Source organism: Lolium rigidum, chromosome 6, assembly GCF_022539505.1.
Source record: "Lolium rigidum isolate FL_2022 chromosome 6, APGP_CSIRO_Lrig_0.1, whole genome shotgun sequence".
Classification (NCBI taxonomy): Eukaryota; Viridiplantae; Streptophyta; class Magnoliopsida; order Poales; family Poaceae; genus Lolium; species Lolium rigidum.
The window spans coordinates 322,701,298-322,773,386 of NC_061513.1; positions in this window are offsets into that span (position 1 = coordinate 322,701,298).

A 72,089-nucleotide genomic window follows, 5' to 3' on the forward strand; every position below is an offset into this window, starting at 1 on the left:
GGTACTCACACCACAAACCGAACGCCACAAAGGCGCCTCACCTAAATCTCCGGTGACCCTCGCCACAAAGGCCTAGGTCACGGTTCCACTAAGGGATTTCCTTCGAGACGGAAACCGGGCCTTACACAAAGGTTGGGGCACACATCCACAACTTAATCGGAGGCTCCCAACAAATCACCACAAAGGTGTAGAATCCGTCTAGGGTTCCAAGAACCAAAGAGTAACAACCTTCTTGCTTTCACCACCACGAATCACCGTGGAGAACTCAAACCGATGCACCAAATGCAATGGCAAGAACACCACAAAGATGCTCAAGTCCTTCTCTCTCAAATTCCAACAAAGCTACAAAAGCTATTGGGGGAATAAGAGAGGAAGAACAAAGAGGAGAACACAAAATTCTCCAAGATCTAGATCCCAAAGATTCACTCACAAAGAGATGATTTGGTTTGGTCAAAGTGTGGATCTAGATCCCCTCAATCTTTCTCTCAAATAGATGCAAGAATCATGGGAAGGGGAGAGAGATCTCAAGCTTCAAAAAGTCAACAACAATGGAGGAGAGAGGCTTGAGAGAGAGGAGGAAGAAGCAATGCAAAAAGTGAGAGAGGGGGGCTTAAAAAGGAGGCACAATTTTTCTGCCCGTTGGAGGCTGCAGCGCGCGAGGAAGGAGGGACCGGTAGTACCGGCCAGCAAGGGGCGGTACTACCGCCCGTGTGTGCTGTGCGCGCGGAGGGGGAGCGGTACCTCCGGCCGTGGCTGAGCGGTACCTCCGGCCGGGCCGGAGCGGAACCACCGGCCGCGGTACCGGCCGCATGTCCCAATACCCTGGAAACATACTGTGAGGCTTGGCCTATTTCCGGTACCACGGGCGGTACCTCGGGCGGTACTACCGCTCGTGCACGGGCGGTACTACCGCTCATGCTCGGGCGGTACTACCGCTCAGCCCAAACTCCTCTCTTTGGGCAAACATAGAAAAAGCATAACTTGAGTATCCGGACTCCGATTTTGATGATCTTGGACTCGTTTCGAAGCTAGTAACAAGCTCTACAAGATCATGCAGGGAACCATCATAGTCCAGCAAAGGAGGATAGAAACAAATGATGAAAGGTTTGACCTATCTAAAAAAGACATACCGGTAAAACCTCCAATCTTGAAAATGCAACAAGTTGCCCGTGCAAAAACCATTCTTGATGAACTAGAGCTTGTCATGAGAATAAGCACAAGCTCTAAATCATCACATGGATAAGATCCAAATAATAACCAAGAAAGATGATGCAAGGATGCAAAGGTTTGAGCTCTCTCCGAATGATACGATCGAGTTACTCACTCGAGAGCCCTCTTGATAGTACGGCAACTAAACTATAAACCGGTCTCCAACTACACTATGAGACCGGTGAGAAAGAAACCCTATCAAGAGCAAACCTTATACTTGTGCATTCCACTTGAGCTTGATGACGACGATCTTGACCTCAACAAGATGGAACGCCTTTCTTGCTTGTGCTTGCTTGACGAAGTCTTGTAGATTGCTCCCCCATAAACCACCATGGGAGAGCTTCTTCTTCGACGCATCTTCACATATCCATGATCACCATATGGATGGCAAGACTCAAGCAAAGGATCTATTCGAGATGGCTCATCTTGAACTTGCACTTCATTCTTCATTCTTCATCATATTGATGTCTTGAAGTAACTTGAGGGCTCACTTCATCTTCATCTTCAAGACATACTTGACACTTGATATCCTTCATCAATTTCTTCTTATTGCAACCTTGAAGCCAACAAATGGTTCAAGAATTGCCTATGGACAACTCCTATTAATATAACTCAATGCAAACATTAGTCCATAGGGATTGTCATTAATTACCAAAACCACACATGGGGGCTCCATGCACTTTCAATCTCCCCATTTTGGTAATTGATGACAATCTCTTTGAGAGGGTTTATATAAGGAATTTAAGTAACAAACAAGTTGAATATATAGAGCAAACTCCCCCATAATATATGCATGTGTGAATGATCTTGACTTTCATTGCATATATTGGCATTCAAAGCCTAGTGGAGTTTCCTCTAAATATTCAACTATGCAAAGCAACAAGATGCAATGCAATAAACGCACATGCTTAAGCACAAAGCAAAGACATAACCAAATTCCCTTAAACCCTCCAAACTTCTCCCCATTGGCACCAATTGCCGAAATGGGTGAAAAATTTAGAAGGCCAATATAGTGAGAGTTCGTCCATAGCGTGTACATTTCTCATAATTTGAGTGGAATCAAATGCACATATCCAATTACGAATATTCGGAAGGAGTCACACCATAGATAGGATCAAAGATTGCAAAAAGATAACAAAGTCAAGAAGCTTCAACAAATGAAGCAAGCAACCAAATGAACCACAAAGAAGATACCAAAAGAAAGAAAGATATTATGATAAGATCAAGAAGATTGCTCTAAATAATATGAGGAAGCTCCCCAAGGTTTGTGCACAAAACAAGACAATTTGCATTGGAGTATAAAGTGCATAAACATGGAATCATCACTCCCATAATATCATTCAAAAACAAAATATACCAAGTGAATCAAACTCTAATGATCACCAAAAGATAGTGCTTTAAATTAAATGAGGAAGCTCCCCAAGGTACATGCATAGATTAAAATGTTGTATTTGAATACAATATGCATAACATGGAATCCTCACTTCCTCATTACCATTTAAAACACAAACATTTGCAATAGATCATAGATAGAAAATTAAGCTTAACACTTGCAACAAACAAATGGTTGAGCAACAAGTAGGAGGCACCATAATAAAAGGCTCAACCAAGAGGATATGTGAAAGGCATGATAAAGCATATTATAAGACTATTGCAAGGATGAGCAAAAAGCATCATCATAGTCTTCAAAGAATTATATTGCTTAGCATGACCAATCAACACGCAATAATAAATAAGATATCAAACGGAGATGTATCATCTCTTATGTGTATAAGTTTCTCTAAGTGGGCAATATCACAAAGATATTTATCCACAAAGAAACATGCACACATAAAATAGATACGCAAGAAAAATAGTATGATATCCAAGACGAAGTCATGCAATATACCAATAAGAATTTTTGCTTAATAGCATGGCCAAAGGCTCAATTTTATCTTATTGTACATTCATGAACTTCAACCACAAACAACTAAAATACATCACAAATATCAACAAGGGATAGAAGATAGTTGGGATGCATTTGAGAAAGGCAACAAGTATCACAAACGGGGATACCAAAAGAAGTAACTAAATTTGCACTTTCATCTATATTGCACATGTGAGAGCCTTGAGGAATTGATATGCAACAAAATTGCTAGATAGGCATAGTTGGGGTGGATGAATCATGAGCATGATTTAAAATACTTCCCAACAAATGCACTCATCTCAAATTACTCTCATTCACAATAAAGAGGTTTCATTAAGACTTTTGAAAGAAGCACAACATTTGCAAATCAATAGATTCATGCCAAGATGCAACCATAAGGTTGGATACAACAAAAGTATGCATGAGAAGATACTTGTTACCAAGATAGCATTGGTGTGGATGTAGTAGACATGTGTTCGTTGATCATCCTATCTTGCCTCACGTTACCATTGAGTCACCACTTCTTTCCAAGAGTGAGACAAGCATTCAATGCATATCCATTGTACCTAACACAAAGGTAAGTACAAAATGGTCCCCAAACTAATTGGGTCCGAAGTAGTTAGACACACTACAACATATAGGACAAACTCCACAATTCTATGTGCATATAGATATGAAATTGAATTTCATGCACATCTTAGTCAAATTAGGATTTGATGGAGTTTACCCTATATATTGGATCAAAGAAAGTGACACATGCCATAAGATATACATATATTAAATATGCATGCACAATACTTTCAAGAACCAAAGGAAGATACAATTTGGACAAAACACCAAATAAACCAAGAGACAATGGTTGTCCAAATTATATCAAAGAATCAAATCAACACAAGATTGACTCCAAAGACTTATCTCATTATAAGAAGCTAATTAAACCTAAGCACAAAGGAATGAGATAACCAACTCCCAAGAGAGCAAGGTTCCAACAAATAAACCAAACCCTCGACATTTTTTATGATGGCACAAAGTACCAAAAAGAAAATTTTATGTCTCCCAAAACCCAATTTTTGATAAAGATCAAGAGATGTTAAGCATTCTAATAATATAGAAGAGCTCCCCCAAGTTTGGTGCATTATCAAGGATTTTTTATATGAATACAAAATGCACAAAACTAGGATCATCACGCTACCTATATCTTCTAACAATGCTAAGAAAGTTTGAATAGACAACTTAGATCCATAAGATGCAAGGAAGACACATGGGAGTCAAAGCACAACAAATTCATGGCAATAAATAAGGCAAAATAAATACAAGAGCCAATGTAGATATGATCAATAAATATCTACCTCATAATTGATTACCAATTGTCCTAGGACAAGAGGTATTAGGAAATATTTCCCGGTGGTAGTTTGTAAGTATACATAAGATCATATTTACAACGAACAAAGCATATGGTAAAAGATAAGAGTTAACCATCATGCAAAGATAGTTTCTTGATAGCTTCATTTAGTCATACCAACATGCAAGGCAATTAATAGTATTCATACCAACATGCAAAGCAATTAATAGTATTCATACCAACATGCAAAGCAATTAATAGTATTCATACCAACATGCAAAGCAATTAATAGTATGACTTGAAGCAAATGGTTTTCCAAAAATGTATTGAGGGACACGTTGTGAAAAACCATGCCAAGAAGAACTTTCACAAATAAGATCCACAAAGATATTAGCAATGAAGCCATTTAAGCAAATTGGAGCTTGTTTGAGCAAACATGCCACATAGGAGAGAGATAATTTACGGTATCAAATCTATGTGACACAACCTCAAATGTTCACATTTTCTAGGCTTGTAATATGCACAAAGCTTATTACTCCCCCATAATGTGATAAGGAATTTATTTTCACAAGAGGCAAATAAGATCCAACTAGAGATATTAATGGACATTGGAATTTGAATTTCTCATGAAGATGACATACCACATAGAGACTAGATAATCTTGCAATATCAATTCTAAGTGATATTCCTCATGTACACACATTGTTAGGATCATGAAATTCCCAAAGGAATATCACTCCCCCAAAATGGGATAGTCCATTAATCGTTCATAAGAGCCATATAAGATACAGCAAGATGCAAAGAGGCTCCAACACAAACACAAATACATGGTGTGCAACCCAACATGCATAGACTTGATTTCTCAAGCAAAACTATTAGGAAGCACAACATATACAAACACATGTTAGGAACGAAACTAACACATGCAAAGGGGCGAGTAACTTTCAATATAAATGAGTTGAGAACATGTTACCGCAAGGAGGAACATTGGATATATGATAGTAGCAAGATAATCAAAAGACTTGGCTTGATATAATATAAATGATGAAGATCCCTTAATTCTTCATGATGTAGCCAAGTCTCCAATGCCCTCCAACAAGCACCTATTGATCAAATTTTGGATTGTTGGTCCCCAACTAAGTTGGGTCCTAAGAGGTTAGTCACAATAGGCTTGGCAACCCAAATGGTTCTTTTCTTGACACCACTTTGAGCACCAACAAATTTGGCAAACACATTGCCACCCTCATCCTTACGAAGAGAATAAACATCATCAATGGTGATAGAGTTGGATGAGGTACCAATAGTGCACAAGGAGGAGATGTGGCCCTTCTCACGGCATATGTAGCAAGTTCTTTTCTTCTCCTTCTTCTCACTAGGTTTCTCCACAATGGGAGCATTGGCTTTTTTCTTCTTGGGAAGTGGCATTTCTTCAACTTGAGGTTGAATATGAGTTTGAGCTTGGGGCCGCTTCCCTTTTTGCTTCTTCTTCAAAGGGCAAGATCTAACATGGTGCCCTTCAATATTGCACTTGAAGCAAACAATCTTGGCAGGTCTTTGACTTGTACTTGGCCCTTCTTCTTGTTGTTGTTCATGGACTTGTTCTTGTTGTTGGATTTGAAACCAAGTCCACTCTTGTCATTGGGGGATTGTTGCATACTCAACATCGTGTCAAGTTTGCATTTCCCTTCATGACCCTTTACCAAGTCATTCTTCAAAGAAGTGACTTGGGCCTTGAGCTCTTTGATTTCCTCTACATGGTTAGTAACAACACAAGCACTAGAGGAAGTAGAATCTTCATTGTTAGAGCAACAAGGCAAGGAAGATAATTCATCACAAGATTTAGCAATATTATGAGTGGATGAATTACTAGGACTAGCACATGGAAATATAGCATTTTGAGTAGTAGTGCTAGTATCCACATGAGGCTCACAAGGTGTTGCCTTAAATATGATAGCCTCATGAGCCAACTTTAGCCTATCATGAGAGGCTAGAAGATCCTCATGGGAGCGAGAAAGCTTTCCATGACTTTCTTCCAATTTCCCATAATTGCAAGTTAGCAACTCAAGTTGAGCCCTTAGCTCAACATTCTCCTTCAAGATAGATGCTTCACAAGAAGTAGAGTTAGTAGCACAAGCATCAATATTAGTAGTAATAGGAGAAGGCAAGTTGGCATGCTCTTTTAGATAAGAAGCTTTAAGTTGCTCATGCGACTCGGTGAGTTTGGCGAGCGCATTCTCAATGACCCTTGAGCCCTTTTTGAGTTGCTCAAGATCCTCAAGGAGTTTAGCATTAACAAACACAAGCTTATCATTTTTTAGCTTTAGTTCATTTGCCATCTCAAGAGCTCTATCATGGTTTTCCTTTTCTCTAGACAATTCTAGAGCAAAGGTCTCCTCAAGAGCTTCCTTGATGGTTTGTTCTTCTTCAAGTTCATTTTTTAATGATGCTACATCATCGGCATACTCTCGTTCAAGAGCACCCTTTTTATCAATGGTGTTCTCATGCATCCAAATAAGTTTTTGGCTCTCAATAGCGGTAGTCAAGATTTCAAAGAAGTGAGTGCTAGCAATTTTATCTTTGCAAATAACCTTGAATACGCTCTTACCCTTATCGCGTAGAGAGACAACCCAATCCTCTTCTTCATATTCATCCTCATCCTTATCACCACGAGACATATTGGGTTCCATGGTAGGAGGTACCGTGGAACCCTTGGCCATAAGGCATATATGAGGACCGTGAGATAAAGAGTAGGAGTTACTTGAGGCTCCTTTCAAGATCTTGTCTTGACCAATAGAATCTTTGGTTTCCTCTACATTGTTAGACACACAACAACTGGAGGAAATAGAAGCATTTTTATCATGGCCACAAGACAATGCAAGCATATCATCATTAGATTTATTCAAGCAACTTACACATGATATGCAAGGACTATCAACACAAGCATGTAAATCATTTCTAGTGCTAGATGTGTTTAAGTCCGAAGATGAAGCATTGCAATGAGATAGAGATGACGAATCATCAATAGTAAGCTCAATATCAACATTGCAATTTTCATCACCACTCACCATATCATTACCTTGTGTCTTACCACACTTTGGTGAAGTGGAAGAAGATGAGAACTCATCACGGCCGGAAGTGGAAGCAATACAATCATCCTCAATAATCTTGGACACATCATATTTATCTTGAAGCTTTGTCCATAATTCATGAGCGCTCCCAAAAGGCATGATTGAAGAAGTAACTACATTGCTCACAACAATGGAAAACACATGAGAAGCAAGAGCATCGAGACAAGAGTTTTTCTCCTCCTCAAGAGATAAATTTTGAGGATCCTTAGGAGAAGAAAAAACCATGTCAAGAAATCGCTCCATGTCCGAGGACATACGCCGCAAAATATTAAGCACATAAATTTTCCATAGATCATAATTTGTGCCATCAAATATAAACAAGTTATTGTGCGCTAATCCCCTAGCCGACATCTTTACTCTCAAGGCGGTGAAGCCTAAGAATGAGAGACCTTGCTCCGATACCAATTGAAAGGACACGGATGTCGCCTAGAGGGGGGGGTGAATAGGCGATTTAAAACTTTTACGAGATGGGCTTAACAAATGCGGAATAAAACTAGCGTTTACTTTGTCAAGCCCAAAGCCTATATACTATTGTTCACCTATGTGCACCAACAACTTATTCTAAGCAATACAAGCAACTATGTGATAGCAAGATATATAAACTTATGCTAAGCAATACAAGCAACTATGTGATAGCAAGATATATAACTTCAAGCACGATGGCTATCACAAGGTAAAGTGCATAAGTAAAAAGCTCGGGTATAGAGATAATCGAGGCACGCGGGAGACGATGATTTATCCCGGAGTTCACACTCTTGCGAGTGCTAATCTCCGGTGGAGAGGTGCGGTTTCTTAGTGCTCCCGAACGCCACAAGAGGCTCACCTTGAGGTGTGGTTGCTCGATGCACACCAACGCCACAAAGGCCTCACCCCAAGATGCGGTACTCACACCACAAACCGAACGCCACAAAGGCGCCTCACCTAAATCTCCGGTGACCCTCGCCACAAAGGCCTAGGTCACGGTTCCACTAAGGGATTTCCTTCGAGACGGAAACCGGGCCTTACACAAAGGTTGGGGCACACATCCACAACTTAATCGGAGGCTCCCAACAAATCACCACAAAGGTGTAGAATCCGTCTAGGGTTCCAAGAACCAAAGAGTAACAACCTTCTTGCTTTCACCACCACGAATCACCGTGGAGAACTCAAACCGATGCACCAAATGCAATGGCAAGAACACCACAAAGATGCTCAAGTCCTTCTCTCTCAAATTCCAACAAAGCTACAAAAGCTATTGGGGGAATAAGAGAGGAAGAACAAAGAGGAGAACACAAAATTCTCCAAGATCTAGATCCCAAAGATTCACTCACAAAGAGATGATTTGGTTTGGTCAAAGTGTGGATCTAGATCCCCTCAATCTTTCTCTCAAATAGATGCAAGAATCATGGGAAGGGGAGAGAGATCTCAAGCTTCAAAAAGTCAACAACAATGGAGGAGAGAGGCTTGAGAGAGAGGAGGAAGAAGCAATGCAAAAAGTGAGAGAGAGGGGGCTTAAAAAGGAGGCACAATTTTTCTGCCCGTTGGAGGCTGCAGCGCGCGAGGAAGGAGGGACCGGTAGTACCGGCCAGCAAGGGGCGGTACTACCGCCCGTGTGTGCTGTGCGCGCGGAGGGGGGCGGTACCTCCGGCCGTTGGCTGAGCGGTACCTCCGGCCGGGCCGGAGCGGAACCACCGGCCGCGGTACCGGCCGCATGTCCCAATACCCTGGAAACATACTGTGAGGCTTGGCCTATTTCCGGTACCACGGGCGGTACCTCGGGCGGTACTACCGCTCGTGCACGGGCGGTACTACCGCTCATGCTCGGGCGGTACTACCGCTCAGCCCAAACTCCTCTCTTTGGGCAAACATAGAAAAAGCATAACTTGAGTATCCGGACTCCGATTTTGATGATCTTGGACTCGTTTCGAAGCTAGTAACAAGCTCTACAAGATCATGCAGGGAACCATCATAGTCCAGCAAAGGAGGATAGAAACAAATGATGAAAGGTTTGACCTATCTAAAAAAGACATACCGGTAAAACCTCCAATCTTGAAAATGCAACAAGTTGCCCGTGCAAAAACCATTCTTGATGAACTAGAGCTTGTCATGAGAATAAGCACAAGCTCTAAATCATCACATGGATAAGATCCAAATAATAACCAAGAAAGATGATGCAAGGATGCAAAGGTTTGAGCTCTCTCCGAATGATACGATCGAGTTACTCACTCGAGAGCCCTCTTGATAGTACGGCAACTAAACTATAAACCGGTCTCCAACTACACTATGAGACCGGTGAGAAAGAAACCCTATCAAGAGCAAACCTTATACTTGCGCATTCCACTTGAGCTTGATGACGACGATCTTGACCTCAACAAGATGGAACGCCTTTCTTGCTTGTGCTTGCTTGACGAAGTCTTGTAGATTGCTCCCCCATAAACCACCATGGGAGAGCTTCTTCTTCGGCGCATCTTCACATATCCATGATCACCATATGGATGGCAAGACTCAAGCAAAGGATCTATTCGAGATGGCTCATCTTGAACTTGCACTTCATTCTTCATTCTTCATCATATTGATGTCTTGAAGTAACTTGAGGGCTCACTTCATCTTCATCTTCAAGACATACTTGACACTTGATATCCTTCATCAATTTCTTCTTATTGCAACCTTGAAGCCAACAAATGGTTCAAGAATTGCCTATGGACAACTCCTATTAATATAACTCAATGCAAACATTAGTCCATAGGGATTGTCATTAATTACCAAAACCACACATGGGGGCTCCATGCACTTTCAGCCGCCCGACCACGGGGGCTCTGGCCCGGCGGAGGGTACGCAGCGGCCTCGTCCGACCACGCCGGCGCGCGAGCGGCGAGGAAGCGGCCCCGTCCGACCACGCTGGTGCGCGGGAGGGGCAGAGGGGGCGACGCGAAGGGGCTCTCTCGCCAGAGATCCAGCGCGCCTGAGGGCGGAGCAAGACGGCGGTTGGCGGTTGGATTCGGAAGGAAATGGGCTAGGGTTTCAACCCAATTTTCCCTATTTATACGCCCCTATCTGAGGACAACATCCAAATTAGAAGTAAGTGGAGGGTTCTTTTTGCAAAATGGCCGATCATGAATCTCTGCGCGTATGGGATGGCCGGGATATGGGTCTAACGGTACATTGCCCCTAAGTGTGTTTTTGGTAATTAATGTCAATCCTCTATGGACTAATGTTTTATTGTGTTTATATAGGAATGTTCCATAGGTATTTCTTGAAGTCCATATGTTGATTCAAGTGTGAATGCCATAAATATAATGTTATACCTTTGGTATTGGCATCAAGATCCTTGATTTGAAGAGAAGAATATGATATGATCAAGAAGAAGAAATGAAGATGAAGTTCTTGTGTGGAACTCAAGTTAGCCATGCTCTAACTTATGTGTTAAGCAATGAATGATGAAGATATTATGCTAGAGCATGAAAAGATACAAGTTTGACCAAGACTAAGAATGAAGATTGAATTCGAGTTGGTCAACACATGAAGCACAAAGATTGTACCACTTTGGATCATGTGATCTTGTGGGCAGTAAGCCTTGTCAATTATGCTTCATGAGCTAACCCATTACATATGTGCATTTGTGTTGTCTACATGGGTTAGGTATCTTGCCATGGGGATGCATCAAGAGTATGATCTCGTATAGCCCATGAGAGGATGGCGTCAAGTTTTGGATGTCATCAAGGTTGAGAAGGGCAAGTTCAAGATGAGCATATAGAAGATATCTTGCTTGAAGCTTTTTGTCCATTTGGTGATGATGGACATGTGAAGATATGCCCCAATGAAGCTATCCCATCATGATGTATGGGGGAGCAATTGTGAGTCTTCACGAAGCAACAACGATCAACTGAGCCATCTTGACTTGAGTGGAGCTTGAAGCATCGTCATCAAGATCAAGCGGGATGCGCAAGGCAAAGGTATGTCCTTGATAGGTTTTCCTTTTACTGGTCTCAAGGTGGTTGTTGGGAGACCGTTATAGGATAGATAGCCGCACTATCAAGAGGGGTTTTCGGTTGAGTAACTTGATCGCATCATCTTAGGGAGCTCAATCCTTTGCATATCTTGCATCCCTATATTCTTGTTGCTTTTTGGTGTTTCTTTATTTGAGGTTCCGGAGCTTGTTGCTAGCTTGACAACAAGTCCAAGTTCATCTAAAACAGAATTCGTATGCATCTTCTATTGCGGTTTCATGTTTGAAGGTTTTACCGGTTTGATGTATTATAGATAGGTCAAACCTTTTATATTATTGTTCTTACTCAATGATTGGACTATGATGTTTCTATGCATAATGTTTTAGAGATCGTTGTCGTGATTCCAACGAGCCCAAGATCATCGAAATCGGAGTCTGGATGCAAAAGTTATCGTATTTTTGGTATGTGGCTCGGCAGGCAGGGTGCTCTGCCGAGCAGCCCGGTATCTGGCTGGCATGCCGGGTAGGATACCGAAAATTCCGGTACCTGCCGGGTTCAGCGCCGGGTTGGCTCGATTTTGGCCCAAACGGTCATATTTTTGAGGGGCTATAAAAGGGGCTTGTTCCCCATTGTTTTTAGGGTTCTTAGGCATGTTTTTTACCACTATTATTGACCTTCTTGAGCTTGCTTCCCCTTCCATTCCTCTCATGATTTGTTCATATTCTTGAGAGATTTGAAAGAGGAGATCTGGATCTACAACTGCCACCAATCAATTCCTCCTCTAAGTGGGGTGAAATCTTGGGATCTAGATCTTGGAGTTATTTGTTGATTTCCTCCCTTGTTCTTCCTCTCTAATTCCTCCATAGCATTTGTTGCTTTGGAGGAATTGGAGTGTGAAGGATTTGACCACCTTTGGTGTTCTTGCTTTTGCATCCGTGCATAAGTGTTGAGCTCTTCATTATGATTTGTTCGAGTGAGAGATTGTGAGGTTGTTACTCTTGGAGGGGTTACCTCCTAGTTGGCTTGGCGGTTGGTGCTCCGATGACCTCTTCGTGGAAGATTGTGAAGAGGCCCAGGCTTCTCCTTCGTGGAGCTTGTGAAGTGGTTGTGGAGCTTGTCATCTCCGGAGTGGAGGAAAAGCTAGCCATAAGGGAAGGCCTTTGTCCTTCGTGGTATTGGCTTAGAGAAGAAGGTGAGCCTTCGTGGCATTCGGGAGACCTTCGTGGTAGCCCGCATCTCTCCAACGTGACGTAACTCACCTTGTGTGGGGGAACACGGGAATACATCTTTTTCACCGCGTGCCTCAGTTATCTCTATACCCGAGTTTACCTTCCTTGTGATAGCCATCGTGCTTGATGTACTTATATGTTGCTATCACTTGTGTTACATATATCATGTGCCTATCTTGCTTAGCTTGAGTTGTTGTTGTTGCATTTAGTTGAGCCTAGCATATTTAGATTGTGTGCTTGTAAAATAAATGTTAGTTTAATTCCGTATTCTTACAAGCCAAATCCGTAATAGTTTTTAAAATGCCTATTCACCCCCCCGCCCCCTCTAGGCGACATCTCGTCCTTTCAATGGGACGGGTGCCATAAGGTCCGCTCGTTGTAATTATCGGTGGATGATGCATGTGAGGATTATGGACCTTTGGCACACTCATATGCCTTTGCAGATTAGGTTATTCTTTTTGGATGTACTTTATGGTGCTTATTCAAGTCGCTTCAGATCTTAGTGCTGAAGGGTGGTTGTAGATTCCAAGCTTCGTGGTGAGCCTGACATGGCGCCCCACTTAATGTTTGGTGTCGTGTTTGGGAGGCTTTAGGTTGGGTTAACCCTTGGGGGAGTTTTTAGGGGTCCACGTATTTACTTCTGAAGGCTTTCAGCGGATGATATTTGGTGGGTTCCAACGACAGAGGCAGGATTCAAGATTAAAGGGGGGGCAAACATGTTAATCTTCAGGTAGGGGGCAATAAGTCTAAATTCCACTAAAAATCTGCAAAATTCACACTTAGCTCTTTTCTCTAGTTGTACCATGGCATGGGGGGAGGGGCATAGCCCCTGCTAGTCCCCCTAGCTCCACCACTGGTGGGTTTAGTTCGGACTTATAGGAACGAATTAGTCTTGAACAACAAAGTTTGTAATTCATCTCTTCACAATGTTCATGAAATGCGGTATATAAAGAGTGAAGGAGATGAAGAGGGCACTACGTTAGTTACCCATTGCTAGCCAAGCGGATATTTCTCTATTTTTTAAAAGTGGAAAGAAGTCATATTTGAATCGGAAAGTTGGGCTCGTTCACTCCACCTTTCTGTGATTGCTTCTTGCTCAAGAAAGCACCTGACATACCAATGAAGAGGTCTGGTGGAGCGCCTGCAGACGATGGCTAGAATATTGTATCTCTTAGACGGAGTGGAATTGGGTGATATTGGTTGTAATCAAGATAACGTTGCTGACGTTGTGTGGGCCATCATTTTCCTTTGTAATAAGGAGACTGGTTTTAGGTTTTAGTATTAGTGGTTTTGGGTCTCCCTTCCTCTTTTTTTTTTCTTGTGTAACATGCATCCCCAAAGTGCAAGCTAAACCTTGGTGCTTTTTAATGAAAGCAGGGCTATCTGCATCTTGTCTAAGAAAATCCTTGTTTGAAGCAATATTATGCATGTGGATCTTAACGTATCAACGCTAAATATACACTCGACCTTGTTTGTTCTTAAAGCTGCTTTGAATGTTTCAAAATCTTAGTCGCTTCAAGCTTCGATGGTGAGAAGCACTAATGCTGATAGGTCTTGTTTTGGCCATCTCTTGCTAGAGTGCATTGTATCTATAACTAAAATTCTTAGGGAGCAGAATTATGCTAGTCATGAATTAGCTAGGTTCGGTATGTTGGAAGGTGTTTAGTCAGGGACGGCTCATCCTTTGCTAGGTTGTATCCTTAGAGATTGTAACAACACTAGTATTTGATTAATACATTTTTTTTCCGCAAAAAAAAACACTTGGCATTTTCATGAGAATTAGTGAATCGTTAAAGCAGTTTTTAGTCAGGACTATGTATGGAGTAATGGATTGGCTTGAAGAGATAAGGATGGTTGCAACAGTTGATCGAAAGACTTAACCACAAGTGATCGAGATTGAAGAACATGTCAGACAACTTCCGTATAGAACATATCATGGTTGAGTGTTTAGTAATAAGGTGACTTGGAAACTTTTTCGAATAAATTAATAAAAGCCGTATGCATCGTTTTGATGCGGAGGCTGGGGCTTCGCTTCCCCATTTTGAGAAAAAAATCATGGTTGAGTGTTTAGTAAGAGACTTTGGCTTTATTTGGGGAAAAAAAGCGACTTCAGCTAACCAAAGTTTGGGTTTAAGATATGACGAGCGTTTGCCTTTTGCTTACTGCAGAAGGTAGGGGTGCCGACCATTATAGATAGACATGCGCGCTGAAGACGTTCAAATTAAATTCAGAGTAGTTCAGCGATGAAAACGTCGTCAGTAGAATCCAACGCCGGGGAACAAAAAATAGGATAAGGACATGCCGTCGCTTCGTGGTCGTCCAAACCTATTGCGACATTACGATGGGATAAGGACTTACATGATGTCACTGTTACGTGGAAGACCCCCCTTAATATAGATCGGCCACTGGCCTTTCCACATTGTTACGTGGAAGAAACGATGGCGGCCAAGGCAAAAACACCTGCGAGCAGGTGGGTACTACGGACTTATAGTATCTATCTAGAAGCGAGCCTAGACCTCCTAGGAAGTTTCTTCACTGAATGAACTGTAGTTGCACGAAGAAGTCAGCTTGGCAACACGCGAAGACTGAAGAAGAGTACAGGTTTTCGCTGAATAAAAATAAGCGGGCAGGTGCCCTGCCGGCATCGATCGTCCCTGATGGCCGAAGATCCGAGGCTTCATGAACGGCGACGACTAGTGCAAGACTGTACACGGGTTTCGTCTTGTCTGCGGAGGTAAGACAGAATATTTGCTTTGGCTAAGCTCTATGGGATCTCTAGCGGTGCGACGCAAACGGAAGCTGAGCGACCGTTTTTCATTCGCCGCGACACGAAATGCGTCTGACACTATCTCCAGCGGGGCGACGTAAAGTAATCGGGCCGTCCACGGAGACGCAAACCAGACCCAAATACGCGCCTCGGATGTGTCTCTGCGGACGCTCCACGGACGCGCAAAGTGTCCGCTCGCGTCTGGCGGACGTTTCGTCTGGCAGCGACCCTGCGTCAATGCGTCTTCTCAAACGCGCCAGCGACTAGCGCCGTTGCGTCGCTTCGGTAGTCTGCGCCACGTTAATGGCGATGCCTCAGCCGCCGAGCGGCCGTAGCCTACCTCCGCCAACAACGTTAATGGCGACGCCACGCGTCCCGCGTCCACCGCATGCCTCCGGCCTATATAAAGGGGACGTGCGTTCTTCTTCCTCATTCACTCCTCCAAAGAAACCCTAGTCGCCACAAAGCTCCACCGTAGCGCCGCCTAGATGTTTCTGCGACGCAGCCAGGCCCGCGAGGAAGTCCATGGCGGGTCCTGGTGGCCGGCGAGGCGGTCGAGGCCGCGGCCCTGGGCGCCCCCGGGGCCGGGGCAGGGGCCGCCGTGGTGGAGCAGCTACGGCCCCACGCTCGCCGTCGCCTGCGCCCTCCTCGTCTTCGCAGGTGGACTGCTACTTTGAGTTCCTCCTCCGCATCGACGATGACCCACTCGGCATCAAGCGGCTCCCGGACAAGTTCGCCGAGTTCGTCGATGGCGTCGAGCCGGCGCATTTGCAGCTACGGGAGGCCAGCTGCAACTTCTGCCGCTGGACCGTGGAGGTCTTGTTCGACGGGCAGGGCAAGATGTACCTGCACACGGGGTGGGACAAGTTCACCCGTGACGTCGCACTCGAGCCCGGCTGCCAGCTCACCTTCCTCTACGAGGGGGACGGCGAGATGATCGTCAAGGTGTTTGACGACACAGCCTGCCGCAGGCACTACCACACCGGCGAATCCGGCTCGGACACTGATAGTTAGAACGTAGAGTGTTCTTTCTTTGCAGCGAATCTGGCTACGGGCCAGACGAAGCCAGTAGTGGAAGATTTCTGTATGTTCTTCCTCGGTAGAACCAATAAGGCCACCGTCTCCCTCCCACTGGATTTTCCAGTTTGGGTGACTGGGTGTGCCCTCGAATGTTCTTTCTTGGCAGCGAACAAACAGAAATCAAAACAACTGGTTTCTATTTTTAAAATGTTTTTATTTGTGTCAATCATGGTTCAAACTATGTATTAGTTTGTGTAAACCATCTTCCAAACTATGTATTAGTTTGTGTAAAATAATCTTCCAATATGTAATATTTGGAACTATGTTGAAATGGAAAAGAGAAAAAAAACAAACAAAAAAATGCGTCGGGCCGCTGGAGCCACCCCGACGCAAACGGACGCGCAGACAAAAACAGTTTTTTCAGCGTCCTCGACGCGACGCAAACAGACGCGCGCGGACAATAAAATGCATCGTGCCGTTGGAGATGCCCTAAAGCTTCGGAAGGAATCTGACGACCGACCAACTACATGTAAGTGCTCTCCGCTGACGTCTCTGAAATCTAGACTAAACAACTCGATGAGAGCATATCCATCGAGGATATGCAAAAGAATGGTTGACATTTGAGGATTTCACGAGCTCCAGCCCCTGGTATTCAGGATACCGGACGCGGACAGGGGCGATACAGACCGAGATACGTAGCCTCTCCAGAACTGAAAGGCCATTGTTGAGTTCATCTAGCCGTTAATTTTTTGCATTTTCGAGCTCCAGCTTCTTGCTCTCTTTTTCTTATATATGATCTGTAGTGACAGTTGCTTCGAGAATGTAAAGGAAGACTAAACAAGAAAGACGACCTAAGCGTTCCTTCAGATTGTTGCCTCGCTCACGTTCTACGCGTCGTCCAGCCGCCTGCGCCTGGCTTCAACGTGGATCAACGAGTCATCCAGGGAAACTGCAGAGCAGATTTGTTTTTTAACAGAGCAGAGCAGAAATGCTGAATATCAGGACAGCCGTGGTGGGCTGATAGAATCGAGCAATTTAGGCCCATTTGATTGATTAGATGTCTCCGTAACAAAATGGGTTGTGTCTTCAGAAATAAATGGCCAGGGTCACTAGTCGTCATCCAGCTCGAATGGGACCAAAAGCCCAATATCACTTTTCTCCAAAAAAAAAAAACAAAGAGAGTTAACCATCATCTCACCTTTGAAAAAAAAAACTTAACCATCTCTCGCGTATGTGAGCTCATAGGTGTGCTTCGGTGTCCCCTTGTCAAGCACTAGAATTGAGGGGATAAGTTAGACCATGAAAGGGTATGGAGATCCCATCCATAGGGGGCTAAAGTTTACATAGTGGGGGAGGGCACCGAAGCAAAAGTCGTGAACTGATTGACTTGCCCGATGTCTGCATGGAAATTTTCTGATCTGAATGAACATTTCTTGCCCATGGATGATGAGGCGATCAGGGCTATACCGCTTGGCACGGTTCAGTTCAATGACTTTTGAGTATAGTGAGAAGTAAGGCAAGTTCACGGTCGCATATCGTATACTTGTTCATACTAAAAAAAATGTCTGAGAAGATTGGCTTGAAGGCAACTCCAACTCGAGTAACACATCGGAAGATCAAAGTCCCCTCAAAATTGCGAGTTCTCATATGCTGGGGCATCACTCCCTCCCATCGGGTACAGTCTCCGTCTTGAAAACATGGCGCCCATCCCGGCATGTGCAATCTGTGGGGCACAACCTGACTCATGGAGGTGCTCTATTTTGGAATGCAACTGTCAAGCTTCATGCACTAGCCAACGCAACTAAAAGCCTGAACTGATGGAAAAGGCTAGGCAATCCACTTATACATCTCAACACCCCTCCTCACGCGTGACTAGAAGAAGAAAAGAGGAGGTCAACACGTGGAAAGCAGAATAGCACATGTATGAATGATCGTATACACGACGGACATAGGGGTGGGCAAATATTGCGGAAGCCAGGACTCGAACTCGGGACCCTGGGCTCTGATACCATGTCAAGCTTCATGCACTAGCCAACGCAATCATAAGTTCGAACTGATGGAAAGGGCTAGGCAATCCAGTTATACATCTCAACACCCCTCCTCACGTGTGACTGGAAGAAGAGAAGAGGAGGTCAACACATGGAAAGCATAATAGCACACGTATGAATGATCATATACGCGGCGGACATAGGGGTGGGAAAATATTGCGGAAGCCAGGACTCAAACTCGGAACCCTGGGCTCTGATACCATGTCAAGCTTCATGCACTAGCAAACGCAACCAAAAGTCCGAACTGATGAAAATGGCTAGGCAATCCACTTATACATCTCAACAGCAACATGGCTCGTTCAGTTTGGGCTCTAGTAGATGATGAACTTGCTGAATATGTCTCGAGCAATACCTGTCCAAACCCAAAAAAATTAAGTTCCCCCCTTATTGATACCTTGACACATTTTTTTTACCCGCAGAAAAAATGTGGACAGCTAGGCGAAAGGATATTCATGAGGAAACCTTTCAGAGTCCGCTCTCAACCTTTAGCTCTATAGAGGTTCATACCTAAATGATCTTGAAACCGCGAATGCTAGAAGAATGTGGACTTCAATTACGTTACCTTTATGTCAAGCTCAATGTATATGCAGCAGTAGCAAAATCTGCAGTTTGCGGATCGGTATGAACAATGTGTCGTGATGGAACTTCATTGGTGTGTCAGCACTTGTTATCGATGGCATAAATGATCCACCGACCCTGGAAGCGATGGCTATATCAGAGGGGCTTGCGCTGGCGATGGACCTCTACCTCCATGGCTCCATCAGGTACATGTTGCTTCTGGCTTCCTGGGAGTAGTCTGTGATGTGCATTGTTGAAATCCCTCAAGAACAATCAAATTTGGATGTAAATCACAAGGATTTAAGGGAGAGGAGTTCACAGGTACAGGGATGTTCTGGAGAGAAAACTGGAGCAGGTTCTCGACCTCCTGGCTCCACCTTTCTTATCTTTATCTTCATTTTACATTTTTGTCCTCCCAACATTTACATTTTACGCTTTAGTACATAACCATACCAAAATACATATTTACATGCTATAAACTCAACACACCCCCTCAAGATGGGGCAAACACATCATATAGCCCCATCTTGCTACATAAACTAGAAAACACCTTTTCAGCTATACCTTTAGCTAGACTATCCGCTAGTTAGTTTTGAGAGCTTACATACGGCATACATATTATTCCTTGGTCTAGCTTTTCTTTGATAAAGTGTCTATCAATTTTTATGTGCTTCGTTCTACCATGTTGAACTGGGTTATTTGCTATATCTAGTGCAGCCTTATTATCATAATACATCATCAATGGTTTTGTATGAAATAGACCTAGCTCCATTACTATGATTCTTAGCCATAAGACTTCACATACTCCATGAGCCATAGCTCTGAATTCTGCTTCAGCAGTGGACCTTGCAACAACATTTTGTTTCTTACTACACCAAGTAACTAAGTTTTCGTCAATAAAAGTACAATATCCTGATGTAGACCTTCTATCATCTAATGAACTAGCCCAATCTGCATCAGTATAACATTCTATTTGTAGGTTTCCATTTGACTTATACAATAAACCTTGACCTGGGCACCATTTTAAATACCGAATGATTCAATTTACTGCATACATGTGGTGAGTTTTAGGATTATGCATAAACTGGCTCACCACGCTTACGGCAAAAGCTATATCAGGGCGAGTATGTGATAAATAGATCAAACAACCAACAATTCGTTGATATTGCTCTTGATTAACAGGTTTACCTAACTCACTAGTCAATATGTGGTTTTGTTCAATTGGTGTTAGTGCTGGACGACACCCATTCATACCAGTTTCTGACAACAGGTCTAGCACATATTTTATTTGAGATAAATAGATACCTTTTGAGCTCCGTGAGACGACTTCAATTCCAAGAAAGTACCTCATTTGTCCTAGATCCTTGACTTCAAATTCATTGGTAAAATGTTGCTTCACCTTTTCAATACCTTGATCATCATCTCCTGTAACAACAATGTCATCAACATAGACAATTAATACTGTCAATTTCCCATCACACCTTTTATAAAATAAAGTATGGTTTTCATTGCTCTATCTGAAGCCTAATTTCAGTATAGCTTTTCTAAATCTATCAAACCACGCACAAGGAAATTGTTTTAAGCCATACAATGAACGACGATCTTGCCTTCGGTTTGTAGTGTGTTGAAACCAAGTGGTATATGCATATAAATTTCCTCATGTAGGTCCCCGTGCAAGAATGCATTCTTTACATCCATCTGAAATAAATTCCAACCAAGATTAGCTGCACACGATATCAAAGTTCTTATTGTATTCATTTTTTCTACAGGGGCAAATGTCTCCTTGTAATCTACATTGTGTAGCCTTTGGCCACCAATCGAGCTTTGTACCTTTCTATTTTACCTTCAGGGTTATACTTGATAGTTGATGCGCGTAAATGTACACGTCCGTTGGGAACCCCAAGAGGAAGGTATGATGCGCACAGTGGCAAGTTTTCCCTCAGAAAGAAACCAAGGTTTAATCGGACCAGTAGGAGCCAAGAAGCACGTTGAAGGTTGATGGTGGCGAAATGTGATGCGGCGCAACAACAGGGATTCCGGCGCCAACGTGGAACCCGCACAACACAACCAAAGTACTTTGCCCCAACGAAACAGTGAGGTTGTCAATCTCACCGGCTTGCTGTAACAAAGGATTAACCGTATTGTGTGGAAGATGATTGTTTGCAAGAAAACAGTAAAAAACAATTGCAGTAGATTGTATGCGATGTAAAGAATAGGACCGGGGTCCACGAGTTCACTAGAGGTGTCTCTCCCGTAAGATAAAAGCATGTTGGGTGAACAAATTACAGTCGGGCAATTGACAAATAGAGAAGGGCATAACAATGCATATACATGATATGATAAATATAGTGAGATTTAATTGGGCATTACGACAAAGTACATAGACCGCCATCCAACTGCATCTATGCCTAAAAAGTCCACCTTCAGGTTATCATCCGAACCCCATTCGGTATTAAGTTGCAAAGCAACGAGACAATTGCATTAAGTATGGTGCGTAATGTAATCAACAACTACATCCTTAGACATAGCATCAATGTTTTATCCCTAGTGGCAACATCACAACACAACCTTAGAACCTACTCGTCACGATCCCGGTGTCAATGAAGGCATGAACCCACTATCGAGCATAAATACTCCCTCTTGGAGTTAAGAGCAAAAACTTGGCCAGAGTCTCTACTAATAACGGAGAGCATGCAAGATCATAAACAACACATAAACTATAGATTGATAATCACCATAACATAGTATTCTCTATCCATCGGATCCCGACAAACACAACATATAGTATTACAGATAGATGATCTTGATCATGTTAGGCAGCTCACAAGATCCAACAATGAAGCACAATTAGGAGAAGACGACCATCTAGCTACTGCTATGGACCCATAGTCCAGGGGTGAACTACTCACTCATCACTCCGGAGGCGATCATGGCGATGAAGAGTCCTCCGGGAGATGAATCCCCTCTCCGGCAGGGTGCCGGAGGCGATCTCCCGAATCCCCCGAGATGGGATTCGCGGCGGCGGCGTCTCCGGAAGGTTTTCCGTATCGTGGCTCTCGGCACCGGGGGTTTCGCGACGGAGGCTATAAGTAGGCGAAAGGGCAGGTCAAGAGGCGGCACGAGGGGCCCGGGGGACAGGGCCGCGCGGCCGGGGCCCGGGCCGCGCCGCCCGTCACCCGGCCACCTCGTGGCCCCACTTCGACTCCCCTTCGGTCTTCCGGAAGCTTCGTGCAAAAATAGGACCCCGGGCGGTGATTTCGTCCAATTCCGAGAATATTTCCTTACTAGGATTTCGAAACCAAAAACAAGCAATCGGCTCTTCGGCATCTTGTTAATAGGTTAGTTCCAGAAAATGCGTAAATACGACATATAATGTGCATAAAACATGTAGGTATCATCAATAAAGTAGCATGGAACACAAGAAATTATCGATATGTTGGAGACGTATCAGCATCCCTGATACGTCCAAAACGTATCTACTTTCCCGAACACTTTTGCTATTGTTTTGCCTCTAATTTGTGTATTTTGGATACAACTAACACGGACTAACGCTGTTTTCAGCAGAATCGCTCCGGTGTCTCGTTTTTGTGCAGAAATCCAACTTTCGGGAAAATCCTCGGAATTTATGCGAAGGCCCTATTTTACCAAAATATTGACGGAGCCGAAGGGCAAGGGAGGTGGAGGCCCGAGGGCCCCACACCACATGGCGGCGCGGCCTGTGGGGGCCCGCGCGGCCATGTGGTGTGGCCCCTCGGCCGGCCTCCGACGCCCCCTTCGGACTACTTATTGGTTTCGACCCGAAAACGCACGGGGAGAAGTCGAAGTCGCCGTAAACCCTCCGCAGAGCCGCCACATCGCGAAACTCCGTCTCGGGAGCCGAAGTCTCCGTTCGGCACTCCGCCGGGACGGGGAATTGGAGGAGATCTTCACCGCCATCACCGCCAACGCCTCTCCATCGACCAGCCATGTTTCCCCCATCCATGTGTGAGTAATTCCCCGCTGTAGGCTGAAGGGGATGGTAGGGATTGGATGAGATTGGTCATGTAATAGTCATAAGATTGTTAGGGCATAGTGCCTAGTATCCGTAGATGTTACTTTTATGATATTGTTGCAACTTGTTATGCTTAATGCTTGTCACTAGGGCCCGAGTGCCATGATCTCAGATCTGAACATGTTATTGATTCATGAAGATATTCGTTGTTTATGATCTTACCTCGCAAGTTGTATACACATGTCGCTGTCCGGAACCAATGGCCCCGAAGTGACGAAATCGGGACAACCGGAGGGGATGGTAGTGATGTGAGGATCACATGTGTTCACGAAGTGTTAATGCTTTGCTCCGGTACTCTATTAAAAGGAGTACCTTAATATCCAAGATAGTTTCCCTAGAGGCCCGGCTGCCACCGGCTGGTAGGACAGAAGATGTTGTGCAAGTTTCTCATTGCGAGCACGTACGACTAAATATGGAACACATGCCTATTGATTGATTAGTACTTGGATACCGTTTTATTATTATCTGGAAATGCCCCTGCTTTGACTGTTACATGAGTTTCTCTCATCCATGCAACGCCCGTTAAATCCGTCCCTGTGCCTACGGTATTTTAATCCTGCTGTTTACTATAATCACTACCGCTGTCTTTATTTCACTGCTGCTGTTATTTCACTATTTCCACTGCCATAAAACTGTTACTACTGATAAACTCTTGCGAGCAAGTCTGTTTCCAGGTGCAGCTGAATTGACAACTCCGCTGTTAAGGCTTACAAGTATTCTTTGTCTCCCCTTGTGTCGAATCAATAAATTGGGTAATACTTCCCTCGAAGACCGTTGCGACCCCCTATACTTGTGGGTCATCAAGACTATTTTCCAGCGCCGTTGCCGGGGAGCATAGCTTTATTTGGAAGTTCACTTGGATTGATATTGTTCGCTGCAAATTATCCATCATGGGTAAACCTCGCGATACTAAGATTGCCATATTACCATCCACTACAGGAAAAGGTACAACTCTGAGTACCTCTGCTGCTCTTGATTCACCCTCTGTGATTGATAAACTTGTTTCACCGCCACATGCTTCACATGCTGAATCTGAAAATTCTCATAATATTGATAATGTTTCTGCTGTGCTTGATGATAGTGGTTCATTGGGATCTTTTCTAGATGCTACGATTGCTAGGTCTAGACAAATTGAAAATACTGAAACTCCTAATGCTACTACACCTGTTAAATCACCCGAACTTGATTATTCTAGTGATGATCCCGATGAAGATTATGTAGAGCTTGATGATGATTTTATTGAAAAATGCAATGCTACTACTGATGCAAGAAAAATTAAAAAGTTGCTTGCGTAACATGTCGTTAGATATAAACCATCTCCCGATCCTAAATTTGCCACATCTCCTATAAACATTAGGGATAAAGATTATGATTTTTCTCTTGATCTATCTCATATAGCTATTGTTGAGAAAACACCCTTTTGTGGTACTGAAAAAGAAAGTGCGGTTGAACACTTGACTGAGTTATCTACTCTTAGTGGCGTGTTTTCTGATGATGTCAAGATGCGTACTTATTTTGTCGCTAAAATTTTTCCGTTCTCATTAAAGGATGATGCTAAAACTTGGTATAATAATTTGCCTCCTGGTTCTATTAAAAGTCCAACCGACTTGCGTGATGTTTTCTTTCGAAAATACTTTCCTGCTAGTGCTCAACATGCTGCTTTGCAGAGAATTTATAATTTTGACCAGGAAGATGGAGAGAAATTGCCTGAGGCTTGGGCGAGATTTTGCTCTCTTATTAGAGCTCAGCCCGATCATGATTTGGAAAAGCATGATTTACTTGATATATTTTATAGTGGACTAACTATTGAGTCTAGGGCATACCTGGATAGTTGTGCTGGTCTGTGTTTTCGAGAAAAGAACTCCGGATGACGCTCGAAGAATTATTGGCTAAAATAGGCCGGAATCATGATGATTGGTCTACACCTGAACCAACCCCGACACCGATAGTAAAGAAGAGGGGTATGATTAAATTAAATGATGAAGATATGAGGGAAGCCAAGAAGTCTCTTAAAGAGAAGGGTATTAAACCTGAAGATGTGAAGAATTTACCTCCTATAGAAGATATATGTGAGACGATTTCCCCTTCATCCATGATTGAGGTACACTCTCTTCAACACTTTACTAGGGAAGATATTCCGTATTCAAAACCTCCTGCTCAATGCTTAGATGAGTTTGATAATTATATTGTTAAGCAAGAAAACTTTAATATGAGAGTGGAGAATCATTTAATGGAAAATTCTCGAGCTATTAGTGAATTGCATGGTATTGTGGAGAGAACCTCCAATGATGTTAAGATACTTGTTAAACATTTTCAAATGGTTCAAACTCAAATTGATCAACTTACTAAAGTGCAAAATGACTTGTTGGGAAATAATTCTAAAGAAAAACATGCTTGTGAAGTAACAACTAGAGGTGGTGCTTCTACCCAGGATCCTCTATATCCTAAAGGGCATCCCAAAAGAGTTGAACAAGATTCTCAACTAATTAAAACTAGTGCTCCATCTAAGAAAAAGAAAAAGAAACATAAGAATGTTGTAGAATCCTCCGAACCTCGTTAATGATCCTAATAGTATTTCTATTTCGATACTGAAACCGAAAGTGATAATGAACATGAGGAAGATAACGATAAGAATGATACTCCGATAAAGAAGAAATTGAAAAAGAACCCGAAAAGCATGCTAAAAATAAAAAGTACACTAAAGAAGATTTTATTACTCGAGAAACATGGTAATGAAAGAGAACCTTGGGTTCAAAAGCAAATGCCTTTTCCTGCTAAGAAACTAAAATCAAAAGAGGAGGAACATTATAATAAATTTTGTGATTGGATGAAACCTTTATTTCTGCAAATCCCTTTGATCGATGCTATTAAATTGCCTCCTTATTCAAAGTATATGAAAGATATTGTTACTAACAAAAGGAAAATCCCCAATGAGGAAATTTCCACTATGCTCGCTAATTACTCCTTCAATGGTAAGATTCCAAAGAAGCTTGGAGACCCAGGTATACCGACTATTCCTTGTTCCATCAAGAATAATTATGTTAGAACTGCTCTATGTGATTTGGGAGCAGGTGTGAGTGTGATGCCTTTTTCTCTTTATAAGAGACTTGATTTAGATAAATTGATACCAACTGATATATCCTTGCAAATGGCTGATAAATCTATCGCTATTCCTGTTGGTTTATGTGAAAATGTTCCTGTTCAAGTTACTCAGGCATTGCTTGATATTAACTGATTTTGTTGTGTTGGAAATGCCCGAAGATGATAATATGTCCATTATTCTTGGAAGACCCTTTCTTAATATCTGCAGGGGCTGTTATTGATTGCAATAAAGGCATGGTTACTTTCAATGTTGATGATAAGGAACACACTCGTCCGTTTTCCCAAGAGGATTGATAAAGTATGTGGAGTCAATACAATTTTTAATGTGAAAACCATCAAAGTGGGATCCATTGATTGTCCTATATATGAGCCTAAAGAAGAATATCAAACTCTTGTGATTGGATCCATATCAATTCAATATAAGAAAGGGAAGATGAAGAAATTCAAAATTGGAGAATTGTTCAAGAAAGCAACAACCAGCACCGGTAGGCCCTCAAGGGCGTCTACTCAAATTAGGCGATCCTACAATGAGGATGTCATCGCGCCTAGCTTCGCGCCCGAGGAGGACCATGGGGCTCCTAATGCTTCATCCTTCCCCTGTTATGAGTTTCTGACAAATGCAGGGATATTGGATGATTTCTTCACCCTTGTCAATAGGGCGGGCTTAGCCACCTACGTGGGAGATGAAAGGGGACAATACTACAGGCTCACCAAGGTTTTCGTTGAGAGCTTCAAGTTCCACAACACGGAATATGAGCCGACAGCTTGCATTCAAGATCTATGATATTCCTGTTACTATGAAATTGGAAGAATTTTGTTGTGCATTGGGTATTGCCTCGTAGGTACAGCAAGGAGGATTGATGACAACCCCCGGGACTTGTTGGAGCTCTACCGAGGGATCACCGGGGATGATTGCCGCACCATCCAGCGAGGGAAGATAAGAAACATTCAACTCCCCGCTATTAAATATTTCGCATATTACATTGGTACTAGCATTTTGGGTAGAGAAAATACTAGCAACATCTCTAGCTACCATCTTGCTTTCTTGAATGTTGCACTTACTCGGAGAGACACCTTATCATCTTGGTTCTCTTATTGCTCGCCGCCCGTCTAGCAGGGGGCCTATTTTTGGAGGAACTATTGCACTCGCGCATTTTAACACATCTAGATATTCCTCTTGATTCTAATGATGTACCATTAACCCCTAGGAAACTAGATATTGCTGCTATGAAGAGCCATCGTTTTGTTACTACTGACTCCACTATAGATAATATGGTCTATAGAATGTTGTTTGCTGATGGGAATGAGAAGGAAATCCCTCTTCCCCAGCCAGGTTTGTTCAATATTGACAGGCAATCATGGTCGCTCACTAAGGAGGCGGTGGAGGAACATTTGAAGATACAGGAATTCCACCAGCAACATGACTCCGAGAACGCCGAGCCCTCCTACGACTACACCGTCACGTACCCCGACGTTTCCTCCAGCACATACATGGAACCGGGTCGTTCTTCGTCATATTACGAAGACACCACTTCATGGGGACCGTGGGAATGAACTCCACTTAGGCCAAAAGCCTAAGCTTGGGGGGAGGTATACCGGCATCACTCATTCTTTGCATATTATGATTGCTGGATACATGTACATACTTGTTTAGTCTCTAGAGTGGTTTTCTAATGAGAGGGAGATGATATTTGGGGAAGTGCTATCCAAAAACAGATTCTGGGCTGTTACCAAAAAAATTCGTACGCACAGCCAGAACGTTATTTTGAGTTGCCAATTTTTGAGCATGTTCCCCAGGTTGTTATCTAACTTTCATTAGTTGAACACTTTTTGGTCTGAGCAATGGAAGATTTTTGTTAATTTCGATTTCTGTACTGCTGTCGGGATTTGGCAGATTTCTGTCATCCTGCTTTTACGTGTTTCGTTAGTTTGCATTCTTTTGTTTTCGCTTTGTTTCTTTCCTAAAACACAAAAAGACCAAAAATATTTCTGTTGTTTCTCTTCACCATTTGTTTATTTGGTTCCTTGCTCTTAGCTTACTTTATTTGCTATCGTTGGTTTGCTATGAGAAAACCCAAAAAGATTTTGCTTTGTTTGCTTGTTTTCTTTCGTTCTTGTTTCTAATTCGAAAACACCAAAAATATTTGCTGTTCTTATTTGGTTTGTAAAGTTCATCATGAGTTCAATGGTCTTCGGTGGCTGGAGCGTGGTTTTCATTTCATATTATCCAAACTACACAAGTGAAAAGGCAATAATGACGATCTACGACAATCTGATTGTGGTGAGAGGCTGGTATGAACTCTATTTGCTTTCATTTTTGTACATATACTCATCCATATGAGCATGCTTAGTTGGTTCATGTGAGGTATATGTTATTTGAGAAAGTCTAGTAGTTCGTGATCTCTCATGTTTAGCTCTAATTTATTAATATGAGTAGCATGTCATGGATGTTTGCTTGCATTGTTTTATTCATAAGTAAGTATGGCATTGTGGTATCCTCCTCTCGAATAATTCATTTATATCGACTTGGCACATGCTCACGCATGCATATGACTGAACGAAAAGTCAATTAAGCCTCGATGATTTATATTGCTTCGAGTTCTTGTATCACTTTTATGCCTCCGTTAATTTATTTTACCGCAAGCATGATTATGACAAGTCTATCGCTCTCTTGATTTGTCGCTCCCTAGTCTTTTGCTAGCCTTCACTTGTACTGAGCGGGAACGCCGCTCGTGCTTCCAAACACCTGAAAACCAAGTTGTTCAAAAGTGTCCACCATAAATACCTATGCATGGCATTTCAAACCATTCCAAGTAAATTCTCATGCGCTACCTTTAAAACCTTCAAAATTCTTCTCAATTTGTGTTAATGTTTCATAGCTCATGAGGAAGTATGTGGTGTTTAGCTTTCAACCTTGTCATTTACTTTTGACGGACTCTCATATGGACTAGTGGTACATCCGCTTATCCAATAATTTTGCAAAAAGAGCTGGCAATGGGATTCCCAGTCCCAAATTAATTAACTAAAATAGACACTCCTCCATGGTTTGTGATTGTTGGACGGCACCCGAAGGATTCGGTTAGCCATGGCTTGTGTAAGCAAAGGTTGGGGGGAGTGTCATCATCATAATAAAACTTAAATAAAAAGGCACTCCTTCATGGTATGTGATTGTTGGCGGGCACCCGAGGATTCGGTTAGCCATGGTTTGTGAAAGAAAGGTTGGAAGGAGTGCCAACCAAAAATAAATAAAATGGGAGCCGCTCTTGTGAGTCCGGTTGATGAGGTAGTTAGTGTACCCATTACCATTCGTTGACAACAACAAACACCTCTCAAAATAATTTTACTCCTGCTTTACAAATGAAAAGCTCTAGCGCATGTTAATCCCTGCTTCCCTCTGCGAAGGGTCAATCTTTTACCTTTTATGTTGTGTCTCCATTCTTTCTTTGAGCACTATCTTGAGAGCACAACTGTCATTCTTAGTATAATATGCTTGTCTCAAAATATGATTGATTGTGGTATAACTTTGATGCTTTTATCTTTGACAATCACTACTTCTAGTCTTTCTATGAACTCAAGAGGTGCCTCGGCATTTATGTTTTGCCGATCAAATACGGGCAAGCGAGATACCACTTTATCATATTCTCTTATGAACATTGCAATCTTGCTTACATACATGATTCATGGTGCTTATTATTAATTGTTGGTACTTCTCCATGATTGACATAGCTGTTGGATGATCTTATTTGCATGTATCTCATTATGAACTGTTTAAGTATTAGCCATAGCATGAGAATATATACATCATATGAGCAAATGTGTTCGTGAAAGTTCTTTTATCGCTCGGTTGTTAACTCGAATTGCTTGAGGACAAGCAATAAGCTAAGCTTGGGGGGAGTTGATACGTCCAAAACGTATCTACTTTCCCGAACACTTTTGCTATTGTTTTGCCTCTAATTTGTGTATTTTGGATACAACTAACACGGACTAACGCTGTTTTCAGCAGAACCGCTCTGGTGTCTCGTTTTTGTGCGGAAATCCAACTTTCGGGAAAATCCTCGGAATATATGCGTAAGGCCCTATTTTACCAAAATATTGACGGAGCCAGAAGGGCAAGGGAGGTGGAGGCCCGAGGGCCCCACACCACATGGCGGCGCGGCCCAGGGGGGGCCCGCGCGGCCATGTGGTGTGGCCCCCTCGGCCGGCCTCCGACGCCCCCCTTCGGACTACTTATTGGTTTCGACCTGAAAACGCACGGGGAGAAGTCGAAGTCGCCGTAAACCCTCCGGAGAGCCGCCACATCGCGAAACTCCGTCTCGGGAGCCGAAGTCTCCGTTCCGGCACTCCGCCGGACGGGGAATTGGAGGAGATCTTCACCGCCATCACCGCCAACGCCTCTCCATCGACCAGCCATGTTTCCCCCATCCATGTGTGAGTAATTCCCCCGCTGTAGGCTGAAGGGGATGGTAGGGATTGGATGAGATTGGTCATGTAATAGTCATAAGATTGTTAGGGCATAGTGCCTAGTATCCGTAGATGTTACTTTTATGATATTGTTGCAACTTGTTATGCTTAATGCTTGTCACTAGGGCCCGAGTGCCATGATCTCAGATCTGAACATGTTATTGATTCATGAAGATATTCGTTGTTTATGATCTTACCCGCAAGTTGTATACACATGTCGCTGTCCGGAACCAATGGCCCCGAAGTGACGAAATCGGGACAACCGGAGGGGATGGTAGTGATGTGAGGATCACATGTGTTCACGAAGTGTTAATGCTTTGCTCCGGTACTCTATTAAAAGGAGTACCTTAATATCCAAGTAGTTTCCCTAGAGGCCCGGCTGCCACCGGCTGGTAGGACGTAAGATGTTGTGCAAGTTTCTCATTGCGAGCACGTACGACTAAATATGGAACACATGCCTATTGATTGATTAGTACTTGGATACCGTTTTATTATTATCTCGCAAATGCCCATGCTTTGATTGTTACATGAGTTTCTCTCATCCATGCAACGCCCGTTAAATCCGTCCCCGTGCCTACAGATATTTTAATCCTGCTGTTTACTATAATCACTACTGCTGTCTTTATTTCACCGCTGTCGTTATTTCACTATTTCCACTGCCATAAAACTGTTACTACTCGATAAACTCTTGCGAGCAAGTCTCGTTTCCAGGTGCAGCTGAATTGACAACTCCGCTGTTAAGGCTTACAAGTATTCTTTGTCTCCCCTTGTGTCGAATCAATAAATTGGGTAATACTTCCCTCGAAGACTGTTGCGACCCCCTATACTTGTGGGTCATCAATCCCCAAGCTTAGTTCTGCTCGTCCCGAGCAGGTAAAACGATAACAAAGATAATTTCTGAAGTGACATGCCATCATAACCTTGATCATACTATTTGTAAGCATATGTAATGAATGCAGCGATCAAAACAATGGTAATGACATGAGTAAACAACTGAATCATAAAGCAAAGACTTTTCATGAATAGTACTTCAAGACAAGCATCAATAAGTCTTGCATAAGAGTTAACTCATAAAGCAATAAATCAAAGTAAAGGTATTGAAGCAACACAAAGGAAGATTAAGTTTCAGCGGTTGCTTTCAACTTATAACATGTATATCTCATGGATATTGTCAACATAAAGTAATATAACAAGTGCAATATGCAAGTATGTTGGAATCATTGCACAGTTCACACAAGTGTTTGCTTCTTAAGGTGGAGAGAGATAGGTAAACTGACTCAACAATAAAAGTAAAAGAAAGGTCCTTCAAAGAGGAAAGCATCGATTGATGTATTTGTGCTAGAGCTTTTATTTTGAAAACATGAAACAATTTTGTCAACGGTAGTAATAAAGCATATGAGTTATGTAAATTATATCTTACAAGTTGCAAGCCTCATGCATAGTGTACTAATAGTGCCCGCACCTTCACTACAACAAACCCCCCCCCCCCCATATAGCAATGCATCCTTTGCAACGCTTCAAAAATGCGCTGCAAAATACCGGCGTAGCTACGCATATTTGCGTTGGTAAGTCCATCCGTTGCGGGCTATACACATGACAACGAATACCATGCGTTGCGGTCTATGCGTTGGAACACCACAATACTTAACATGCGTGCGTAATCGGATCACCTTACCAACATCATTCTATTTTAATTTACATTCTATAAGTAGCATACATATCATTTATTTATGATATATCAATGTTACGACAAACTAAACCATATTTTGATTTTAAAAAATCAAAGTTTTGTCCGCATTTTGTCTAAATTTTAACTGAAAATTTAGAGTTCTCAATAAAACCTCAATTCAAGAAAATGATTAATAGTTCAACGGATATTCTAGGAAGCTTTCAACTTTGAAAAAAAGAACAAAATGCATTTTTATCTAAGAAATTAATTTCAGTTAGTTTAATTAGCTTTTACAAAAAGGAATATATTTGCGCAGAGCCAGACAACAAAATTGTGAAATTCAAAATCTATTTTCATGTCCCTCCGTTTATTTTCCTGCATTCTCCGTTTTCCCTCCATTTTCCCCTCCATTTTTTTCATTTCCCTCCTATTCTTTTATGCCTTTATTGTTACCCGCACGTTTTTCTCTTATTTTAAAGCGAGGAAGTTCCGATCCGTATGGTATTTGTTAAGTCACCCCACCTATCATAGAAACTAAACCGTGAAACTGGGTTACTTAAGATGTGAAGATAAATAAATCTTTTTATGGTAACTGCCTCTAAATCTCCGCACCTCTCCTATCTCAAATGCAGAACTCGTGATTGTCTTCTCAAACAAGAGCGCCAGCGGATCTCTAACGACTGGTGGCGGCTGGCGATTCGGCTCGATTCTCTTCGATTGCAGGTCAGTTCTTCCTCTCCCTTCGGTCTCCTCTCCTTCCGATCCATCCGGCAATTGCGTATGTGTGTTACGTCTCAGACTGCATCTCATGCATACCTGCTGGGCCACGATTCCATCACCGCTCGGCCTCCTCGTCATTCTCGTCATCCTCGCTGTTGCTATCTTGGACCATGGCCACTCCGAGTCAGGTAGCTCCGACTCAACCACCATCCACACCCTGCCGCCCCTCTTGTCCGATGGGCAGCTAGCGCTGCTAGCGGCCGATCTAGGGCAACCTCTTCCTGCCCCTTCCCTACGACATTCTCAAGTAGTCATGTTTAAGGTCGTCACATATCTGTCTGCTCAAGATCTAGTTCTCACGGATTGGCCCCCAAATTCAGTTGTAATGATGCGATGGCTGTTTTTTTTCCAGTATCTTTGTATATGCATGCTAAACAACCAGCTGAACTAATTTCAGAAAATGAAATTATGTCAATATTGAATCTGTTGGTTCTGTTATTTTGATAAAATATTTTGGTTCTATGGTGTATCATGTTCGTTTGCAGTTCTGCGAAGTAATGATTGAGGTAAGAAGAGGAAGGAATTTTTGTACTCAGGTGCATCATGTGTCCTGCTCTTAGATTTGTATTTTTCTCTTAGATGTTGTACAAATGTTATAATTAATTACTCATATTGCCATTAAGCTTCAACTTGTATGCGCTCGCACTGACATTGCGTCTATTTGTGGGTACTAGTAAGCATGCACGTGCAATGCACGTTTCACAATATATAATAGAATATCTATCAATTCCAAATACACATAAATGACAACTTGTTTTTCTTTTAGTGTGTCATATGAAGCTATCAAATAGGAGTTAGTTTTCATATAATGAAATACCACGAAATAAGTATCACAATACATAGCAAAATATACTTGTTTAGAAATGCCGGATAAAATATCTCTCGTGAAATACTCCATAAAATTTAACAATAATCCACAAAATAACATGCATGATTACAATTTTTAATGGTACAAATAATAAAAAATTATGTGCAAGCTTATTTTGTTTGAATGGAAATTACAACGCATTGCCGACTAAAACCGCAGCTCGATTGTGTGCTACACACCTAGTACATCATTTTAGCTCGTTACTCAATGCACATCTGAATGGACAATACCCAGCTCAGAAAAAAAAAAGAAAAAAAAACGGATAAGCCCACGCTCTGTAGCTCACTGTCCAGTCTCTTTCGTCAAGCCGCCACCGTCACCGACCTCCCCACCACCCGTCCTCGTCGAATCCAGCCGCCGGAGTGCCCAAGGAGGCGCTCGAGCTGGCATGCCCGGGGGCAACCCAACGCTAGGCGCCGACGGTGGGGACATCTTCGCCGAAACAATTTCAATTTCCGGCGACGACGTCGTCCTCGCCGGCGGCGGCGCCATGAACTTGTTCGCTCGTGTTCGCGGAGCGGGGGCGAGGTCGAAGGAGGCGGGATCTGCAGGAGGCCAGGCGCTTCTGGAGCTGACGCCGCATAGGACGGCGGTGTGCCATCTAGTGCAGGTCTGCGCGTCGCCGGGGGCGCAGGAAGAGGGGCCCCTAGACGGGCTGCCGTTCCCGTTCGAGTCCGTCGCCCACCACAACTGCCTCGGGCTCTTCTTCTTCTCCCTCACCCAGGTACGCAGATGGCGTGCGTGCTTTACCGAAGAGGCTGCCTTGGTTCTGTATGTCACTTGTGTGCGCTCTGCTCACTGCTGCCGTTCGTGCTCTTTGTGGTTTCTTTACACAGAAACACCAATTGTTGATGGTGATTGCGCTCAATCTTCCATGTTATTGAGGATTTTAGGCAGTCTAAGTATGTTGGAGCAGATTGGCCGAACAATTTAACAAAAGGAACAAGTGAGCCGGTTCATCGTCTCCCCAGAAGGTAAATCCTCCATTTCTCATAAGATTTTCACATGTATTAAACATGCTCTGCTTAGTTGTTACCATGGTATGTCCATAAGTCAGTTACATTCTTTGGTCTGAGAAATTATATCATAAATAGATGAGTCTGCAAATACTAACTCTCACATGTAATCTCAATTCACCAGCGAAATTTACTTTTTTCCATATGATATTGTGATAAAAATTATTAATGCTACCATGCGCATTTTTCTTTTTTATTCTGATCACTTTATTTAAATTGAACACGCACAAATCTTATTTGCTCGCGTAGTTCTTGACGTTTGCAAATTAGTGGAGATGTATGACACTGGCATTGTCAATACATGTTTCATGCTGATTGGCTTGGTAGAAGCAATAGGTGTTGCTTCAGCCATGGTTCTGCAGGTGATTTGTAAAACTAATATCAGCACTTGACACGAAAGTTGTAGATAATGTTTTGAGAAATAATAATAGGATAGGGGATCATCAGTTGTTATGGTTCCAGGAAATCATCAGTTCTCTGCACATACCGATGTCGATCACACACCTTTGATAATAACATACGTAAGAACATCAGTCCATGAGTGAGTGTACACATAACTTGAACACTTGCAGCTACTCATACTACCTTACAACCATCCATAAAACATCCATGGCAACAGACGCATCATCCTTTGTCCTCTTTTACTTGCTGGAAGCCCAAGCCAAATCAAATATTTAGAGCTGTACACAGGTACAAGTTATTAGTCAGTAGTGAACAATCATTTACAATAAGTATACTTTTACGAAGTAATTTAAGAATCCTTTTAAACAACACAGATGTGTAACAGCAAAGTAGCCCGGTTGGCTCTTTTAATTCCCTAGACGATTGTTGTAAGGATTTTTTTTACTCGAACCATACATACCTTAATTGAGTGATGATGATATACAATTGCAACATACGCTGCATAAATGAAGTCCCATCTGCGCAAAATGGAAATGAGAAATAAAGCTCGAGATATCTCTGTATGTTAAGAAACTAAATACGATAATGTTGCAAAGATAATTTAAGGAATACAATTATATGTATATTGTTAGTCAGTTTCGGGTGAAAGATAATATAATAATAAGTATGTTGATCATTACTTGGTGCTGCAGAACTTTGTATTATGTGTTGTAAACCTTTGATATAATATATACATTAAATTAATATATGCCTCTTCAATGTTCATAGGTTATCATGATTAAGTCGTGAAATCAACAAAAAATGTTAGCATCAAAAGTAGTTACGTAGGTACAAAACCATGATGCAAATAAACCTTATAATAACCCACCTGCCTCATCCCTTTAAAACATCTCTATATACAATGTTTTTTGTGCTTTTCCCGGATTTATCGACCTCTTTGTTTGGCTTGGCCAAAATTTGTGTCGTCTTTCTTGACACACCCCTCGACAGTGCAACATATAGCTGTCCATGTGAGAATACAGACTCGGGAAGGTAAATACCAACGTTTGGTATGGTTTGGCCTTGTGCCTTGTTAATGGTCATTGCAAAACTCAGGCGAATGGGGAACTGTTTTCTCTTGAGTTTGAAGGGAAGTGAGATGTCCTCCGAGGGCGACATAGGGATCCTAGGTATGAATACCCTCTTTCCAGCATGCTGACCACCAACAATCTCCGCATCGATTGCATTATCTTGGAAGGCTCTTATCATAAGCCGCGTTCCGTTGCATAGGCCATTATGAGGGTCGAGGTTTCGGAGCAGAATGACCGGGCAATTGGCTTTCAATCTCAAGACATGCGGGGGCAATCCATTTGGTGTGATCGAGTTCTAAAAGTCAATGGTGTAGTTATTCTGCAAATCATCCTCGGTTGAGTCGAAGCTATGGTATAACCTTTCTTTGCCTGGAAACCTGGAGATCATCTTGTCATTCAGGTCATCCACATGCTCATTCTTGGTAGATAGGATTGCACGTGCGCTCATGTATTCTCTCGACCTAGCGTTGTCATGTAGCGATGGGAAGACATTTTCAATGAGCGTGTTAATAGCTTTTTCATCCTCGGTGTAGCCGATCACAATGTCGTCAGGGAGACGCACATAGTCGTCACCAATTGTCTCTTCTGTTCTATTGCCGATCCTTAGGAGGTATTCAGAGAACCAAGGATCGGCATGTGCCCGCATATTGCGTGTGAGGCGTATCTTGCGTGTCTTCTGCCACAGATATGATCTCAGAAGTGTAGCATCTGTTATCTGTGCTCTTGTCCCACGTGTCACAACGGGAAGGACCTGCCTGAAATCCCCACCAAAGACGACAACCTTTCCCCCAAATGGCAAAGGACATTCCATTATATCTTGGAGCGATCTATCAAGTGTCTCAACTGCTTGACGTTTGGTCATAGCAACTTCGTCCCAAATTATCAAGGACGCCTGTTTTAGCAACTCTGCCGTACCACTCTGCTTTGTAAAACTACACATGCTGTTATCTTTGAGCTTGATTGGAATTTTGAACCTGGAGTGTGCAGTGTGGCCTCCAGGCATTATTGATACCGCTATACCCGATGTAGCAGTTGCAATTGCTATTAAGCCCATGGAACGTACCTTTGCAAGCAATGCCTTGTATAAGTACGTCTTGCCAGTGCCTCCTGGACCATCAACAAAGAATACCTGACCTTTTTTGTTCGTCACATGATCCATTATATCATTGAAACCAGTCAGCTGCTCACTGTTCAAACTACCAAATAGATCTAGATGTTCTTTGTCTGCGGTGACTTGCCTCTCCTCTACTACCTCTCTATACTCCGCATGATAAGAACCATCCATGTCAACCAGATCCGGAAGTCCATAGCTTGTAATATCCTTTCCCATGGATTGCAACATATCCCTGATATCTCTAAGGACCATCTGCTCTATTGCTGCCTCATTTGATTGATTAAGACGGTAATCCTCAGACATTGATGCTAGATGTTTGTCCCACATCCATTGGATTTCTGTTTCCTCGCAAAACACCAATATAGTTGCAAACAACCTTCTTAAGGCAGGATGCATCTGAAATGTGGCTGCCTCCGTCATGCAATCATCAAGGGTCTTGTCGTGCTCAATGAGGCCTAAGTGCTCACATGCTTCCCTAAAGGAACTGCATAGCTTGCCTTTTACAGTTTTTAAATTGTCAAATGAAGTGGCTCCTCGGACATGACTTAGGAGCACACGCAAGTAGTACCTATCTCCTTCAGCAGGGTGTGCGTACACAAGTCTTCCAATTTGTGATCTCTTATTTTTTCTATTCTGCCATTTCTTATTTCCATCAATCCATCTATAATGTTCTGGAAACTCCCTATACAACCATTTCCGTGCTGCCGGAAACTTCCGGTTCATCTCAAAGTACTCAGTAAGCATGGACTTGGAAGAAGATGGTCGAGCGACAACATCTTCTAGATTTTCACTTGCTTTAAATGCGACTGTATGCATGTTTTCCAAATGAAGCTGGAGCTGCAACACTGATGGACTTACACCAAATAATTTAAAACCATAAAGCCGATGCATCGCATCTGGAGGAGATACAAAGCGAGCATCCCTATATTGTCGAATTTCATTGATGGTTCCACCATCATTGATGATATCCTGCTCGCATGCGAAGGATGCTTTGTCATGCCCTTTATAGATGTACTTGAACAAGTACTTGACTGCCTTGATGCTCGAGCAAGCTTCGACATTAATGTGGCAGTTGTATCGCATAAGCAGAAAGGGGTTGTAAGGGACGACCCATCTGTTGTCCAAATCTGCTCCTCTGATCCTAACTCCACGCCCATTGTCCCTCCTTCTATAGGTGGGATATGAGTCTTTCCCTTGTTGTGTGGCATCACAAAATTCTCGTGGGTAATGAAACCGGCATTGTCCGTCAATCATGCAAGGACAACTTTTCTTCAACTCACCACAGGGTCCGTGCAACATGTGTTTGACAACCAGATCATGCAAAACAGGGTATTTCTCTTGTTCAGGTATCTCTGCAGATATCACCCGGTCATAGTCATCTGGGGTCGCTAACTTGCTTTTTGCTTTCATGATTAGAAGTATATGTTCATGCGGGAGACCTCGTTTCTGAAACTCTGTGACATGAACATAAGCTGCGACTTCTCCAAAATGCTTACCCTTAGTCAATAAGTCCATCAAATCTCGTTGTTTCGCTTTGAATACTCTTGCCACCAGATCTGGACGGTCTTGTGGCAATTGTCCAGGAAACAATCTCTCGGTTATCTCCTCCCAATAAGGATTGCAAGTCATCGTGATAAAGTAGTCTGGTTTACCCCAACGCTGAACTATGGCCATCGCATCCAGGAACCTCCGCTGCATGTCGCGATCCCCACCAGGAAATGTACGCGGAAGCACGATTCTCTTGCCAATCCGATCACCGCGTGACTCGCCAGCAACAACAGTGTCAACAAGACCCTATAATAAAATTATACAAGGTTATAGAAAAATATGCTATATTATGTATCATAAGAAACACAAGCATATTACCTGGTAGAGGTCAGCACGTATAATCTTCTGATTTGCCGGTTTTGAGTACCAGTCAAGCCTCATAGTCTCAATTTTGATATACATGTCAACAGCCCACTGTTGAAATAGACGCCCCCCAAACAAGATGATGTTAAAAAGCTTCTTCCTAACCTGCAGTTTGAAGCAGTAGTACTCCCTTGCACTAACAAATTTCCTAGATTGTGTTGCATTCTTCTCATTTTCACCAAAATCATCATCTGGGTTATCCTCGTTGTCATCTAGTCAACATAAATATTTGTAACTTGTATTCATAATAATTTAAAGCTACCAATTATGGCCAATACCTTCAAGTAAATCAGTAGCATTGTCTTCATCTTGTGCATCATCAACACCTATTTGTGGCATCGTGTTATCATTTGAATATTGCTAGCGACATTAATATTTGATGATACACATACAAATATTATAATAAGAAATGATGACCAATACCTGTAGGTAAATTAGTGGCATTGGCTTCATGTGGTGAAAAATTCACAAATTGTTCTTCTCTAATCAAGTCACCATCTGCTAGGTGGAAGAAAACATAAGTTCTTGATTCATCTCATTCATAAATAGTAAGCATATAAATTAGTAACGAACATCATACCTGTAGGTAAATCAAAGGCTTGGTTCAGTTGTCGTGCCGAATTATCTGCTAAATGTTGGGTCGTGTCATCGGGAGGCTCAACGAATGGCATCCAACGATTCCAACCAGTCTCCCCACGTGGGAAGAACAGAGGATATGACAACGGATCATAGCAACCATAGTATGCTCTAATATACAAGGGCCGGTCTCCTTTTCCATGCACGACAACACTCCTGTCAAAGCAATTTTGTGGGTCGCTTCCTTCAACCCATATCGCCGCCACCTGAGAAGCTGTTGGGGCATTGTACCTTCGTTGATCTAGCTTGATATCTGTGTTTAGTGAGATCTTATATTCATCTAGATTCGGAATAGACCCAAGGCTCTTGAAAACCTGCGCATAAGGGTTATTCTCTAGTATTTTCAAAATCCTTCGTATGAGCTCTATATTAAGATCTGGCGACCTGTTAGCCCTATTAATCAAGTTTTCATCTGTATCATAAATATAGAGCTGGAAATGCCGAGGTCCATTATCAGCTGCCACCAGATTATCAAGAGCGTGGTACAAACCAGCGGTGATGCGAAATGTATACACGCCAGTTCTTGCAGCTGTGCTGACTCGGCGATCAAGGGTGACTCCTAGACTTGTGAGTGAGAAGTGCGAGTTGAAATACCGAATGTTCTCTCTGAAATATTAAGCATCAACATCGTCTTGACTTGTAAACAACCGTTTCAACTCTTCTGGAACCTCTGGAGTAACAATTGAGACTTTTCCTTTTCTGCAGCAAAATGCAGGCCCCTCATATGGAAACCGTAATGCCCCACAGTGTATATCTGGTACTTTTCTCAAGACATGATGGTTTTTAGGTAGGTTTCGGTATATGAATTCCTCGGTATGTACTACAGGTGCTGGTCGTGAAGGATCACTTGGAAGGACATACGATTCAAAAGGAACATCTAACAACAAAGAAAATTGTATATTCAATTAACACTCATAATATAGTACTACAATGTGAAGTTGAAATGGAAAATAGAGAATGGACATACCTTGTTCAGTAAATATTCTAGCTTCTTCATCAGGCTCATGGAATGCACCTTGTTCACTTTGCACTGTCCCCTCGCAAGCTAGGAGGTAATATATTGGTCAAACATAATTGTTTACGTGAAGAATTTGGAGTGTGCAAGATAATATATAAATGTACCCTCTAAATTGGATTGTTGGAAAATGGGCTCAAATATTCCATATGGATCATCTGCCTGCTCGTTGCCTGCTATGAAAATCATCAGATGAGTAGAGCATAATAACAATATAAGTATTGTAGCAGATGTAGGGTTAATCATCTTACTTTGCAGTTCTCCATTGGTTTGACCAGCATTCTCAGACATACATTTAGTTCGGGTATTTTGAGGTTGATTGGAGCCAATAAAAGGGTATGTACCTGAATAAAGAAAACATAATTACGGTGAAATAAACAATGTGTCTTATGTTGCACTAATAAATAAACCAATGGACTAACACGCCTGTTGAATTATGCAATCTTGGTTGGTTAGGTTGATAACTTTTCCAAGTTGGGGTAGGTCAAAACCTTCCAGTAGGGTGATGGGATATGAATGGTGTTTCAATCATATTAAGATCCACCATAAGGCTGATAATATTTTTACTTATTTGAAATACTATACTATGCGAACACAATGAGATTACCTTGTGAGAACACAATGACATTACCTTGTGAACTATCCCGTGCGATGGTGGAAATTGTCTGCGGTTCCTGACCAAGAGGCATCGCCACAACTCTCATCCTTCCTGCAATTTGTTGCATTTGGTATGCACCATTCCTGTGCAACCAACTGTTACCATCTTCGTCTGTTGCATTATTGTCCTTCTGGTGTGGGATGCCTCCAAGTGATTGTGAACCATTTGGTAGATTCGGTAAGCCTTCAAGATACGACATTGCAGACCGCACATAATAATTAACAATTTGCCAGCTAACAGTAAAAAAGCATTAAATAATTTGTGGTATTATGCAACCTGCACAGGATATGTTGTGTAGTTGGGTGACAGCCGATTGTCCTGTTGCTGGTGTCTGTGACACACTGTCACCGCTGTTTAGGAGGGCAGATGCATTTTTTTTCTGCTCACGTGATTGGCGTTGTCGTTTTAATATTTCCTCTCTATTCTGTGAATAATACAACCTTTGCCGCTGCCTCTTTGTCTCTTTAGGATCTGCATATATAGACGAAAAAACAAATTAGTAGAAAAAAGTAGGGGTGTATGCAGTGGTTGATCGTCATTACCAAGAGATACGGCGGACACTGGTGTGTGTGTCTCATTTTCTTGGTCATTGTTATGGCTAGGAGCAGAAGCCACATTTTTCTGACTGTAAGCTTCACGTTGCCTCTTTAATATCTTGTCCCTATTTTGTGAATACTGTTCCCTCTCACGTTGCCTCTTTAGTTCCAGAGCGTCTTCATTACTTTGGGACATGGACAGGGGTGTATGTGGTACATTTTGCTCGTCATTAGGCAGGGATACTGAAGTTTTTTATTTTCATTGGATTCACGCCGTCTTTGCTGAATATCATCTTTATATCGTGCATAATATTCTCTATCCCTCTGTCTCTTCAATGCTTTAGGGTCTGTGTACATCCATACCGTTATTTAGCAGTACATGAAAATATCACTCAGTAGGCATTGGTTGCTGATACTTACCCAAGGAGCTGGTGTTGCTTATATCCTGAAGAGGGGTGCGTCCCACATCACGATTCGGAGATGCCATCCTAGAAGCTTATCCAGGGAACACTACAACAACAATAGTGTTCATATGAATATGCATGTCATTAATTAAATAAACAGGTTTTCCTTTTTTCCGATAATATTTTAAGCAGTGACAGTGGTGTTTGATCAAACAAGTGTTTTTTCCAAGAATATGATATCTCGGGTAATAAGCTTGATTTTCTATCTGTTTTCTATCAATTTGAGGGTAAAGGGATGGCTTGCGTCTGTAAGATTATTTATGTTTACCCTAACACAATATTAAGATAATGATTCTGGTTTTGTAGTGCTCAAAACTTTGGAACCGTTTAAGATATAGCTGAAAAGACACGGGTTGCATTGTTTATTGCCGTTGATGAAGTTCATTGTGTTTCTAAATGGGGTATGGATTTGACCTTGTCGCAGCTTGCAGGAAGGCGATGGCCCGGCTGGGAGCTACGGCGCTGTGAAGGACGGCGGTGACGGTGTAGCCACCGGCGTGTGATACGGTGACAGGGAGGCCTGGACGATGCAGCCGCCGGCGTTTGAGGCGGTGGCAGGGAGTGCGGTGACGGTGGTGCGGACAGCACGTGACGCGGTGGCAGCGAGTGCGCCGTCCAGGGAGGCGCCGACGGTGCTGCCGACGACGTGTGATGTGGTGGCAGCGAGTGCGCCCTCGAGGGAGGCGGCGACGCTGCTGCCGACGACGTCTGATGCGGTGGCAGGGAATGCGCCTTCCAGGGAGGCGGCGATGCTGCCGGCAGCGTTCGAGGGTGTGGCAGCGAGCACGCCGTCCAGGGAGGCGGCGACGATGTGGGGGCGGCCTACAAGGTATCGGGGACGCGTTCCCGGCGGCATGTAATGCGAGGATAGCCTCGACTCGAGGGAGGCCGGGACACCGGCCGCAGCGATGCTAAGCAGGAAGGAGGTGTCTATGGGAGGGATCGTGGGAATGAGTTAGTTTCCTTTTTGTTTAGCGATCATGACGGGACGAATGGGCGTGGCTTTCGTATTTTCCTCTGTGGGCAGATTACGTCCGTTATCCTAAATTGGTAAGTGCACAAGAGAGATTTGATTAGGCCAATGAAAATTGTTAGCTTGGTGGGCCTGATCGTTGGGTTGTAGTCAGTTGTAGTACTTCCATGTACGTTCTGGGGTGACTTTAGAGGAATTCATGTTTGCTCTTTTATAAGTAGTAGAGATGGAATAATATTTGTAGATTTCTATATACAATGATTAGGGATATATGCAAAGAGATGAATATTGAACACAAGCATGCTTCTTTGATTTATTTTACTGCTGGGAACAGCGGGTTTAGAAGTGCCCACGATGCAAGTTTGACTGTGTACAGTGTCTGCGATGCTATGTGAACATTGTGCCTCCAAAGCTGGCTAAGTACCATTAGGTGGCCAGGGCATCGGGCGGCGACTAGCATCGCTGGCCAGCTGAGGCAGGCAGGCCAGAACAGGGGAATTGCACAGCAAGGGATGAAATAACGCAAATGGCCGTGTCTTAGTAATCCATCCAGTAGATCAAGGCTACAGATTCCAAGTTGATCGATTGGAAGAGTCATTCAGTTGAAATGATGTAAGTGCGTAATTTTGCACAACGTTTTCTTTTCTTTAGCTTCTTCCAAGTATGACAGTATTAGAGTGCTTCTTTAAATTGTTAAACTTTCAGTTTGCTAATTAAAGTCGTTCTCCTCTCAAAATCACATATTATAAGTTGTTAACATATTGATTTAATTTACAAACAGTTCGGTTTTATGAGTTATGGACTTATGGTGGTTATATACATGTCTGCAGGCCAAAAAAAATCAAGTTTGTCTATCTTTTGAGGCTGTTTTACTAGGTGATTATGCTCCAACCTTTGTATTCTTTGGTGAGTATGCGGATAGAGGCAAACAGAGCTTGGAATAATACACTTGCTTGCTGCAGGTGTAACTGGAGTATCTCCAGTCCTGGAAAATCCATTGGTATATACCATCAGTATGTAAATACAGGTTCATTGGAATGCCAGGATTCGCGACAAATATTGTTGGGAAATCAAAAACACAGGAGCTACGTGACCTATATAACAGTCAACATTGTGCATTTCAGTTTCTGAACGCATTTTGAAAAGGCCCAGTGCATGCAAATGGAAGATGACGACTTCTTAAATAGGTAAATCTGAAACTACCCATTATGTACAGGATTCCTTTACAAATATATGACCAAAGATAATCTCCATGTTTTTAAGTTTATGTTATCATATGTTGCTATTTCGTTGCACTCCTCTTCGTAGCACACTGAAGTCTGTGTGGTTGTGTCTCGCTCCTCTGCATCTAGGAACTTTTGGTCTCCGGAGTCTCATGTGGTCTATCTAAAAATTGAGAAGTGGTGTGGATTTGAGCGCGTAGGATAAACAATCTGCAACTTTATATATGAAAGTATCTGAATGCCGGCTGACATATTTGAAGGTAGTCGAGATCCATGCCGCATAACTTTTTATTTCATAGTGTATACAAATGCCCGCTGCAACGCGCGTGGTGTTATCTATTTTATGTATTGTTTGGAACCCAAAATTTCTGAGAAACAATCTCATTCTTCCTAGTATTGTCGCATCATTAGTGTTTATTATAATTTTTGTCAATCTTACAATATATTTACTATCACCGAATAAAGAAACTTTAGTCCAAGATGAAAATGCTCAACCTAGGAAAGAAAGTGCTTGAGCATCTTTACTTTTGTAAGTTAACTCTTATTATGTAACTGATGTCCCCTCGTTCATTGTGTAGTTATCTTTTCGTCCATCCATGGTGTTTTCGTAGTACTGTAGTTATCTTTTCGTCCATCCATGGTGTTTTCGTAGTACTGAATCTATTTTAAGGATTACATGGTTCATGAATTTATTTTTATCTAATTAGTTACCCTATACTCTAGGACCTGGACATTCATTATGTATGCATTTTAAGGATAACACTCTTCAATGTTTTAAAGTTTCCTCTACACACATGGCGCCTTCTCATTCATTATGTATGAATTTTAATTCAGTTTTCTGCTTGTATTACCTGACTATTCTGCACGTTCTCATTAGCATGGTGGCCAGAACACGACGATCCCAAAACAGGCTATTGCAAAAATGCATGTTAATGTATGACATGAAGTTACTAAATATTTATCTTCTACTTTTTAGTTTGCCTCTGATTTTATACTATGTATTTGTAGCAACAAATTTTACCCCTCTTAAAATAATTTACTACTTTATTAACCTGCTGATTTTTCTTTACTTATGTCATTTTTTCTTATAGATTTCCAAGATAAATTGATGATGCATGTTTGAGATGCTGATTGCAAGATGAAGACTGATACTACTACTGGATAGCATACATTAGTTTTAGAATGCCATTTTATTTTTCAATGTTGGGAAGAGAACATTATATTTGTAATAGTGCAAGTACCAGCCAATGTGTGTTCTTTGAATCTTTGTTCTTTTGACTGAACAAGTCAATATATTATATGAAATATTTATGTTTCCAATATTGTGTCTCCTGCGTAATATTTGCATTGATTTAGTGACCGCTGCTAGCAACATGTAAAATATTATTAACTGATCATGGCATGTAGAAGTTTTTCAAAGTGCTGCAGCCTTCTGTTAGTTATGTCAGTTTCAAAACCCATTCGTGTATGATATCACCAACGCATCCGAGGTGTTGTTAGACTCTCTTTATATACGTTGCTAGCTTACAACACTTATACACACTGATTACCAACGGATGTTTTTGTGTTGGTGTAGACCCTTGCAACGCCACCAACGGCAACCCATAATAATCCGTTGGTATAGACGTTACCAACGCTTATGTGAACATTCGGCAACGCATCAATACGTTGCTGAAGGGGTGGTCCTGTTGTAGTGCTTGTCCTACTTAGCTTGGACTACCGGATCTTCGCAATGTCATGTTTCAACCAAGTGTCACAAAGGGGTACCTCCATGCCGCCTGTACAAAGGTCTAAGGAGAAAGCTCGCATTTTGGATTTCTCGCTTTTGATTATTCTCAACTTAGACATCCATACCGGGACAACATAGACAACAGATAATGGACTCCTCTTTAATGCATAAGCATGTAGCAACAATTATTATTCTCATATGAGATTGAGGATATATGTCCAAAACTGAAACTTCAACCATGATTCATAGCTTTAGTTAGCGGTCCAATGTTCTTCTCTAACAATTTGCATGCTCCAATCATTAAGGTGATAGATCCTTCAGACAAGACGGACATGCATAGCAACTCACATGATATTCAACAAAGAATAGTTGATGGCGTTCCCTGTAAGCATGGTTATCGCACAACAAGCAACTTATTAAAAGATAAAGTGCATAAGTACATATTCAATACTACGATAGTTTTTAAGGCTATTTTGTCCCATGAGCTATATATTGCAAAGGTGAATGATGGAATTTTAAAGGTAGCACTCAAGCAATTTACTTTGGAATGGCGGAGAAATACCATGTAGTAGGTAGGTATGGTGGACACAAATGGCATAGTGGTTGGCTCAAGGATTTTGGATGCATGAGAAGTAATCCCTCTCGATACAAGGTTTAGGCTAGCAAGGTTATTTGAAGCAAACTCAAGGATGAAACGGTGCAGCAAAACTCACATAAAATACATATTGTAAACATTATAAGACTCTACACCGTCTTCCTTGTTGTTCAAAACTCAATACTAGATATTATCTAGACCTTGGAGAGACCAAATATGCAAATCAAATTTTAGCAAGCTCTATGTATTTCTTCATTAATGGGTGCAAAGCATATGATGCAAGAGCTTAAACATGAGCACAACAATTGCCAAGTATCACATTATCCAAGACATTTTAGAATTACTACATGTAGCATTTTCCAATTCCAACCATATAACAATTTAACGAAGAAGAAAAAACTTCGCCTTGAACATTATGAGTAAAGCCTAAGGACATATTTGTCCATATGCAACAGCGGAGCGTGTCTCTCTCCCACAAAGTGAATGCTAGGATCCATATTATTCAAACAAAAACAAAAACAAAAACAAAAACAAACCGACGCTCCAAGTAAAGAACACAAGATGTGACTCGAATAAAAATATAGTTTCAGGGGAGGAACCCGATGATGTTGTCGATGAAGAAGGGGATGCCTTGGGCATCCCCAAGCTTAGACGCTTGAGTCTTCTTAAAATATGCAGGGATGAACCACGGGGGCATCCCCAAGCTTAGAGCTTTCACTCCTCTTGATCATAGTATATCATACTCCTCTCTTGACCCTTGAAAACTTCCTTCACACCAAACTTCAAGCAAACTCATTAGAGGGTTAGTGCACAATTAATAATTCACACATTCAGAGGTGACACAAACATTCTTTACACTTCCGGACATTGCATAAAGCTACTGGACATTAGTGGATCAAAGAAATTCATCCAACATAGCAAAAGAGGCAATGCGAAATAAAAGGCAGAATCTGTCAAAAACGAACAGTTCGTAAAGACGAATTTTAAAGTGGCACCAGACTTGCTCAAATGGAAAAACTCAAAACTAATGAAAGTTGCGTACATATCCGAGGATCACGCTCGTAAATTGGCAGATTTTTTCGAATTTTCTACAGAGACTTGTGCCCAGATTCGTGACAGATAAGCAATGCTGTTTCTCGCGCAGCGATCCCAAATATAACATCAACTATAACATAGAAACTTTACTTGGCACAAAAACATGATAAGGAGAGGTTGCTACAGTAGTAAACAACTTCCAAGACTCAAATATAAAACAAAGTACTGTAGTAAAAACATGGGTTGTCTCCCATAAGCGTTTCTTTAACGCCTTTCAGCCTAGGCGCGTAAAGTGCAAATCAAGTAACATCAAGAGTAGAAGCATCAACATCATAACTTGTTCTAATAATAGAATCAAAAGGCAACTTCATTCTCTTTCTAGGGAAGTGTTCCATACCTTTCTTGAGAGGAAATTGATATTTAATATTACCTTCCCTCATATCAATAATAAGCACCAACGGTTCGAAGAAAAGGTCTTCCCAACACAATAGGACAAGATGCATTGCATTCGATATCCAAGACAACAAAATCAACGGGGACAAGGTTATTGTTAACCGTAATGCGCACATTATCAATCCTCCCCAAAGGTTTCTTTTTAACATTATCGGCAAGATTAACATCCAAATAACAATTCTTCAATGGTGGCAAGTCAAGCATATCATAAATCTTTTTAGGCATAACGAAATACTTGCACCAAGATCACATAAAGCATTACATTCAAAGTCATTGAATTTCATTTTAATGATGGGCTCCCAACCATCTTCTAACTTTCTAGGAATAGAAGTTTCAAGTTTTAGTTTCTCTTCTCTAGCTTTTATGAGAGCATTTGTAATATGTTTTGTAAAGGCTAAATTTATAGCACTAGCATTAGGACTTTTAGCAAGTTTTTGTAAGAACTTTATAACTTCAGAGATGTGGCAATCATCAAAATCTAAATCATTATGAGCTACAGACAATGGGATCATTGTTCCCAAGGTTGGAAAAAATTTCAGCAGTTTTATCACAAGCAGCTTCAGTAGCTTTAGCAATTTCAGCAGCTTTGTACGCTTTGCACTAGGAGTAGAAACATTGCCAACACCAATTATTTTACCATTGATAGTAGGAGGTGCAGCAACATGTGAATCATTATCATTACTAATGGTGGTAATAGTCCAAACTTTAGCTACATTATTCTCTTTAGCTAGTTTTTCATTTTCTTCTCTATCCCACCTAGCACGCAATTCGGCCATTAATCTTATTATCTCATTAATTCTAACTTGGATGGCATTTGCTGTAGTAGTAATCTTATTATCAATATCATTATTAGGCATAACTTTCAATTTTAAAAGATTAACGTCAGAGGCAAGTCTATCAACTCTAGAAGCAATAATATCAATTTTATCAAGCTTTTCCTCAACGATTTGTTAAAAGCAGTTTGTGTACTAATAAATTCTTTAAGCATAGCTTCAAGACCAGAGGGTACACTCCTATTATTGTTGTAAGAATTCCCATAAGAATTACCATAACCATTACCATTAGCAGTAGGATATGGCCTATAGTTATTACCAGAGTTGTTCCTATAAGCATTGTTGTTGAAATTATTATTTTTAATGAAATTCACATCAACATTTTCTTCTTGAGCAACCAATGAAGCTAAGGGAACATTATTTGGATCAACATTAGATCTACCATTCACAAGCATAGACATAATCACGTCAATCTTATCACTCAAGGAAGAGGTTTCTTCAACAGAATTTACCTTCTTACCTTGTGGAGCTCTTTCCGTGTGCCATTCGGAGTAATTTATCATCATATCATCAAGAAGCTTTGTAGCCGCCCCAAAGTGATGGACATAAAGGTACCTCCAGCAGCTGAATCCAATAAATTCCGCGAAGAAAAATTTAGTCCTGCATAGAAGGTTTGGATGATCATCCAAGTAGTCAGTCCATGGGTTGGGCAATTCTTTACCAAAGTTTTCATTCTCTCCCATGCTTGAGCAACATGTTCAGTATCTAATTGCTTAAAATTCATTATGCTACTTCTCAAAGATATAATTTTAGCGGGAGGATAATATCTACCAATAAAAGCATCCTTACATTTAGTCCATGAATCAATACTATTCTTAGGCAAAGATAGCAACCAATCTTTAGCTCTTCCTCGTAATGAGAAAGGAAACACTTTCAATTTAATAATATCACCAGCTACATCCTTATACTTTTGCATTTCACAAAGTTCAACAAAATTATTAAGATGGGCAGCAAGCATCATCGAACTAACACCGTAAAATTGATCTCTCATAACCAAGTTCAAGAAAGCAGGTTTAATTTCAAAGAATTCTGCTGTAGTAGCAGGTGGAGCAATAGGTGTGCATAGGAAATCATTATTATTTGCGTTTGTGAAGTCACACAACTTAGTATTTTCAGGGGTATTCATTTTAGCAACAAGAAATAAAACAAACTAGATAAAGTAAATGCAAGTAACTAATTTTTTTGTGTTTTTGATATAGAGAGCAAGACAATGAATAAAGTAAAACTAGCAACTAATTTTTTTGTGTTTTGTTTAGGTGCAGCAAACAAAGTAGTAAATAAAATAAAGCAAGACAAAAACAAAGTAAAGAGATTGAGAAGTGGAGACTCCCCTTGCAGCGTGTCTTGATCTCCCCGGCAACGGCGCCGTGAAAACGAGCTTGATGCGCGTAAATGTACACGTCCGTTGGGAACCCCAAGAGGAAGGTATGATGCGCACAGTGGCAAGTTTTCCCTCGTAAAGAAACCAAGGTTTAATCGGACCAAGTAGGAGCCAAGAAGCACGTTGAAGGTTGATGGTGGCGAAATGTGATGCGGCGCAACAACAGGGATTCCGGCGCCAACGTGGAACCCGCACAACACAACCAAAGTACTTTGCCCCAACGAAACAGATGAGGTTGTCAATCTCACCGGCTTGCTGTAACAAAGGATTAACCGTATTGTGTGGAAGATGATTGTTTGCAAGAAAACAGTAAAAAACAATTGCAGTAGATTGTATGCGATGTAAAGAATAGGACCGGGGTCCACAGTTCACTAGAGGTGTCTCTCCCGTAAGATAAAAGCATGTTGGGTGAACAAATTACAGTCAGGCAATTGACAAATAGAGAAGGGCATAACAATGCATATACATGATATGATAAATATAGTGTGATTTAATTGGGCATTACGACAAAGTACATAGACCGCCATCCAACTGCATCTATGCCTAAAAAGTCCACCTTCAGGTTATCATCCGAACCCCATTCAGTATTAAGTTGCAAAGCAACAGCACAATTGCATTAAGTATGGTGCGTAATGTAATCAACAACTACATCCTTAGACATAGCATCAATGTTTTATCCCTAGTGGCAACAAGCACAACACAACCTTAGAACCTACTCGTCACGATCCCAGGTGTCAATGAAGGCATGAACCCACTATCGAGCATAAATACTCCCTCTTGGAGTTAAGAGCAAAAACTTGGCCAGAGCCTCTACTAATAACGGAGAGCATGCAAGATCATAAACAACACATAAACAATAGATTGATAATCACCATAACATAGTATTCTCTATCCATCGGATCCCGACAAACACAACATATAGTATTACAGATAGATGATCTTGATCATGTTAGGCAGCTCACAAGATCCAACAATGAAGCACAATAAGGAGAAGACGACCATCTAGCTACTGCTATGGACCCATAGTCCAGGGGTGAACTACTCACTCATCACTCCGGAGGCGATCATGGCGATGAAGAGTCCTCCGGGAGATGAATCCCTTCTCCGGCAGGGTGCCGGAGGCGATCTCCTGAATCCCCCGAGATGGGATTCGCGGCGGCGGCGTCTCCGGAAGGTTTTCCGTATCGTGGCTCTCGGCATCGGGGGTTTCGCGACGGAGGCTATAAGTAGGCGAAAGGGCAGGTCAAGAGGCGGCACGAGGGGCACAGGGGACGAGGCCGCGCGGCCGGGGCCCGGGCCGCGCCGCCCTGTCACCCGGCCACCTCGTGGCCCCACTTCGACTCCCTTCGGTCTTCCGGAAGCTTCGTGCAAAAATAGGACCCCGGGCGGTGATTTCGTCCAATTCCGAGAATATTTCCGTACTAGGATTTCGAAACCAAAAACAGCGAAAACAAAGAATCGACTCTTCGGCATCTTGTTAATAGGTTAGTTCCAGAAAATGCGTAAATACGACATATAATGTGCATAAAACATGTAGGTATCATCAATAAAGTAGCATGGAACACAAGAAATTATCGATACGTTAGAGACGTATCAATAGTATAAACTCATTTGCATCCAACTGGTTCCTTTCCCTTCAGCCACTCTACCAACTGCCAAGTATTATTCTTTTCGAGAGCATTCATTTCCTCCAACATTGCCGCCTTCCATTTAGTACCATTCTCTGAATATTTCCAATCTTTTGGTACTGATGTAGAATCCAAGGATGCAATAAAGTTCCTAAAAAAAGAAGTACATCTATCGTATGAAACAAATTTTGCAATATCATGTTTATATCCTACACAATCCTTCAGATGTGCAGGTATATTTACTTTTCTTTTATCTTTCGTAAGGCAATTGGCTCATCACTTACTTCTCTATTAAAGGATGGTATATGGGTTTCAGTACCTTCAGCATCACCCTCCTCAAGGACCATTTCTTCACTTATTGGTAGCTCATCTAGTACTTGTGGCTGGCTAGAAACTCCTTCATCAACTTCCAGAGGTACATATTTGCCATCATCTGTTTCCACCCTGTGTTGTCCTCAAATATTTTCATAAGATTTAGGTATTAATGTATTATCACCTTGCTCATTTGTATCGGAAGGACTCTCCCCCTCTGCTTCATCTTCTGACGGTATGATGTCCATAGTAGGTACCATTAATTACATTTCCATTATCATTGCTCCCTTTTATGAGATCCCCCCCTTGCGACATGTATCATTGTCATTTTGTTTTAAGGAATAGAACAATTCTTTTTCATGGAAGGTAACGTCCATACTCACAAAGAATTTCCTTTCAGCGGGAGACCAGCAACGATACCTCCTTTTTGTGGGAGAATAGCCCACAAAGATACATTTGACGGCTCTTGGATTAGGCTAGCTTCCCTGCTGAACTCTTGTAATCATGAACAAAACAGGTACATCCAAATATTTTTGGTGGCACAATAAATGAGTTAGAGCCCTGCAAGCATTCCATCAGAGTCTTATGCGCCAAACTCTAGAAGGCATACGGTTTATTAGATATGCAGCAGTTTTGACTGCTTATCCCCAAAGAAATTTTGGCACATTCATCATAAACATGAGAGCTCGAGCAACTTCCAGTAAATGTCTATTCTTTCTCTCTGCCACCCATTTTGTTCTGTTGTATTCACACACGTGGTTTGATGTATAACACCATAGGTGGACAAGAAGTTATTGAATTCAATATTGATATATTCAGTGTCATTATCGGACCTTAATATTTTCACATTTACACCAAACTGGCTACGCACCATATTAAAAAAATCTTTAAATGCAGATAAAACTTCAGACTTGTGTTTTAAGAGGTACAACCATGTGCATCTACTAAAACCATCGATGAAGGCCACATAATATATGTCCCCTATGAGGGCAGTTACAACTAATGTACCCCATACGTCCGAATGCACCACCTCAAAAGGAAACTTACTCCTCTCATTACTACTTGGATAATTGGTTCTAGTGTGTTTAGCGAGTTCACACCGATCACACAAAAGCTTCCCTTTACGATAACTTTTAACTAGAGATGGAAACATACGACTAAGGGCTTGGACGGACATATGCCTGATACGTCTCCAACGTATCGATAATTTGTTATGTTCCATGCTACTTTATTGATGATACCTACATGTTTTATGCACATTATATGTCATATTTATGCATTTTCTGGAACTAACCTATTAACGAGATGCCGAAGAGCCGCTTGTTGTTTTCTCGCTGTTTTTGGTTTCGTAAATCCTAGTAAGGAAATATTCTCGAATTGGACGAAATCTTCGCCCGTGGTCCTATTTTTGCACGGAGCTTCCAGAAGACCGAAGAGGGAAGGAAGTGGGGCCACGAGGTGGCCACACCATAGGGCGGCGCGGCCCAGGCCCTGGCCGCGCCGGCCTGTGGTGTGGGCCCCTCGCGCCGCCCCCTGACCTACCCTTCCGCCTACTTAAAGCCTCCGTCGCGAAACCCCCAGTACCGAGAGCCACGATACGGAAAACCTTCCATAGACGCCGCCGCCGCGAATCCCATCTCGGGGATTCAGGAGATCGCTCCCGCACCCCGCCGGGAGAGGGGATTCATCTCCCGGAGGACTCTTCATCGCCATGATCGCCTCCGGAGTGATGAGTGAGTAGTTCACCCCCGGACCATGGGTCCATAGCAGTAGCTAGATGGTCGTCTTCTCCTTGTTGTGCTTCATTGTTGGATCTTGTGAGCTGCCTAACATGATCAAGATCATCTATATGTAATTCTATATGTTGTGTTTGTCGAGATCCGATGGATAGAGAATACTATGTTATGGTGATTATCAATCTATTGTTTATGTGTTGTTTATGATCTTACATGCTCTCCGTTATTAGTAGAGGCTCTGGCCAAGTTTGTACTCTTAACTCCAAGAGGGAGTATTTATGCCCAATTAAATCTCACTATATTTACCATATCATGTATATGCATTGTTATGCCTTTCTCTATTTTGTCAATTGCCCGACTGTAATTTGTTCACCCAACATGCTTTTATCTTATGGGAGAGACACCTCTAGTGAACTCGTGGACCCCGGTCCTATTCTTTACATAGCATACAATCTACCGCAATTGTGTTTTACTCGTTTTCTGGCAAACAATCATCTTCCACTCGATACGTTTAATCCTTTGTTACAGCAAGCCGGTGAGATTGACAACCTCACCGTTTCGTTGGGGCAAAGTACTTTGGTTTTGTTGTGCAGATTCCACGTTGGCGCCGGAATCCCCGTTGTTGCGCCGCATCACATTTCGCCACCATCAACCTTCAACGTGCTTCTTGGCTCCTACCGGTTCGATTAAACCTTGGTTTCATACCGAGGGAAACTTGCTTCTATACGCATCATACCTTCCACTTGGGGTTCCCAACGGACGTGTGCATCTACGCGTATCAAGCTAAATTTCCGGCGCCGTTGCCGGGGAGATCAAGACACGCCGCAAGGGGAGTCTCCACTTCTCAATCTCTTTACTTTGTTTTTGTCTTGCTTTATTTTATTTACTACTTTGTTTGCTGCACCTAAACAAAACACAAAAAAATTAGTTGCTAGTTTTACTTTATTTACTGTCTTGCTCTCTATATCAAAAACACACACAAAAAATTAGTTACTTGCATTTACTTTATCTAGTTTGTTTTATTTACTGTTGCTAAAATGAATACCCCTGAAAATACTAAGTTGTGTGACTTCACAAATGCAAATAATAATGATTTCCTATGCACACCTATTGCTCCACCTGCTACTACAACCAGAATTCTTTGAAATTAAACCCGCTTTACTAAATCTTGTTATGAGAGATCAATTTTCTCGGTGTTAGTTCCGATGATGCCGCTGCCCATCTCAATAATTTTGTTGAACTTTGTGAAATGCAAAAGTATAAGGATGTAGATGGTGATATTATTAAATTGAAAGTGTTTCCTTTCTCATTAAGAGGAAGAGCTAAAGATTGGTTGCTATCTTTGCCTAAGAATAGTATTGATTCATGGACTAAATGTAAGGATGCTTTTATTGGTAGATATTATCCTCCCGCTAAAATTATATCTTTGAGAAGTAGCATAATGAATTTTAAGCAATTAGATACTGAACATGTTGCTCAAGCATGGGAGAGAATGAAAACTTTGGTAAAGAATTGCCCAACCCATGGACCGACTACTTGGATGATCATCCAAACCTTCTATGCAGGACTAAATTTTTCTTCGCGGAATTTATTGGATTCAGCTGCTGGAGGTACCTTTATGTCCATCACATTGGGAGCGGCTACAAAACTTCTTGATGATATGATGATAAATTACTCTGAATGGCACACTGGAAAGAGCTCCACAAGGTAAGAAGGTAAATTCCGTTGAAGAAACCTCTTCCTTGAGTGATAAGATTGATGTGATTATGTCTATGCTTGTGAATGGTAGATCTAATGTAGATCCAAATAATGTTCCTTTAGCTTCATTGGTTGCTCAAGAAGAAAATGTTGATGTGAATTTCATTAAAAGCAATAATTTCAACAACAATGCTTATAGGAACAACTCGGTAATAACTATAGGCCATATCCTTCTGCTAATGGTAATGGTTATGGTAATTCTTATGGGAATTCTTACAACAATAATAGGAATGTACCCTCTGGTCTTGAAGCTATGCTTAAAGAATTTATTAGTACACAAACTGCTTTTAACAAATCGTTGAGGAAAAGCTTGATAAAATTGATATTATTGCTTCTAGAGTTGATAGACTTGCCTCTCGATGTAAATCTTTTAAAATTGAAAGTTATGCCCAATAATGATATTGATAATAAGATTACTACTACAGCAAATGCCATCCAAGTTAGAATTAATGAGAATATAAGATTAATGGCTGAATTGCGTGCTAGGTGGGATAGAGAAGAAAATGAAAAACTAGCTAAAGAGAATAATGTAGCTAAAGTTTGGACTATTACCACCACTAGTAATGCTAATTCTTCACATGTTGCTGCACCTCCTACTATCAATGGTAAAATAATTGGTGTTGGCAATGTTTCTACTCCTAGTGCAAAGCGTACAAAACCGCCTCGAAATTGCTAAAACCGCTGAAACCGCTTGTGATAAAACTGCTGAAATTTTTTCCAACCTTGGGAACAATGATCCCATTGCTGTAGCTCATAATGATTTAGATTTTGATGATTTCCACATCTCTGAAGTTATAAAGTTCTTACAAAAACTTGCTAAAAGTCCTAATGCTAGTGCTATAAATTTAGCCTTTACAAAACATATTACAAATGCTCTCATAAAAGCTAGAGAAGAGAAACTAAAACTTGAAACTTCTATTCCTAGAAAGTTAGAAGATGGTTGGGAGCCCATCATTAAAATGAAATTCAATGACTTTGAATGTAATGCTTTATGTGATCTTGGTGCAAGTATTTCGTTATGCCTAAAAAGATTTATGATATGCTTGACTTGCCACCATTGAAGAATTGTTATTTGGATGTTAATCTTGCCGATAATGTTAAAAAGAAACCTTTGGGGAGGATTGATAATGTGCGCATTACGGTTAACAATAACCTTGTCCCCGTTGATTTTGTTGTCTTGGATATCGAATGCAATGCATCTTGTCCTATTGTATTGGGAAGACCTTTTCTTCGAACCGTTGGTGCTGTTATTGATATGAGGGAAGGTAATATTAAATATCAATTTCCTCTCAAGAAAGGTATGGAACACTTCCCTATAAAGAGAATGAAGTTGCCTTTTGATTCTATTATTAGAACAAGTTATGATGTTGATGCTTCATCTCTCGATGTTACTTGATCTGCACTTTCTGCGCCTAGCTGAAAGGCGTTAAAGAAAAGCGCTTATGGGAGACAACCCATGTTTTTACTACAGCAATTTTTTGTTTTGTTGAGTCTTGGAAGTTGTTTACTACTGTAGCAACCTCTCCTTATCATGTTTTTGTGCCAAGTAAAGTTTCTATGTCAAAGTTGATGTTATATTTGGGATCGCTGCGCAGAAACAGCATTGCTGTCTGTCACGAATCTGGGAACAGGCCTCTGTAGAAAATTAGAAAAAATCTGCCAATTTACGAGCGTGATCCTCAGATATGTACGCAACTTTCATTAGTTTTGAGTTTTTCCATTTGAGCAAGTCTGGTGCCAGCTTTAAATTCGTCTTTACGGACTGTTCTGTTTTTGACAGATTTTGCCTTTTATTTCGCATTGCCTCTTTTGCTATGTTGGATTCATTTCTTTGATCCATTAATGTCCAAGTAGCTTTATGCAATGTCCAGAAGTGTAAAGAATGATTGTGCCACCTCTGAATGTGTGAATTATTAATTGTGCACTAACCCTCTAATGAGTTTGCTTGAAGTTTGGTGTGAAGGAAGTTTTCAAGGGTCAAGAGAGGAGTATGATATACTATGATCAAGAGGAGTGAAAGCTCTAAGCTTGGGGATGCCCCCGTGGTTCACCCCTGCATATTTTAAGAAGACTCAAGCGTCTAAGCTTGGGGATGCCCAAGGCATCCCCTTCTTCATCGACAACATCATCGAGTTCCTCCCCGAAACTATATTTTTATTCAATCACATCTTGTGTTCTTTACTTGGAGCGTCGTTTTGTTTTTGTTTTTGTTTTTGTTTGAATAAAATGGATCCTAGCATTCACTTTGTGGGAGAGAGACACGCTCCGCTGTTGCATATGGACAAATATGTCCTTAGGCTTTACTCATAATGTTCATGGCGAAGTTTCTTCTTCGTTAAATTGTTATATGGTCGGAATTGGAAAATGCTACATGTAGTAATTCTAAAATGTCTTGGATAATGTGATACTTGGCAATTGTTGTGCTCATGTTTAAGCTCTTGCATCATATGCTTTGCACCCATTAATGAAGAAATACATAGAGCTTCCTAAAATTTGATTTGCATATTTGGTCTCTCTAAGGTCTAGATAATATCTAGTATTGAGTTTTGAACAACAAGGAAGACGGTGTAGAGTCTTATAATGTTTACAATATATCTTTTATGTGAGTTTTGCTGCACCGGTTCATCCTTGAGTTTGCTTCAAATAACCTTGCTAGCCTAAACCTTGTATCAAGAGGGAATACTTCTCATGCATCCAAAATCCTTGAGCCAACTACTATGCCATTTGTGTCCACCATACCTACCTACTACATGGTATTTCTCCGCCATTCCAAAGTAAATTGCTTGAGTGCTACCTTTAAAATTCCATCATTCACCTTTGCAATATATAGCTCATGGGACAAAATAGCCTTAAAAACTAGCGTAGTATTGAATATGTACTTATGCACTTTATCTTTTATTAAGTTGCTTGTTGTGCGATAACCATGCTTCGGGGGAACGCCATCAACTATTGTTGAATATCATGTGAGTTGCTATGCATGTCCGTCTTGTCTGAAGGATCTATCACCTTAGTGGTTGGAGCATGCAAAATTGTTAGAGAAGAACATTAGGCCGCTAACTAAAGCCATGAATCATGGTTGAAGTTTCAGTTTTGGACATATATCCTCAATCTCATATGAGAATAATAATTGTTGCTACATGCTTATGCATTTAAGAGGAGTCCATTATCTGTTGTCCATGTTGTCCCGGTATGGATGTCTAAGTTGAGAATAATCAAAAGCGAGAAATCCAAAATGCGAGCTTTCTCCTTAAACCTTTGTACAGGCGGCATGGAGGTACCCCTTTGTGACACTTGGTTGAAACATGGCATGCAAAGATCCGGTAGTCCAAGCTAAGTAGGACAAGGTGCGGGCACTATTAGTACACTATGCATGAGGCTTGCAACTTGTAAGATATAATTTACATAACTCATATGCTTTATTACTACCGTTGACAAAATTGTTTCATGTTTTCAAAATAAAAGCTCTAGCACAAATACAAGCAATCGATGCTTTCCTCTTTGAAGGATCATTCTTTTACTTTTATTGTTGAGTCAGTTTACCTATCTCCCTCCACCTTAAGAAGCAAACACTTGTGTGAATTGTGCATTGATTCCTACATACTTGCATATTGCACTTGTTATATTACTTTATGTTGATAATATCCATGAGATATACATGTTATAAGTTGAAAGCAACCGCTGAAACTTAATCTTCCTTTGTGTTGCTTCAACACCTTTACTTTAATTTATTGCTTTATGAGTTAACTCTTATGCAAGACTTATTGATGCTTGTCTTGAAGTACTATTCATGAAAAGTTTTTGCTTTATGATTCAATTGTTTACTCATGTCATTACCTTTGTTTTGATCGATGCATTCATTACATATGTTTACAAATAGTATGATCAAGATTATGATGGCATGTCACTTCAGAAATTATCTTTGTTATCGTTTTACCTGCTCGGGACGAGCAGTAACTAAGCTTGGGGATGCTGATACATCTCCAACGTATCGATAATTTCTTATGTTCCATGCTACTTTATTGATGATACCTACATGTTTTATGCACATTATATGTCATATTTATGCATTTTCTGGAACTAACCTATTAACGAGATGCCGAAGAGCCAGTTGCTGTTTTCTGCTGTTTTTGGTTTCAGAAATCCTAGTAAGGAAATATTCTCGGAATTGGACGAACTCAACGCCCCGGCCTGTGGTGTGGGCCCCTCGCGCCGCCCCCTGACCTACCCTTCCGCCTACTTAAAGCCTCCGTCGCGAAACCCCCAGTACCGAGAGCCACGATACGGAAAACCTTCCAGAGACGCCGCCGCCGCGAATCCCATCTCGGGGGATTCAGGAGATCGCCTCGGCACCCCGCCGGAGAGGGGATTCATCTCCCGGAGGACTCTTCATCGCCATGATCGCCTCCGGAGTGATGAGTGAGTAGTTCACCCCTGGACCATGGGTCCATAGCAGTAGCTAGATGGTCGTCTTCTCCTTGTTGTGCTTCATTGTTGGATCTTGTGAGCTGCCTAACATGATCAAGATCATCTATATGTAATTCTATATGTTGTGTTTGTCGGGATCCGATGGATAGAGAATACTATGTTATGGTGATTATCAATCTATTGTTTATGTGTTGTTTATGATCTTGCATGCTCTCCGTTATTAGTAGAGGCTCGGCCAAGTTTGTACTCTTAACTCCAAGAGGGAGTATTTATGCTCGATAGTGGGTTCATGCCTTCATTGACACCTGGGACAGTGACAGAAAGTTCTAAGGTTGTGATGTGTTGTTGCCACTAGGGATAAAACATTGATTCTATGTCTAAGGATGTAGTTGTCGATTACATTACGCACCATACTTAATGCAATTGTCTGGTTGCTTAGCAACTTAATACCGAATGGGGTTCGGATGATAACCTCGAAGGTGGACTTTTTAGGCATAGATGCAGTTGGATGGCGGTCTATGTACTTTGTCGTAATGCCCAATTAAATCTCACTATATTTATCATATCATGTATATGCATTGTTATGCCCTTCTCTATTTGTCAATTGCCCGACTGTAATTTGTTCACCCAACATGCTTTTATCTTATGGGAGAGACACCTCTAGTGAACCGTGGACCCCGGTCCTATTCTTTACATAGCATACAATCTACCGCAATTGTGTTTTACTGTTTTCTTGCAAACAATCATCTTCCACTCGATACGTTTAATCCTTTGTTACAGCAAGCTCGGTGAGATTGACAACCTCACTGTTTCGTTGGGGCAAAGTACTTTGGTTTTGTTATGCAGATTCCACGTTGGCGCCGGAATCCCTGTTGTTGCGCCGCATCACATTTCGCCACCATCAACCTTCAACGTGCTTCTTGGCTCCTACTGGTTCGATTAAACCTTGGTTTCATACTGAGGGAAACTTGCTTCTATACGCATCATACCTTCCACTTGGGGTTCCCAACGGACGTGTGCATCTACGCGTATCAATGCCCAAGTCTATAATGCATTAAAAGTAATTCATCGTTTGGCAGAATACCCTTGACAGTGAGTGCGTACGGAGCTTGAGTATCGATGAGGTAGTAGAGGCCCAGATGCTCAACTCCAATCCCAAGAATTTTTCTTGTCTTCAGGTCCTGAAATATACATGAATCAGGTTTAAAAGATGACATGCAGTTAAGCGACTTTGTAATTGAGCTAACAGACAGGAGATCCACTGGAAAATTTGGGACATGTAAGAAATGGCTCAATGAAAGAAAAGGAGTGCATGTGATATTCCCAGAACCCATAATTGGAGCTGAGAAGCCATCAGCTATGTGTACTCTATCTCTTCCAGATCGTAGAATATATGTACAAAAAAACTTAGATGAGCCTGTCATATGATTTGTAGCTCCCGAATCAACTATCCATGATGTTAACATTTGATTCGCACCTTTTCCAGTATGAGCATCAGAGCTAGTCTCAGAAGGGTCTCTTGCAGTAGTGGCCATAAGCTTTACCTTAAACTCTTCCAATGCTTGGGTTGTGACTGCAGATTCTTCTTCTCTAGATGAGGTAAAGTGAGCTCGATTTGTCCTCCTCATATTACCACCACCACGAGTGAACCTGCTAGATGATTTACATTGCCATCCAGGAGGGTAACCAATCAAATCAAAACATTTTTCCTTCACAAGCAGCTACTTTTCTGGCGCTGTTACACCCTAGGGATTTCTAACTCCCACATCAACTACACGCCAGCAGCTACTTTTCTGGCACCGTTGCCGGGGAGATCAAGACACGCTGCAAGGGGAGCCTCTCACACCCAATCTCTTTACTTTGTTTATTGTCTTGCTTTATTTTATTTTCTGTCTTGTTTGCTTTCTTTATATCAAAAACACACAAAAAATAGTTACTCGCATTTACTTTATTTATCGGTTTACCTTTGTTTATTTCATCATGCTTCTCCCTAAGTTCACTTTGAAAGATATATCGGTAGGGAGTGGGTCTATCATTGGAAGAGATAATATAGAAGAATTTTTCACTCATGTTAGTAAGGTTGAAGATTTTGAAGATAGATCCTTGGTAGAACTTGCTCCTAATTATGAAATTGCTACTGCCTCTTTAGTGCACATGTTGGAAGCTAGATTTGTTAATCTTAACCCTATAATGCAACATATGTTTCTTACTGATGACCCACAAGTATAGGGGATCGCAACAGTCTTCGAGGGAAGTATTACCCAATTTATTGATTCGACACAAGGGGAGACAAAGAATACTTGTAAGCCTTAACAGCGGAGTTGTCAATTCAGCTGCACCTGGAAACAGACTTGCTCGCAAGAGTTTATCAGTAGTAACAGTGTTATGGCAGTGGAAATAGCGAAATAACAGCAGCGGTGAAATAAAGACAGCAAGAGTGATTATAGTAAACAGCAGGATTAAAATACCGTAGGCATAGGGACGGATTTAACGGGCGTTGCATGGATGAGAGAAACTCATGTAACAATCAAAGCATGGGCATTTGCGAGATAATAATAAAACGGTATCCAAGTACTAATCAATCAATAGGCATGTGTTCCATATTTAGTCGTACGTGCTCGCAATGAGAAACTTGCACAACATCTTCTGTCCTACCAGCCCGGTGGCAGCCGGGCCTCTAGGGAAACTATCGGATATTAAGGTACTCCTTTTAATAGAGTACCGGAGCAAAGCATTAACACTCCGTGAACACATGTGATCCTCACATCACTACCATCCCCTCCGGTTGTCCCGATTTCCGTCACTTCGGGGCCATTGGTTCCGGACAGCGACATGTGTATACAACTTGCAGGTAAGATCATAAACAACGAATATCTTCATGAATAAATAACATGTTCAGATCTGAGATCATGGCACTCGGGCCCTAGTGACAAGCATTAAGCATAACAAGTTGCAACAATATCATAAAAGTGACATCTACGGATACTAGGCACTATGCCCTAACAATCTTATGACTATTACATGACCAATCTCATCCAATCCCTACCATCCCCTTCAGCCTACAGCAGGGGAATTACTCACACATGGATGGGGGAAACATTGCTGGTTGATGGAGAGGCGTTGGCGGTGATGGCGGTGAAGATCTCCTCCAATCCCCGTCCCGGCGGAGTGCCAGAACGGAGACTTCTGGCTCCCGCGACGGAGTTTCGCGATGTGGCGGCTCTCTGGAGGGTTTCTGGCGATTTCGACTTCTCTCCATGCGTTTTTAGGTCGAACCCGATAAGTAGTCCAAAGGGGGGCGTCGGAGGCCAGCCGAGGGGGCCAGACCACATGGCCGCGCGGGCCCCCGGGCCGCGCCGCCATGTGGTGTGGGGCCCTCGGGCCTCCACCTCCTTCGCCCTTCCGGCTCCGTCAATATTTTGGTAAAATAGGGCCATCTCGAAGAAATTCCGAGGATTTTCCCGAAAGTTGGATTTCTGCACAAAAACGAGACACCGGAGCAGTTCGCGAAAACAGCGTTAGTCCGTGTTAGTTGTATCCAAAATACACAAATTAGAGGCAAAACAATAGCAAAAGTGTTCGGGAAAGTAGATACGTTTTGGACGTATCAACTCCCCCAAGCTTAGCTTATTGCTTGTCCTCAAGCAATTCAGTTAACAACTCGAGCGATAAAAGAACTTTCACGAACACATTTGCTCATATGATGTATATATTCTCATGCTATGGCTAATACTTAAGCAGTTCATAATGAGATACATGCAAATAAGATCATCCAACAGCTATGTCAATCATGGAGAGGTACCAACAATTAATAATAAGCACCATGAATCATGTATATAAGCAGGATCGCAATGTTCATAAGAGAATATGATAAAGTGGTATCTCGCTTGCTCGTATTTGATCGGCAAAACATAAATGCCGAGGCACCTCTTGAGTTCATAGAAAGACTAGAAGTAGTGATTGTCAAAGATAAAAGCATCAAAGTTATACCACAATCAATCATATTTTGAGACAAGCATATTATACTAAGAATGACAGTTGTGCTCTCAAGATAGTGCTCAAAGAAAGAATGGAGACACAACATAAAAGTAAAAGATTGACCCTTCGCGGAGGGAAGCAGGGATTAACATGCGCTAGAGCTTTTCATTTGTAAAGCAGGAGTAAAATTATTTTGAGAGGTGTTTGTTGTTGTCAACGAATGGTAATGGGTACACTAACTACCTCATCAACCGGACTCACAAGAGCGGCTCCCATTTTATTTATTTTTGGTTGGCACTCCTTCCAACCTTTCTTTCACAAACCATGGCTAACCGAATCCTCGGTGCCTCGCCATCAATCACATACCATGAAGGAGTGCCTTTTTATTTAAGTTTTATTATGATGATGACACTCCCCCAACCTTTGCTTACACAAGCCATGGCTAACCGAATCCTTCGGGTGCCGTCCAACAATCACAAACCATGGAGGAGTGTCTATTTAAGTTAATTAATTTGGGACTCGGGAATCCCATTGCCAGCTCTTTTTGCAAAATTATTGGATAAGCGGATGTGCCACTAGTCCATATGAGAGTCCGTCAAAAGTAAATGACAAGGTTGAAAGCTAAACACCACATACTTCCTCATGAGCTATGAAACATTAACACAAATTGAAAAGCATTTTGAAAGTTTTAAAGGTAGCGCATGAGAATTTACTTGGAATGGTTTGAAATGCCATGCATAGGTATTTATGGTGGACACTTTTGGAACAACTTGGTTTTCAGGTGTTTGGAAGCACGAGCGGCGTCACCGCTCAGTACAAGTGAAGGCTAGCAAAAGACTAGGGAGCGACAAATCAAGAGAGCAAGAATCGTCATAATTATGCTTGCGGCAAAATAAATTAACGGAGGCATAAAAGTGATACAAGAACTCGAAGCAATATAAATCATCGAGGCTTAATTGACTTTTTGTTCAGTCATATGCATGCGTGAGCATGTGCCAAGTCGATATAAATGAATTATTCAGAGGAGGATACCACAATGCCATACTTACTTATGAATAAAACAATGCAAGCAAACATCCATGACATGCTACTCATATTAATAAATTGAAACTAAACATGAGAGATCATGAGCTACTAGACTTTCTCAAATAACATATACCTCACATGAACCAACTAAGCATGATCATATGGATGAGTATATGTACAAAAATGAAAGCAAATAGAGTTCATACCAGCCTCTCACCACAATCGATTGTCGTAGATCGTCATTATTGCCTTTTCACTTGTGTAGCTTGAATAATATGAAATGAAAACCACGCTCCAGCCACCGAAGACCATTGAACTCATGATGAACTTTACAAACCAAAGAAGAACAGCAAATATTTTTGGTTTTTTCGAATTAGAAACAAGAGCGAAAGAAAACAAGCAAACAAAGTAAAATCTTTTTGGGTTTTCTTATAGCAAACTAATGATAGCTAATAAAGCAAACTAAGAGCAAGGAACCAAATAAACAAATGGTGAAGAGAAACAACAGAAATATTTTTGGTCTTTTTGTGTTTTGGGAAAGAAACAAAGCGAAAACAGAAGAATGCAAGCTAATAGAAACACAGAAAAGCAGGATGACAGAAATCTGCCAAATCCTGACAGCAGTACAGAAATCGAATTTAACAAAAATCTTCCATTGCTCAGATCAAAAAGTGTTCAACTAATGAAAGTTAGATAACAACCTGGGGAACATGCTCAAAAATTGGCAAATCAAAATAACGTTCTGGCTGTGCGTACGAATTTTTTTGGTAACAGCACAGAATCTGTTTTTGGACAGCACTTCCCCAAATATCATCTCCCTCTCATTAGAAAACCACTCTAGAGACTAAACAAGTACGTACAAGTATCCAGCAATCATAATATGCAAAGAATGAGTGATGCCGGTATACCTCCCCCAAGCTTAGGCTTTTGGCCTAAGTGGAGTTCATTCCCACGGTCCCCATGAAGTGGTGTCTTCGTAATATGACGAAGAACGACCCGGTTCCATGTATGTGCTGGAGGAAACGTCGGGGTACGTGACGGTGTAGTCGTAGGAGGGCTCGGCGTTCTCGGAGTCATGTTGCTGGTGGAACTCTTGTATCTTCATATGTTCCTCCACCACCTCCTTTGTTAGCGACCATGATTGCCTCGTCAATATTAAACAAACCCTGCTGGGGAAGAGGGATTTCTTTCTCATTCCCATCAGCAAACAACATTTTATAGACAATATTATCTATAGTGGAGTTAGTAGTAACAAAACGATGGCTCTTCATAACAGCAATATCTAACTTCCTAGGGGTTAATGGTACATCATTAGAGTCAAGAGGAATATCTAGATGTGTTAAAATGCGCAGTGCAATAGTTCCTCCAAAAATAGGCCCCTTGCTAGACAGACGGCGAGCAATAAGAGAACCAAGATGATAAGGTGTCTCTCCAGTAAGTGCGACATTCAAGAAAGCAAGATGGTAGCTAGAGATGTTACTAGTATTTTCTCTACCCAAAATGCTAGTACTAATGTAATACGCGAAATACTTAATAGCGGGGAGTTGAATGTTTCTTATCTTCCCTCGCTGGATGGTGCGGCAATCATCCCCGGTGATCCCTCGGTAGAGCTCCAACAAGTCCCGAGGGTTGTCATCAATCCTCCTTGCTGTACCTACAGGGGCAATACCCAATGCACAACAAAATTCTTCCAATTTCATGGTAACAGGAATATCATAAATCTTGAATGCGACTGTCGGCTCATATTCCGTGTTGTGGAACTTGAAGCTCTCAACGAAAATTTTGGTGAGCCTGTAATATTGTCCCCTCTCGTCTCCCACGTAGGTGGCTAGGCCTGCCCCGTTGACGAGGGTGAAGAAGTCATCCAATATCCCCGCATTGGTCAGAAACTCATAACAAGGGAAGGATGAAGCATTAGGAGCCCCATGGTCCTCCTCGGGCGCGAAGCTAGGCGCGATGACATCCTCATTGTAGGATCGCCTAATTTGAGTAGACGCCCTTGAGGGCCTACCGGTGCTGGTTGTTGCTTTCTTGAACAACTCTCCAAACTTGAATTTCTTCATCTTCCCCTTCTGAAATTTTCAACAATCATTATAAAATTAGATTTCAAGGTGTGTAATTGAAGGGAACTACTATAGGAACTTGCTAGAGTACTACACATGCATCAAAACTAGTTTCTACCACTTAGAACAAGCATGCAAGCTCACTAAACATGTTACCTACAGCAGCAAAATATTCAAGATATACTCAACCAAATGAAATTCTAATTGGACAATCAAAGGAGTAACATACCAAGGAGTAAATGTGCCAAATTTCGGACAGAAATCTGGGCTGAGCAAGGAGATCGAAAAATCGCGAGTTCTTGAGCAGAAACACGAGTGAGAGAAACTTGGTACGAGTTTTTTCGGGAGAGAGAAGGTGCTGGGAGGAAGAGATGGTGTAGTGGGGCAAGGGGTGGCCCACACCACATGGTGGCGCGGCCCCCTTGCTGGCCGCGCCGCCCTATGGTGTGGCACCCCCGGTGCCCCACAGGTCATCCTCTCGGTGCTCCCGTGTGCCTCGTCGAAAAATAGGACCAACGGTATAATTTTTGTAATTTTTAGAGAACTTTGAAAAATGCACATTTCTAGGTATTAAATTAATGATTATCGCGCAGGAAAATGATTTCTAAAATCTTAAATGACTAAAGCATATTGCAAAACAAAAGTGCTACAGCAAGTAAAATAGGTGAAGGGAGAAAGAAAGAAAGAAATGTTGTTTAGCTCTTTTATGCAATAAAATATACTTGTTAACAAGGTTGATCAAGTCTTGCTATCAAATAAATTTTATATGGCATAAGAAGAAATAAACCTCAAATCAATCATGTTACCTTATATTGAATTGATATGGATCCAATCACAAGAGTTTGATATTCTTCTTTAGGCTCATATATAGGACAATCAATGGATCCCACTTTGATAGTTTTCACATTAAAGATTGTATTGACTCCACATACTTTATCAATCCTCTTGGGAAAATAAACAAGTGTGTTCCTTATCATCAACATTGAAAGTAACCATGCCTTTATTGCAATCAATAACAGCCCCTGCAGATATTAAGAAAGGGTCTTCCAAGAATAATGGACATATTATCATCTTCAGGCATTTCCAACACAACAAAATCAGTTAATATCAAGCAATGCCGAGTAACTTGAACTGGAACATTTTCACATAAACCAACGGGAATAGCAAGAGATTTATCAGCCATTTGCAAAGATATATCAGTAGGTATCAATTTATCTAAATCAAGTCTCTTATAAAGAGAAAAAGGCATTACACTAACACCTGCTCCCAAATCACATAGAGCAGCTTCTAACATAATTATTCTTGATGGAACAAGGAATAGCTCGGTATACCTGGGTCGCCCAACTTCTTTGGAATCTTACCATTGAAGGAGTAATTAGCGAGCATAGTAGAAATCTCCTCATTGGGGACTTTCCTTTTGTTAGTAACAATATCTTTCATATACTTTGAATAAGGAGGCAATTTAATAGCATCAGTCAAAGGAATTTGCAAAAATAAAGGTTTCATCCAATCACAAAATTTATTATAATGTTCCTCTTCCTTTGATTTTAGTTTCTTAGCAGGAAAAGGCATTTGCTTTTGAACCCAAGGTTCTCTTTCATTACCATGCTTCTCAGTAATAAAGTCTTCTTTAGTGTACTTTTTATTTTTAGCATGCTTTTCGAGTTCTTTTTCAATTTCTTCTTTATCGGGAGTATCATTCTTATCATTATCTTCCTCATGTTCATTACCACTTTCAGCTTCAAGCATCGAAATAGAAATACTATTAGGATCATTAACGAGTTCAGTAGGATTCTACAACATTCTTATGTTTCTTTTTCTTTTTCTTAGATGGAGCACTAGTTTTAATTAGTTGAGAATCTTGTTCAACTCTTTTGGGATGCCCTTCAGGATATAGAGGATCCTGGGTAGAAACACCACCTCTAGTTGTTACTTCACAAGCATGTTTTTCTTTAGAATTATTTCCCAACAAGTCATTTTGCACTTTAGTAAGTTGATCAATTTGAGTTTGAACCATTTGAAAATGTTTAACAAGTATCTTAACATCATTGGAGGTTCTCTCCACAATACCATGCAATTCACTAATAGCTCGGGAATTTTCCATTAAATGATTCTCTACTCTCATATTAAAGTTTTCTTGCTTAACAATATAATTATCAAATTCATCTAAGCATTGAGCAGGAGATTTTGAATACGGAATATCTTCCCTAGTAAAGTGTTGAAGCGAGTGTACCTCAATCATGGATGAAGGGGGAATTGTCTCACATATATCTTCTATAGGAGGTAAATTCTTCACATCTTCAGTGTTTAATACCCTTCTCCTTAAGAGACTTCTTGGCTTCCCTCATATCTTCATCATTTAATTTAATCATACCCCTCTTCTTCACTATCGGTGTCGGGGTTGGTTCGGTGTAGACCAATCATCATGATTCCGGCCTATTTTAGCCAATAATTCCTCAGCGTCGTCCGGAGTTCTTTTCCCGAAAACACAACCAAGACAACTATCCAGGTATGCCCTAGACTCAATAGTTAGTCCACTATAAAAAAATATCAAGTAAATCATGCTTTTCCAAATCATGGTCAGGCTGAGCTCTAATAAGTGAACAAAATCTAGCCCAAGCCTCAGGCAATTTCTCTCCATCTTCCTGGTCAAAATTATAAATTCTCTGCAAAGCAGCATGTTGAGCACTAGCAGGAAAGTATTTGCGGAAGAAAACATCAAGCAATTCTTTTGGACTTTTAATAGAACCAGGAGGCAAATTATTATACCACGTTTTAGCATTATCCTTTAATGAGAAAGGAAAAATTTTAGCGACAAAATAAGTACGCATCTTAATATCATCAGAAAACAAGCCACTAAGAGTAGATAACTCAGTCATGTGTTCAACAGCACTTTCTTTTTCAGTACCGCAAAAGGGTGTTTTCTCAACAATAGCTATATGAGATAAATCAAGAGAAAAATCATAATCTTTATCCCTAATGTTTATAGGAGATGTGGCAAATTTAGGATCAGGAGATGGTTTATATCTAACAGCATGTTCTGCAAGCAACTTTTTAATTTTTCTTGCATCAGTAGTAGCATTGCATTTTTCAATAAAATCATCATCAAGCTCTACATAATCCTCATCAAGATCATCACTAGAATAATCAACAGACTCAGGTGAATTAACAGGTGTAGCAGCATTAGGAGTTTCAGTATTTTCAATTTGTCTAGACTTAGCAATTGTAGCATCTAGAAAAGATCCCAATGAACCACTATCATCAAGCACAGCAGAAACATTATCAATATTATGAGAATTTTCAGATTCAGCAGAAGTACCAGCACGCGAAGCATGCGGCGGTGAAACAAGTTTATCAATCACAGATGGTGAATCAAGAGCAGCAGAGGTACTCAGAGTTGTACCTTTTCTTGTAGTGGATGGTAATATGGCGATCTTAGTATCGCGAGTTTTACCCATAATGGAGAATTTGCAGCGAACAATATCAATCCAAGTGAACTTCCAAATAAAGCTATGCTCCCCGGCAACGGCGCTAGAAAATAGTCTTGATGACCCACAAGTATAGGGGATCGCAACAGTCTTCGAGGGAAGTATTACCCAATTTATTGATTCGACACAAGGGGAGACAAAGAATACTTGTAAGCCTTAACAACGGAGTTGTCAATTCAGCTGCACCTGGAAACAGACTTGCTCGCAAGAGTTTATCAGTAGTAACAGTTTTATGGCAGTGGAAATAGCGAAATAACAGCAGCGGTGAAATAAAGACAACAGTAGTGATTATAGTAAACAGCAGGATTAAAATATCGTAGGCATAGGGACGGATTTAACGGGCGTTGCATGGATGAGAGAAACTCATGTAACAATCAAAGCATGGGCATTTGCAGATAATAATAAAACGGTATCCAAGTACTAATCAATCAATAGGCATGTGTTCCATATTTAGTCGTACGTGCTCGCAATGAGAAACTTGCACAACATCTTCTGTCCTACCAGCCGGTGGCAGCCGGGCCTCTAGGGAAACTACTCGGATATTAAGGTACTCCTTTTAATAGAGTA